This window comes from Helianthus annuus, chromosome 9 (genome assembly GCF_002127325.2).
Source record: "Helianthus annuus cultivar XRQ/B chromosome 9, HanXRQr2.0-SUNRISE, whole genome shotgun sequence".
Taxonomy (NCBI): Eukaryota; Viridiplantae; Streptophyta; class Magnoliopsida; order Asterales; family Asteraceae; genus Helianthus; species Helianthus annuus.
Window position 1 is genome coordinate 33,982,133 of NC_035441.2, and position 69,006 is coordinate 34,051,138.

At 37.3% G+C, this 69,006-nt stretch overlaps 3 protein-coding genes across 7 annotated transcripts; 1 reads left to right on the forward strand and 2 right to left on the reverse strand.

Moving 5' to 3' along the window:
• Positions 1 to 22,404: 22,404 nt before the first annotated feature.
• On the reverse strand, positions 22,405 to 25,664 carry LOC110877399 (lipase-like). 5 transcript variants are annotated; one of them, XR_002557006.2, is made up of 8 exons: positions 25,099 to 25,659; positions 24,944 to 24,971; positions 24,207 to 24,368; positions 23,939 to 24,133; positions 23,577 to 23,644; positions 23,320 to 23,460; positions 22,959 to 23,051; positions 22,405 to 22,685 (listed from the first exon to the last, which is right to left on the reverse strand). XR_002557006.2 is itself a non-coding variant. In XM_035977376.1 (7 exons), the coding sequence occupies exons 3-7, from the start codon at positions 24,264 to 24,266 to the stop codon at positions 22,616 to 22,618; spliced, it is 543 nt and encodes a 180-aa protein (XP_035833269.1). In that variant the 5' UTR covers positions 24,267 to 24,368; positions 24,944 to 24,971; positions 25,099 to 25,664; the 3' UTR covers positions 22,405 to 22,615. The 5 variants fall into 5 exon arrangements, 2 of the variants coding, with proteins under 2 accessions (XP_035833269.1, XP_035833268.1); XR_004866616.1 differs by having other exon boundaries at positions 23,320 to 23,644; positions 25,099 to 25,661; XR_004866617.1 differs by lacking the exon at positions 23,577 to 23,644 and having other exon boundaries at positions 25,099 to 25,660.
• Positions 25,665 to 26,709: 1,045 nt separating this feature from the next.
• Positions 26,710 to 43,622, reverse strand: LOC110877400 (disease resistance protein RUN1). Its single transcript, XM_022125534.2, has 8 exons — positions 43,143 to 43,622; positions 41,095 to 42,184; positions 40,930 to 40,998; positions 40,425 to 40,649; positions 39,211 to 39,948; positions 38,542 to 39,118; positions 38,347 to 38,444; positions 26,710 to 28,904 (listed from the first exon to the last, which is right to left on the reverse strand). Exons 1-8 carry the CDS (start codon positions 43,595 to 43,597, stop codon positions 28,839 to 28,841), a joined length of 3,318 nt encoding a protein of 1,105 aa, XP_021981226.2. The 5' UTR covers positions 43,598 to 43,622; the 3' UTR covers positions 26,710 to 28,838.
• Positions 27,146 to 28,767, forward strand: LOC110875480 (disease resistance protein RUN1-like). Its single transcript, XM_035976902.1, has 3 exons — positions 27,146 to 27,636; positions 27,865 to 28,644; positions 28,734 to 28,767. The coding sequence occupies exons 1-3, from the start codon at positions 27,146 to 27,148 to the stop codon at positions 28,765 to 28,767; spliced, it is 1,305 nt and encodes a 434-aa protein (XP_035832795.1).
• Positions 43,623 to 69,006: the final 25,384 nt, after the last annotated feature.

Consider the following 69,006-nt stretch of genomic DNA (forward strand, 5'->3'; position numbering starts at 1 on the left):
TTAAACCAATAATTTTTTTGTTATAACCTAGAGGTTGTTTGGTGAAATTAGATAATAATAAACCTTCCCATTAGTTTGGTCATTAATGAATGGTTTTGTAATATTAGATAGTAAGAAAAAACTCGAGTAACAGTAACCAAATTTCTTCAATTGTTTTAATAAAGTCATTTAAAATCGTTTTGTTCTTTTAAATTTACTCAACTATTCTTAGGTGTTCCAATCTTATATGAATTGTGTGTTGCTAAATGCACTCCCATCTTTTTTAATTTTACTGGTTGTACTATCCCTCTGAAGCTTGTAAATAAATACAATCAACCCTTGTATTTTCGATTTTTTGAATATTTAGGAAAAATAGGGATGTTAGTCGGAAAGCTTGAACGGACAAGTTTGAATATTAGTCGGAGTTTTGGGAGTAGCAATTCCTTTGAATAATAAGAAGTCGGAGTTTTGTTTGATCTTATTTAAAAAAAAAAAGAAAATACAAGGGTAGAATTTAAAAGATTATAAAAATAATATTTTAAGAAATGGAGGTATAAACTAGTAAAAAATGGAGGTGCATTTAGCTACACCGAAAGTAAGTTGACCATTAACAAATTCTCATGTTGAGTATAATATTTGGGTGTTTATGCTTAAGAAAAGTGTGTTTTAGTTATACGTTTTAATATAAGATCGTTGACCCATTGCTTTATAGCCTAGTGGTATCTTGGGGGTGGGATAAGACTTTGGACCAATAGGTCTTGGGTTCAATTCTCACAAGGGTGTTTTTCCCATATTTATTGAGTTCCCTCCTGAATTGGTGTATAGGCCTTATGCCTAGTGGAGATGGATATGATCGGGTGGTTCCGCTGGTGGCACGATGATACTCCAGTGGTCCGTATGTGATCCAAATTTGTCGTTAAAAAAATATATATAAGATCGTTTGTGTAGTAGGATTAGATATTTAAGAATCGTTTCCATAAGAGTAAACTGCAATTTTACCCCCTGAGGTTAGGGGTCATTGGCATGTCTACACCCCTAAAGAAATAATTGCAATTTTAACCCCGACTGTTTGCTCTTATGTCGCACTTTTACCCCAGCGTCAAAATGGGTTAACAGTCAACATTATAAGCTGATGGTCAAAGGGTATAATTGTCATTTTGCTCTTATGTCAAGCTTCTTTGATACAACACCCCCTATAAGTAACAGACCCCAGCATAATTACCCCCAACCTTCCCACCATCAACTTTCAACCTTCTTCTCCGGCGACATAACACACCGGCGGCGATCATTGTCTCTCTGGCCACATCTGCTCTTCCGATCATTCTTCTCCTCGTCCGATTATTCTTCTCCTCGTCGGATCACAACAACCACAGCCGCTATCTTCGGCCAATGTTAGTTAATCAGGGTCAGATTTAGTCATTATCATGTTATAAACAGGGTTTAGGGTCTGATTTGGTTCATGTTGGTTTTTTTACAGTTGAACTGACGATGAGCTGATCAAGCTCATCTTTGGTGGTCCACCTGGTGGTCTCTGTGTTTGGGAGGCCTGTCCTCAACTTCCATCTACCACCGGAGAGTTGAGCGGATGGATGTTTACTCTACTAGTTTTTTAGCTTATGTGTAATATGTAGGTTAACTTAACTTAATCGAACCTTTGTGTAATATGTAGGTTAACCTAACTTAACTTATTTAGCTTTTGTTGACATTATGTTTGATAAAAATTAGGAGCACACTTATGTGCATTTGCAGGTTGTAGGCATAAGTGTGCTTAATCAGTTTGGGCATAACACACACTGGTTGATCAGAGTTTTTGGGCATAACACACACTGGTTGATCACAGTTTGGGCATAATGGTGCTTAATCAGATGCATAGAACACTGGTTGTAGGTTGGTACTTGCTATGATAACTTGCTATGCTACTTCAGATTGATCATGTGCATGTGCTTAATCAGTGTGCTTGATCATGTGCATGTGCTTAATCAATGTGCAAAGAACACACCCCGCTTGATCATAACAATAACATAGCAGACTGGAAGTAAATAACACATATCATAGCAATAGCATATCAGACTGGAATGATAGTGGTTGATCATAGTTACTGATTAAGCACATTTTGGTGCAGCAGGTTGTTAGTGCAGCAGGTTGTATGAATGAGTTACATTTTTGGTTCATAATTGAACACCTTATAGAAATAATTGATATTTGATATAAATGTGAACTAAGTGTATCAATATATCTGCAGCAAGTATTGGAGTGTGATTTGTTCACATTGGACCTGCAGTTCTTATAACAGATGCATAGAATAGGTTCAGAATTAGTAATTTTCTAGTTTTGGAGTCTTTGCTTGTTAGGTTTCACATTTTTGAACAGGTATGACTGTTAGGTTTCAGATCAAAGTACAGGTTCAGATTTTGTATTATAGAATAATAGAACATGTATTTGATTTTGGCGGGAAGGGTTTTGGAAGTTGCAGGGGGTAATGTTGTGTGTTAACACAAAGTACAGGGGGTAATAACAAATGACAACTTATTAATTTACCAGTGGGGGGTAATTGTGCGACTTAACAGGAATGTTGGGGGGTAAAATGTAAGGGTAATATAGTCATTTCAACTTAGAGTTAACAGTTCTGTTACCCATTTTGACGCCGGGGGGTAAAAGTGCGACATAAGAGCAAACCGTGGGGTTAAAATTGTAATTATTTCCTTAGAGGTAGACATGCTAATGACCCCTAACCTCAGGGGGTAAAATTGCAGTTTACTCTTTCCATAATTAATGTATGTTCTACGGACTACTGTTTTTATTTTATTATACTTGTAATATTATAACTAATATAATATAATTAGGTTTAACTTTCTGAAATGAATTTAAAGTAACTAAATAAAAGTCGATGATACTTTGGAAATGTACTGTAGGAAACATGCCGGCCATATTGGGGAGACCAAAATAACTAATGTGGTGCAAGGCAGCTGGCCGGTATCTTCTTAGTGCACGGAAATCTCCAAGATGCACAAAGACCATAGTAATAAAATATACTATTATATCTAGAAACACTTTGTTTAGATCTTATATCCAATCCAATGTACATTCTAATTCTAATTATTATATAAACCATTCTGATGTACATTCCAATCCTATCTATCTGGTTATCAGCCTCCGCCCTCCGTCAACCTCTTCCTCCTCTCCTTTGAATTTTTCTGGAATCATACTTCTTTTCTTCTATTCTTCAACCATGGATGAGAAACTACACCCTGCTGTTACCGTTTCCAACATCAAGAACTTCGTCCATATTACTCTAGAGATAGAGGATAATCATTACTCATCATGGGCTGAACTATTCAAAAACCACTGCATAGCTTTTCAAGTTCTTGATCATCTCATTCCCAAACCTCCAACCTCTTCTGATGATAAAGAAATTGGGAAAGACAAAGAACTGAAAACCGATGACTCTTGGAGAAGAATTGATGCTATTGTTCTCCAATGGATGTATAGCACAATATCTAATGACTTGCTTCACATCATCATTCAACCTGATTCGACTGCGGCTCGAGCATGGAACGCCTTGGCTAACATCTTTCAAGGCAACCGCAGCCCTCCGGTGGTTTACCTCGAACACAAATTTTCTAACACCAAGCTTGATAACTTCACCAACATCTCGTTATACTGCCAGGCTGTCAAGACAATCTCGGATCAATTAGCAAACGCTGGAGCGCCGGTCTCCAATCAACGTCTAGTTCTACAGTTAATTGAAGGTTTGAACAAGCAATACGATAGTGTTGCCATGTTGCTTCGACAGACGTCTCCCGTGCCTGATTTCTGTGAAGCATGCTCAAAGCTAATATCCGAAGAAACAAACAAAGCAAATCAGGCCACAAACGCAACCAATGCCGCTGGTGCTCACGCCAGTTCGAAAACAACCATTAGCGGTTCTACACCCCTCGATCAAGCGCCTCATACTTGGAACAATTCTCGCCCTCCCAACCGGTGGTCCTTCAGCCCTCGATCAGGCGGATTAACCCGAGGCCACGACGGTGGGCATGGTCGGTCATCTTGGGATCGACCTTGCGACCCTAGGTACAACCGGCAGGCTCCTCAGGCTCCGTTTTCCAACTCCATGGGTCCATCGGGCAGGCGACTGCCTTCCCATAGACCGGGACTTCTTGGGCCTCGACCACCTACACAACACGCATACAATGTCATTGACCGAAGGTATACACCAGCTAATATCAAGGAAACACTAAACACAATGACACCGGATCCGAACTGGCACCAAGACACCAGGGCTACTTCTCATATGACAAAAGCGTCAGGTAATTTGTAAACGAAATTGTCTGATAAACGATATATATCGTAATTTTAAGTCATTTAATACCAAATCATAATAAGCGGTAAAACGTGTAACGTGTGTTCATTCAGGCCCCACCACACACACTCAACACGCAAACTCTTGTAAAGAGAGGTGTGTCTGAGAATTCACATACTCTGTTCGAACTCGAAAAAATGTGCCATTCAGTAATGTTTTATTAACAACTAGGTTAGAACCCCGTGTATTACACATGTTGAATAAATATAATTTTATATACCAAATAATAAAAAAATATATATATTTAAAAACCTCGTTTATTACACGGGTTGAATAAATTTAATTTTTTTACCAAATAATAAAGCAATATATCTTTTAAAACCTCGTTTATTACATGTGTTGCATAAATTTAATTTTATATATTAAATAATAAAAAATTTATATATTTAAGAACCCCGTGATATTGTACGGGTTGAGTAAATTTAATTTTATATATTAAATAATGAAAAAGTTCATTTTTTAAGAATCTCATGTATTGTATGGGTTGAACACACGTAATTTTATATCAATCAATAAAATGTTATATCTTGTTATATCTTTATAAACCCTGTATATTATACGGATTGAATAAATCTAATTTTATTTACCACATAATAAAAAAAATTATATTTTTAAAACCCGATGTATTACACGAGTTGCATAAATGCAATTTTGTATAGTAAATAATAAAAATATTATATCTTTAAAAAACCTCTTTTGTTATACGGGTTGAATAAATTTAATAAAAAATTATATCTTTAAAAAAACGAACAAATATACTCGATATATGATGGATGGGGTGATTGCGGTGATGGTTCTTATAAATGCCATGTAAACATAGTGAATACCGTATTTGACTTGAGAGTTGAACACGAAAATAAAAGTATAGAACCAATAAACATTGATTAATGTTTTTGTTTACCCTTTATAAACATTTTTGAAATAAGTTCTACCCTTAACTACTTATTCACATTATATTAATTTATATTTAGTGTACCTCTTTTTTTTAATTTCAGGATAAATAATTTTGAAATCTAATAAATATTTCAAAATATTATATTATCTCCTATACGAATTGTTTAAATTTATTTTAAAATTAATTTTATAATTATCTTTTAATTAATATTAATTATCTATAATTAAGTAGGAGAGAAAAATTAAATGGCTCCAATAAATGACATGTGTCTCTCAATTGATTTCTTTTATTATATAGTATAGATTTGTAAAAAAAATCAAATTAGTATTAGGTCCAATAAATCTAATGTCAAGTGGGCTAAATTCTAAACCTTAAAAATGATTTGTAAACGGGTCTATATTGGAATTGGTATGTGTTTACTAGTTTAGAAAAATAAATAACCTATAAATATCAGATTTTTTTTAATTGCATGCCCTCGAAATCACGGGCCTTGTGCGGAGGTCCTCACCGCACACCCTCGTAGCCGCCACTGCTCATAAGGATTGAGATCAAATACAAACACTTATGTTTGTAAGAACTGTAAGAACCAACACATAATTGACAAGTGTCACTCAATTAAACATTAGTTTAGGGGTACTTTAGACCTTTTAGCTTTATTTATTTATATCTAATTAAAAATAATTATTAAATATAGCATAACATCCTCAGTTGTTCTTCATTATCAGCACATCGTCCTCAATAATTATCAACAAAAACGACACTAGCACAACATCCTTAATCATTCTCCATTATCAGCACATCAGATGTGCTGATTATATCTACTTTTGGTTTTCAGATTTAATACATATGTGTTGATTATATCTACTTTTCAAGTTTGTTTGTATTTTATTGCATTTAACACGTAATCAGCACACACCCGTGTACTATGTCAGCACCTGACCAACCAACTCATCTATCCCACATCTATGGTAACTAACACTTTAACAACACAAAAATCAACTTTAACTGATATGGACATTTACTTCGAGGCTGAACGCACAACGGCTTGTTGAGCTTATTCGTATTCAATCTGTTGTTCGTCTTCTAGGCTGAACGCACAACAGGGTTTTATATGGAATTGAACTTTATCGCACAAAAGAGATTATTGTGGGTGAATTATTTTGATATTGATCCTCATAAAATTACACAAAAAATAAGCACATACGTATAGATTTAAAATCAACACAATACAATTTTCATACTAGCACATTCCAACTACATAACTAGCACAATTATAAAACACTTTTTTCCAACTTTTTGAAAGTCATTTTTATAAATAAAAAAAGTATAGCAATATGGTACTCATATTAAAAAAAAAAATATTTGATTTTATGATATAGTTTTTTAAAAAGATAATGAAGTATAAAAGTTATTTTAGTTTAAAAAACCTTGGTGAAATTAGTATTTAATAAACAATGGCTAAATGACTAAAATACCTATAAATAATATATCTTATTATTTATTATAAATTAACAATTATACGTATTAATTATTAATTATAAGGGTTTTATTTGTAATCAACACCAACTCTTTATTTAAACTATCAATGGCTTAGATCTGTTCTTACGGTTCTTACAATTATCACTGTTTGTAAAGAAGGGTCAAACTATCTTCACACCTTGGTTGGCTATCTACACACTTAGGGTTTATCTACACTGCGTATAGGTCTATACGCAGCGTATAGGGTTACACCTATACGCTGCGTATAGATCTATACTCAGAGTATATAAACCATGGATTTCAGAGCCCTATCTGTCACACCCCAACCGATGGCGGAATCATCGGGGCATGGCACTGAGCGAAACAAGCCAGAAATTTCCATAACAATTATCATTACTATTCAATTTAAAATAACACGTCCCATACCATGTCTCAAATAGTAAACAAATTATTACAGGCAAACATCTAGGCATTAATTCTGTTCCGGCAACTCAGATTTAAATATAGCAATTGTTCTGCTTCTAGAGAACCTTGATTTGACTACTACAGACAACTATTTGTTGGGCTCTAGAGCTTTATCCGAGCCTCGCTTTCCTAGCAGATAAGCATCCTAAACACCTGTCGCATACGTTAAAATAAGGTCAATACACATAGTGTAAAGGTGAATATACGAGTTTGATAATAGAATATAGAGTTCGAAATAGTTTACGCATAACCAGCACGTACACAGAGGAAAACAAAGCATGTTAGTTATCGACATGAACCTATCGATACCAATAACTGCGGGTTGACTACCCGAGGCAGTGCGCAATACAAGATTACCACCGTAATCCATGCAAGTAATTGTCCTTAACAACCCCCGCATGAGCAGGTGCTGAGTCCAAACTATAGTACTATCGTCGTTAAGGCAGGTAGACAGCATTCCATGTGTAAACATAACAAACAAGCATTCATTAAGTCACGTATAACATGCGGTAACGGTTAGCGTTTAAATAGTATTGCGTATTGTGTTCGATTGTGATTAGAATAAGTAACGTATGTAACACCCAAAAGTGCGAAAGCAAAAAGGGTTCGAGTATACTCACAGCGGTTGATGGATTGAAGGGAGCGCTTGAGAGTAGGGTTAGCCTGAATAGTTCGATAGCATAATGATGAGCAATGCGTAAAACGGAAACAAGTGTTGGAGGATCGGACAGCTGGTCGATCGGACGGTAGTCCGATATGACGGCTGTCCGTGCGGTTGAAAGTCTGTTCGGATAGTTGTCCGGTCGGACGATAGTCCGATCGGATGGCTGTTCGAGTGGATTGTTTCTTCCTTTGAGTAAGATGTGTTTGTGTATGATGGTTTGACTTTTGAAGTTTTTGTTGCAGTATTTAAAAACATTGAAGTATCTTTGCCTTTCAGGTCGGTCGATCGGACGGTTGGTCGTTCGATCGGCCGGCAACCCGATCGGCTAGTACTTCAGTGAAGATCATGTCCTCAGCAAAAGGTCACTCGTTCGGACAGCAGTTCGATCGGGTGGAATTCCTTGTGCATTGAACATGTTGCAAAATCGATTAAGTTTTGTAGTCAAGTATCTCATGATCCGAAGAGTAATCCAATCGGGCGGTTGTCCGATCGGATAGCAGTTCGTTCAATACCCAACTTCAAAATAAATTGATTAAGTGTCGGACCCAAGCGCTAGCCAATCGGCTGGCCAGTCGTTCGGCTTGCCTGTCCGTTTGGCTGGCTGTCCGTTCAGACAGCAGTCCGATCGGACAGCACCTTGTCCTGGTCGGCCTGTTCGTCTACCACTTGGTTATTTTAATTGTTTATCGTTTTATCGAGGTATTTTGATAACGTGTTAAGCAACAGAAACCTCGTCGTTACTTGGTTCACCTAATCGGACAGGAATCACCCAAATCCGGTTAGTGAACGGTTCGAGACGGTGCTTTAACGTTTAACCCGAAATCGGTGAACCTCATGGATAGAATCTGGATATTGAGTCACATAACCACCGGAATGATTAGCAAGTTGACGCAAGCTCTATTTCTATCGGTTTTGAAGACATTGAGTGTAAAAGAGTTGAAAGAAAGTCGGAAATCCATCTTTCAATCTCTTTCACTGAGAATATGTTTAGATCCGTGAAAGATCTTTGTTTCTTTATGTGGAAATCGGTTAGATCCAAGTTATTCTTGGTGGATTGAGACCAAAACATGAAGTTCTTCAAGAACACCATGATGACATCATCCTAGAACACTTGAATCTTAATGATTTCACGGTTAAAAGTTAAGATTTAATAGATAGAATCATAGAAAGGTGCAGGATTGCGTGTAGATTAAGAAAGTACAATATTTAGGAAGAGATCTTACTGGAATCGCGAGAAATCTGAGAAAGGTGAGCTGAGCGTGTCGGTCGGATAGAGGTTTCCAAAAGTGGAAAGGATGACAATGATAAGGGAATTTATAGGATTCCTAATGAGGAAAGTGCTGGCCGATCGGCCATGCAGCTCGATCGGACAGCCTGTTCGATCGGACAGCCTATCCGATCGGACAGCAGTCCAATCGGCTGGCTGTTCGATCGGCTGGTAGCCTGATCGATCAGCTGCCTGATTCGAGTGTTCGGTGCGACGATTTTGATACTTCGATTTCGATTGCGATTGTTGAGAATACGATAGAGTTTCCTATTCAAATTACTTTTTAATCCCAACTATTCATATCGAGCACTATCCTTTCTCCACTAATGATCATGATTCGATTTCGATTGAGTTCGATTGCGACTCGATTGATCACCACATACCACATAAATAAACATGCACAAGTAACACATAAGGCACACACACACGTATAACAATAATAAAAAAATGCGATATTCGAGTTAGCGAGCGCGATTGCGATAAGCGATTAACCATGCGATTAGCGATAAATATAGCGATTAATCTTTGATTATTAACAGATACTCAACATAATACAACTAACGTAACCGATAAATTGAATAACTATAGTCAAAGAAGTCAAAACAGGAATTGGGCAAGGAATGACAGACCACAATTAGCGATCTTTTCTTCCTTTGACTTCAATCTTGACTTTGACTTTGAATTTCGAAAACACGGGGTGTTACAGCCTCCCCTTGTTTAGGGAATTTCGTCCCGAAATTAGGCTGAAAGCTGTTCATCACCGTGAATCACTTTTCTCTCTCTAGACTTCACTTAAACAACTGCAGGTACTTCGCCTTCATGTCGCTTTCGAGTTCCCAAGTGAACTCTGCGACTGGTTTGCCTTCCCATCGGACTTTCACAATAGGAATGCGCGCGGATCTGAGTTTCTTGGTTTGGCGGTCCACGATTTCGACAGGCTTCTCCATGAAGTGTAGCGTTTCGTTTATTTGAAGGTCATCGAGAGGTACAATTAAACCATGCTCAGCCAGGCACTTTCGGAGGTTTGACACATGGAAAGTCGGGTGGACGTGCTAAGTTCCTCCGGTAGTTCGAGTCTGTAGGCGACAGTTCCGATTCTTTCTAGAATCTTAAAAGGTCCAAGATATCGAGGCGCAAGTTTCCCTTTCTTGCCGAATCTGACCACACCCTTCCAAGGTGACACCTTTAGGAGTACGTAGTTGCCAACGCCAAATTCAAAGGGCTTTCGTCTTCGATCGGCGTAACTTTTCTGTCTACTTCGAGCTTTCAACAAGTTGTCTCGAATTTGGAGGACTTTGTCAGTCGTTTCTTGTAGTAGCTCAGGATCGGTTAGTCGCGAATGACCGATCTCGTGCCACACAATAGGAGATCGACATCTTATTCCGTATAAGGCCTCGAATGGTGCCATTTTTATGCTGGTATGATAACTGTTGTTGTAGGAGAATTCGACTAACAGCGGGTATTTATCCCAATTACCACCGAAGTCTATGACACACGAGCGGAGCATGTCTTCAAGAGTACGGATCATTCTTTCAGTCTGTCCGTCGGTTTGAGGATGGAATGCGGTACTTAAGTTAAGCGTCGTACCGAGAGCCTCTTGAAACGTTTCCCACAATCGCGAGGTAAACCGAGCATCACGGTCAGAGATGATGTCACAAGGCGTACCATGATTACAAATGATCTTGTCGGTGTAGATTCGGGCTAATCGTTCTACCTTGTAGTCTTGTCGTATTGGTAAAAAGTGAGCTGACTTGGTCAAACGATCAATGACAACCCAAATGCTGTCGTGACCTGATGACGTTTGTGGAAGCTTTGTTACGAAGTCCATAGGTATACTCTCCTACTTCCATATAGGGATTGGCGGTTGTTCGAGTAAGCCAGAGGGTCTTTGATGTTCAGCCTTGACCCTTGCGCAAGTCAGGCATTTCCCAACGTAGAGAGCAATATCCCTCTTCATTCCCGGCCACCAGTACTGATAGCGAAGATCCTGGTACATTTTGTTGGCACCGGGATGAATAGAATATCGGGATTTGTGGGCTTCGTCCATTAAAATCTTTCGCAATTCGGTCCGCTTAGGGATCCAAATTCGGTCCAGAAAATAGAAGATCCCATTCGATTTACTTACAAGCTGAGCTCCATCGTGATAGATTCTTTCCTTCTTCAGGTTGCGCTGATTGAAGCAAGCATGCTGGGCTTCGCGGATGGGGGTTTCGAGATCATGTTGGGCTTGGGTATTGGGGCTTGGGTATTGCGAATGCTGAGCAAATAACTCCGTCTGCTGAGAGCGTCGGCAACAACATTGGCTTTGCCTGGGTGATAACGAATCTCACAGTCATAATCGTTGAGAAGTTCCACCCTTCGGCGTTGACGCATATTAAGTTCTTTCTGATCAATGATGTGTTGTAAGCTCCTGTGATCGGTGAAGATCATACACTTGGTACCATACAGGTAGTATCCTCAAATCTTTAACGCAAAAACAACCTCGCCTATCTCGAGATCATGGGTTGTATAGTTCTTCTCGTGGATTTTGAGCTGACGAGATGCGTAAGCTATAACCTTGTCCCGCTGCATAAGAACACAACCAAGACTAAGGTTGGAAGCATCACAATAGACAATGAAGTCGTTGTTTCCATCGGGCAATGTGAGGACAGGAGCATTGCAAAGCATGTGCTAGAGGGTTTGGAAAGCAGTCTCTTGTTCGGTTCCCCAAACAAAAGGCTTGTCTTTATGCGTAAGAGAGGTAAGCGGCACAGCGATTTTAGAGAATCCTTCGATAAATCGTCGATAATAGCCCGCTAATCTGAGAAAAGAACGGACTTCAGACGGGTTCTTAGGGGTAATCCAACTCTTAACTGCTTCTATCTTCGCGGGATCGACATGTATACCTTGACTATTTACGATGTGACCCAGAAACTGAACCTCTTCTAGCCAGAATTCACACTTGGAGAACTTGGCATAGAGTTGATTCCCCTGGAGTAGCTCGAGAACCAAACATAGATGTTGCGTGTGTTCGGCTTACGATTTGGAATAGATCAATACATCGTCGATGAACATGATGACGAAAAGGTCTAGAAATGGCATACACACGCGTTTCATCAGATCCATGAAAACCGCGGGTGCGTTGGTTAAACCAAAAGGCATAACAACGAACTCATAATGGCCGTATCGAGTGCGAAAAGCGGTTTTGGGTATATCTTCTTCCTGAATGTGTAGTTGATGGTAGCCTGAGCGTAGATCGATCTTCAAGAAACACGTAGCACCTTGCAGTTGATCAAAGAAATCATTGATATGAGGCAGGGGATAACGGTTCTTGATGGTTAACTTATTCAACTCCCGAAAGTCGATGCACATCCTGAACGACCCATCCTTCTTTTTAACGAAGAGGACTGGCGGGCCCCAAGGAGAAGTGCTCGGGCGAATAAAGCCTTTTTCAGGTAATTCCTGGAGTTGGTTCGAGAGTTCACGCATTTTGGACGGCGCGAGTCGATAAGGAGCTTTGGCAACGCGGTAACCCTGGAAGATCATCAGGGAACACCTGAGGAAATTCACGGACTACAGGAATGTCTTTAACTTCGGTCTTCCTTTTCTTTTCCTTCTCCGCTACTACAATGTTAGCCAAGAAAGCTCTGTATTCCTTGCGGAGATACTTGCTAGCTTGGACACATGACATGAGCTTGAGACCTTTCAAAGCAGTTTCACCATATATACACAATAAATCACCATTTGTGAGCGAGAATCGAATCATTTTATCTAAGCACACAACTTCAGCATGGTTTTCGCGAAGAAAGTCCATGCCTACTATGACGTCAAAACTTCCGAGTTGCATCGGAATAAGGTCGATTGGGAAGATGTGATTGTTGAGCTCAAGAGTATAATCACGAAGAACAGAATTAACGGCGATGGTTCTTCCAGTGGCGACTTCTACATCGAACGTTGAGGAGAGTTGGGAGCGCTTACGATTAAGGAGCTTCTCGAATTCAAACGATACAAAGTAGTTATCGGCTCTAGTATCAAACAAACACGTTGCATAAATACCATTCACAAGGAACGTACCATTAACCACATTGTTGTCAGCCTGGGCTTGACGCACGTTGATGTTGAAGGTTCTGGCGCGTGCTGCTTGTTGCTGCTGCTGAGACTGCTGTTGTTGGTGTTGCTGCTGCTGCTCGGGCTCCTGCTTCACAGCCCTGTTCGTGCACATGTTCGCAAAGTGGTTGGGATCACCACATGCGAAGCAGACTCGGGCGTTGATCGCGGGTGCCTGAGCCGCGTGTTGACCTTGCGGGACTGGGAGCAGAGCTTGATGAGCAGTGGTTTGAACTGGGGCTTGACGAGGACCACTACGGCAGTTAGCAGTGAAGTGGCCGTACATGTTGCAGTGAGCGTAGAAACGACAGGCAAGACCCACCGGATGATGATATGAGCATGTTGGGTAGAGCGGGTGGGGGCCTGTGTATGCACGTTTTGCTGGCGGCGCATATGTCACTGGTGCTGGTCGTTGATGAGACTGCTGCTGAGCTGGTACGGCTTGCAGTGGAGCAGCAGTGGTAGTGACAGCACAATTCTTGTTGTTGGAGCTACTGTTGTTGTTGTTCTTCTTGCGACATGATGACTTTGACGGTTGAGCGGTGGCGGTTTCAGCGTTGTCTCCATCCTTCTGCTTAATGTTCCAAAACTCATCCTCCAGCTTTTGGCGTTCATGGGGAGGGCATAATTCGTCCATCATGATGGCTTTCATCTCTTCCCAGGTCAACTCATAAGCTGCATCATTCCCGTGTTTGTTTCGTTCGGCCGTCCACCATTCTAGAGCGCGGGACTTTGCGTTTAAGGTACGGAGATTTTCAGGACAGCCGCTTTGGCGTAGGGTGACTTCGACAGAATCGAACCATTGAAACATAGCTGTTGGGCCATCTTCTCCGGTAAATTCCTTTGGTCTGCATGCCTTGAACTGTTTGAAGCTGACAACAGTCTTGGTAGCATCTTTAGGAGCTTCGGTTCTCGACTCCTCAGAGGATTTGCTGATGTTCTCATAGACATCGCTCACAACTTTAGCTACTTGCTTGGCGACGATAGCAACAAGACGTTTGTCTCTCTTTTCCTGACGAGTGAGTGGGTGTCGGTGTCCAGATGACGACATTGTCTGCAACAGACATCGTCGTAGGTCTCAGACACATCATAATCGAATCTCACCTCACATGTCTAGTTCTAACTAGAGCTCAGAAACACATTTAGACATGCATCACGTAAACACATAGGCATATAATCACAGATTCACAAAAACACATAAGCACGTAGGGCACAGAATCACAGAAACACATATGATCACACAGTTCTCCTAGAGTACATGGAAGCAGTCAGAATACAGAAACCTATTATTCAAAGTTCGCGTGTTGTTCGAATATAGCGATCGCGTATAATATATCGAGTAGTATAGTATAAGCGTATAACATGGCGCAACGTCATCTATTTTGTAGCGACTTGTTGGCATTTTGAGGTAGTTGTGTAGTGCGAGTCGTGCGTATCGGTCGAAGTGAATGCAAAAATCGAATAATTCTCTAAAAATTTTAAACATATAAGCAGGTAAATACATATAAAACACATAAAATCGACGAATTATCAGAGTCAGCAGTTGCGGGCTCAAAATCGAAACACATAAAAATCGAAAAATAGATTGTCTGCGGCTATTAGACATCGGCTGACCAGAGCGATTCAACTATTCTCAAGGACTTGTCGTCACATTCCGACCTTCAGGATCGTGCTTCTACCTCGATTCTTGGGCATTTGGCACGTACTCCTTTGGTCGTTTAGTACCTTCAGGTCGTTGGAGTCCGTCGAGGCTTTGGTGAGAGTTTTTGTAAAGCGGAATAAGTTGTCAAGGTTTGGGTTTCACCCCTGGCTTAGGAACTTCTTCCTTATTTGAACAAAATGGCGGTGTAGATTCGCACTAAAGTATGGATTTCATTCCTGGTTCAGCGCGAATTCTCGCATTTTATAGATAAATACAGGTCAAATAGTAATTTAATCGAGAGTTTTGCAGCTTTCACACCTAATCTTGATTAAATTACTTGTTTAGTTTTGAATGATTGTGTGATGATAGTGTGGTGTAAGCGAGAATGGCGAGATATAGCACATAAGCGCGGTCTGTTGGTTCCTAACTATAGTCTAGGTCTCTAAGACATCGACCCGGACTAGGTCGTGTCTAGCCTAATTCCCTATAGTTATGGCTCTGATACCAATCTGTCACACCCCAACCGATGGCGGAATCATCGGGGCATGGCACTGAGCGAAACAGATTGTCCAGAAATTTCCATAACAATTATCATTACTATTCAATTTAAAATAACACGTCCCATACCATGTCTCAAATAGTAAACAAATTATTACAGGCAAAAATCTAGGCAATTAATTTTGTTCCGACAACTCAGATTTAAATATAGCAATTGTTTATCTGCTTCTAGAGACCCTTGATTTGACTACTACAGACAACTATTTGTTGGGCTCTAGATCTTTATTCTAGCCTCGCATTCCTAGCAGATAAGCATCCTAAACACCTGTCACATACGTTAAAATAAATTCAATACACATAGTGTAAAGGCGAATATACAAGTTTGATAATAGCATATAGAGTTCGAAATAGTTTACGCATAACCAGCACGTACACAGAGGAAAACGAAGCATGTTAGTTATCGACATGAACCTATCGATACCAATGACTGCGGGTTGACTGCCCGAGGCAGTGCGCAATACAAGATTACCACCGTAACCATGCAAGTAATTGTCCTTAACAACCCCCACATGAGCGGGTGCTGAGTCCAAACTATAGTACTATCGTCGTTAAGGCAGGTAGACAGCATTCCATGTGTAAACATAACATAACAAACAAGCATTCATTAAGTCACTTATAACACGCGGTAACGGTTAGCGTTTAAATAGTATTGCGTAGTGTGTTTGATTGTGATTAGAATAAGTAACGTATGTAACACCCAAAAGTGCGAAAGCAAAAAGGGTTCGAGTATACTCACATCATTTGATGGATTGAAGGGAGCGCTTGAGAGTAGGGTTAGCCTGAATAGTTCGATAGCATAATGATGAGAAACGCGTAAAACGAAAACCAGTGTTGGAGGATCGGACAGCTGGTCACGGCTGTCCGTGCGGTTGACAGTCCGTTCGGACAGTTGTCCGGTCGGACGGTAGTCCGATCGGATGGCTGTTCGAGTGGATTGTTTCTTCCTTTGAGTAAGATGTGTTTGTGTATGATGGTTTGACTTTTGAAGTTTTTGTTGCAGTATTTCAAAACATTGAAGTATCTTTGCCTTTCAGGTCGGTCGATCAGACGGTCGTTCGATCGGCCGGCAACCCGATCGGCTAGTACTTCATTGAACATGTTGCAAAATCGATTAAGTGTTATAGTCAAGTATCTCATGATCTGAAGAGTAATCCAATCGGGTGGTAGTCCGATCGGATAGCAGTTCGTTCAATACCCAACTTCAAAATAAATTGATTAAGTATGGGACCCAAGCGCTAGCCGATCGGCTGGCCAGTCGTTCGGCTTGCCTGTCCGTTCGGACAGCAGTCCGATCGGACATCACCTTGTCCTGGTCGGCCTGTTCATCTACCACTTGGTTGTTTTGATTGTTTGTCGTTTTATCGAGGTATTTTGATAACGTGTTAAGCAACAGAAACCTCGTCGTTACTTGGTTCACCTGATCAGACTGGAATCACCCAAATCTGGTTAGTGAACGGTTCGAGACGGTGCTTTAACGTTTAACCCGAAATCGGTGAACCTCATGGATAGAATCCGGATCTTGAGTCACATAACCACCGGAATGATTAGCAAGTTGACGCAAGCTCTGTTTCTATCGGTTTTGAAGACATTGAGTGTAAAAGAGTTGAAAGAAAGTCGGAAATCCATCTTTCAATCTCTTTCACCGAGAATATGTTTAGATCCGTGAAAGATCTTTGTTTGTTTATGTGCAAATCGGTTAGATCTAAGTTATTCTTGGTGGATTGAGGCCAAAACATGAAGTTCTTCAAGAACACCATGATGACATCATCCTAGAACACTTGAATCTTGATGATTTCACGGTTAAAAGTTAAGATTTAGAAAATAGAAAGGTGTAGGAGTGCGTGTAGATTAAGAAAGTACAAGATTTAGGACGAGAACTTCCGGAATCGCGAGAAATCTGAGAAAAGGTGAGCTGAGCGTGCTGGTCAGACAGAGGTTTCCAAAAGTGGAAAGGATGACAATGACAGGGGTATTTATAGGCTTCCAAATGAGGAAAGTGCTGGCCGATCGGCCAGACGGCTTGATCGGATAGCCTGTCCGATCGGCTGGCTGTTAGCCTGATCGATCAGCTGCCTGATTCGAGTGTTCGGTGCGACGGATTTGATACTTCGATTTCGATTGCGATTGATGAGAATACGATAGAGTTTCCTATTCAAATAACTTTTTAATCCAATCTATTAATATCGAGCGCTATCCTTTCTCCACTAATGATCATGATTCGATTTCGATTGATTTCGATTGCGTTTCGATTGCGATTCGATTGATCACCACATACAACATAAATAAACATGCACAAGTAACACATAAGGCACACACACACGTATAACAATAATCAAAAAGGCGATATTCGAGTTAGCGAGCGCGATTGCAATAAGCGATTAACCATGCTATTAGCGATAAATATAGCGATTAATCTTTGATTATTAATAGATACTCAACATAATACAACTAACGTAATCGATAAATTCACTAACTATAGTCAAAGAAGTCAAAACAGGAATTGGGCAAGGAGTGACAGACCACAATTAGCGATCTTTTCTTCCTTTGACTTCAATCTCGACTTTGACTTTGACTTTCGAAAACACGGGGTGTTACATTATCAGCAATCATTGCACAGAAAACAAGGGTTTATATACGCTGCGTATAGACCTATACTCAGCGTATATAACCCATTGGTTTTTTTTTTTTTTTGCTATTTTTATGTATTTGAGGTATGAATTCTCACCCTGTTCCAACGTTAAATCGCTTAAAATATATAACCGTTTATGTTATACCAATAATTTTATATACCGTTAAATTGTTTTGGTAAACGTATATACGGTTCGAATATACTACACTATACAATACGATACGATACTATACAATACAATATAACACTCGTATAGGCCTATAGGTGTAGTATATATCCCTTATAGGCCTATAGGTGTGGTGTAGGTCCCGTGTAGGCCTATAGGCTTATAAAAGGCCTACCTATACGAGACTTATACTATACATTATGCGATACGATGCAACCCGATACGATACTATATGATACCATACAACACTCGTATAAGCCTATAGATGTAGTATAGGTACCTTATGGGCCTATAGGTGTGGTTTAGGTCCCGGGTAGGCCTATAGGCATATACAAGCCCTACATGGAACCTATACGAGACTTATACTATACAGTATATGTCACGTATTGACCTCGAATTAGCCTATAAGTGTGATATCGTATCGTATAGCGTATTATATGTCACGCATTGACCTTGTATAAGCCTATTAGTGTGATATCGTATCGTATAGCGTAGTATATGTCCTGTATAGGCCTATAGGTATAGTATAGGTCCTGTATAGGCCTCGTATATTCACCTCGCATATACAAGACCTATAGGAAACCTGTACCATATTATACGATACGATATAACACCCGTATAGGCCTATAGGTGTGGTTTAGGTCCTGTATAGGCCTATTGGTGTGGTTTAGGTCCCGTGTCGGCCTATAGGCATATAAAAGGCCTACGTGGAACCTATACGAGACTTATACTATACATTATACGATACGTTGCAACACGTTACGATACGATACTATATGATACCATACAACACCCATATAGGCCTATAGGTGTGGTTTAGGTCTTGTATAGGCCTATTGGTGTGCTTTAGGTCCCGTGTAGGCCTATAGGCATATACATGACCTATATGAGACTTATACGAGACTTATACTATACACTATACGATACGATGCAATACGATACGACACTATAGTATAGGTCCCGTATAGGCCTATAGGCAGATACAAGACCTATATGAGACTTATACGAGGTTTATACGAGACTTATACTATACGATACGAAACTTAAAAATGTTTTTTTAAATTAACCCTTTATATACCCTGCGTATAGGCCTATACACAGCGTATATAAATGGTCAAAAAATATATTTTTACCACAGGTTTGGGGTTAAAAATAAAAATTACCATTTATATACGCTACGTATAGGTCTATACACAACGTATATAAAGGGTCAAAAAGACAATTTTACCCTTGCATATGGCTGCGTATAGCCCCAAATGTAGGGGTAAAATGGTGTTTCCTATACGTTGCGTATAGACCCAAACTCAACGTATATAAAGGGTCAAAAAGACAATTTTACCCTTACATTTGGCTTCGTATATCCCCAAATGAAGGGGTAAATGGCCTTTTTGACCCTTTTTATACGCTGCGTATGGGTTTATACGCAGCGTATATAAAGGTTTTTTTTATAAACATTTATTCATTATTGGTTTTAGAAAATTTTATAAAAAAAAAGTTATATCGAATCGTATAGGTGTAGTATAGGTCACGTATCGGCCTCGTATAGGCTTATACAAGTGTTATATTGTATCGTATAGTATAATATTGGTTTTAGACCTAAACTACATCTGTAGGTCTATACGGGACCTAAACCACACATATAGGCCTATATGGGTTTTATATTGTACCGTATAGTATCGTATCATATCATATCGTATAGTGTAGTATAAGTCTCGTATAGGTTTCCTATAGGTCTTGTATATGCCTATAGGCTTATACGGGACCTAAACCACACCTATAGGCCTATACGGGTGTTATACCGTATCGTATATTATCATATGGTATAATGTATAGTATAAGTCTTGTATAGGTTTCTTATAGGTCTTATATACGCCTATAGGCTTATACGGGACCTAAACCACACTTATAGGCCTATATAGGTGTTATATCGTATCGTATCGTATAGTGTAGTATAAGTCTCGTATAGGTTTCCTATTGGTCTTGTATATGCATATAGGCTTATACGGGACCTAAACCACACCAATAGGTCTATACGGGACCTAAACCACACATATAGGCCTATACGGGTATTATATTGTATCGTATAGTATCGTATCGTATAGTGTAGTATAAGTCTCGTATAGGTTTCCTATAGGTCTTGTATATGCATATAGGCCTATACGGGACCTAAACCACACCTATAGGCCTATACGGGACCTAAACCACACATATAGGCCTATACGGGTGTTATTCGTATCGTATAGTATCGTATCATATAGTGTAGTATAAGTCTCGTATAGGTTTCTTATAGGTCTTTGTATATGCATATAGGCCTATACGAGGTCAATACGTGACATATACTACGTTTTATGATACGATATCACACTTATAGGCTTATACGAGGTCAATACGTGACCTATACTACACTTAAACGATACCATATCACACTTATAGGCTTATACGAGGGCAATACGGGAACTAAACCACAGCTATACGATACGATATCACACTTATAGGCTTATACGAGGTCAATATGGAACCTAAACCACACCTATAGGCCTATACGGGTGTTATATCGTATGGTATAGTATGGTATGGTATTGTATAGTGTATAGTATAAGTATCGTATAGGTTCCCTGTAGGTCTTGTAATTCATAATATTTATTATTTTTAATTTTTATAATTCGTAATATATGTATTATTTTTAATTTTTATAATTTATATTTGTATTATTTACCAATAATATTGTTTTTTTTATAAATAAACATGGAAATACCCCAAAATACACACAATTAATTTTTTTATAAATAAACAAAGGAATACACAAAAAAAATACAAAAATGGAGCTTTATATACGCTGCGTATAGATCCCTACGCAGCGTATGAAACAAAAATGACACAACTACCCTTGTATTTGGCTTCGTATAGCCTAAACCAAGGGTATAATGGACATTTTCTGACCTTTATATACGTTGCGTATATCTCTATACGCAGCGTATATAAACCTTGTGAAAACTGATGCTTCAAACCCACCAAAATGATCCCAAAAGTTCAAAGGGTTTATAGACGCTGCGTATAGCGCCGCAACGTGTATAAACACTTGTTTTCTGTGCAATGATTGCTAATCAGGCACTGAGATCCATGCTTTACCTACGCTGAGTATAGGTCTATACGCAGCGTATAGATGTAACCCTATACGCTGCGTATTGACCTATACGCTGCGTAGATAAACCCTAGTTTTGCTAGGGTTTGGTGTGCCAATAGGCACATTAGTGTGCCAATAGGCTCATTAGTGTGCCAATAGGCACACCCGTAAAGAATCTCAACTCATGTATGTAATATGTATATGTAATATGTATGTGTATTGAGAAGAAATATAAATGAAGAAGAAAAAAAGAAAGATGCTTATATTCTCAATAAAGGACTTGGCTATATATCTAACATACAGACTCAACTATAGCAACAATAACAAAACAAACTCATCCTAAAAACTAGATGCGTTCATAGCCACATTACTCGCTCAACCTATGACTTTCTAGTTTTATGACTTTCTAATTTCAACTATTTATTTGACTACTAAATAAAATAAATACTAAAATAATAATTAATAAAACTAACTAACTAGTTTTATACCCGTCCGGTGGACGGGCGTATTTATGGTATAATGACACAAGTATTTTATATTTGTATTCTAAACAAAAACATTATTTGTTAAAACCTACCAAAACGTGAGGAATGTTTCATCAAAAGCGTTCATATTTAGATTTACCCAAATAAACTTACAAATGGCTGGACATAATCATTTTCATTTCTTTGCATTTTAAACAAAAACATTATTTGCTTAAGAAGAGAGAATATGTATGGAATATTTCATATAACAATGGTACATACTTACATAGACATTATAACATAACAATAAATACCCGTCCGGTGGACGGGAGTATTAACGTCATAATGTTAACACTACATCAAATCATATTGGAAACAAAATTCGTTTTGCTTAAATAAAAATGAAAAAATAAGCATAAAAACACAAATAAACATCTAACATTCAACCTTAATATAAAGTTACTCTAACCTACATATTTAGGTCAAGTGATTATGATGAGAATTTAAGTAGGTAAACACCACTAAGTTAGATTATTATTTTTATTATGATAGTAATTTAATCGTATTTGACATGCTACTTATTTATAAAAAAACTAACATAAAAAATGTTGTTGTGAAACCCAACATTAACAATAAAACATTACAAGGTTTGAAATATTTGAATCACTTTGGTTTATAAAAAATTTTTAGACCCGACTCGCTACTCAACATATTTGCCAATTCTAACAACATATTATTTGTAATATTAATCAAGAAAAACATGAATTTCAACAATATAGCTGAACTAACCTTGTTGTCGCTAAACCAAGTCCTGTATGGCATAGTTGTGGCCAACCATTATTGTTTAGCCAAGCCATTGACCCTCGCCCGTGTCCCACTTAAAGGGAGGATTGAATCTTGATCACTACTGAAAGAGTTAAACAAAGATATTAATAGTATTTGAGCACACTTGCTTCTAAATGTCACACAAAATAAAATGGTGTCTTTTGATGTTTTTATTACAAAAGAATTCATATAAATCAAACTTTGTTAAACACTTGAACATTTGATTATCTTTAGACTGTAATCATTAATCCATTAGGCAACATAAGCATATCCATGTTCTATTATTGCATTGGTTATAATTTTGAGTATTCAAAATCAAATCAATTAAAAAAACATACATAAAAGGGCAACTCACCTGAAAAGAAAAACCCAAACGCCAGACTTGAGAAAGGAGGTAAATACAGGAGTCACTGATTCTTCCATATCCGCCATGTCATACGCTAAAAATCTGTTATGACATAAAAACTTTATTTAATCAAACTTAGAATAATCGAGATCGGGGCAAATTCCTATACCCAGACCATATCACTCAACAACGCAATGGCTAACAGCGTTGCCTGACTATCATTATCACATAAAATACCCAGTTTAAGAAAGGGATACCCTATAATTAAGCATAACTATAACTGGGATTTGCATATTTATGAACGGTTATTCAAAAATATGAACTGTGTGTTTTTTTAAATAAAGTTAATGAAAAGTTTTATAAAACAAACCTCATATTTAGGCCATGAAAGTGATAAGCTCTTGTCGCCACCATGCCCATAGAAGCGCACCGGGTGTCTAAACAGGATGAGCAGGCATGCTCCATTTTGGCATTGCTCTTATATTCAAATTTGTGCCCCTGAGCGTTTTAACTTTAAAATGGAAATAAATATGTTCAATTTTGAAAGGTCCAAACTAAAACTATATGTGCACAATCACATTATGAAATGGTGAGTTGGTATAACCGATGTCAACAATCACAACTCACATCATTATTATTATCTTTGACCCAATCGAGCAATGTTCTAAGAGCACGGTCAGTAGCCATCCGATAGCCTAAAACAAAAAAGATCAAACATATTACCAAATATATACACACGTTTAGAAACTGAAACTAATAAAAAGACTGTGCAAACATGATAAGAGAAAACGCGCCACCTGAATCGACACGGGTTGGGTTTCGGCCGACACAGGTTTCTGCACGGGACGGGTTTCGGATCGCAACGGGTTTTGGGCCGACATGAGTTTACGCACGAGACGAGTTTCGGGTCGGGACGAGTTTCATACCGTTTCGACGCGAACCGTTTGGACAAACAAATGCTAAAAGTCAAGAAAGTCAAGCAAGATTACCTCTGATGGGAAGTGATGATATTTCTTCTGTGGGAAATGATGATAATAAGGAGGCAGATGCAGGACGAGGTCGTGTCCATGTGTCACTCTAAACGTACTTGGGACAACTTGGCCATAATACGATGCAAAAGCAGCATTGCCGATTCTTGGCATGCCAAACGTCGTAAATTGGATGTTCTTTGATCCATAAATAAGCTGTAAAAAGGCAAACAATTGGTTAATATTGATCTAAAATATAAATATTAAGGGATGGAATTATCATAGTTACCGCAAGATCCAATCCACAAAAAGCCGCCATAGCACCTCCCATTGAATGGCCAGTCACCATAATTTAGAGATCTCCATATGCCTCTTTTGCTCTACTGACACCATCAAGAATTCTTGAACGCATAATTGTATTATTGTAAGCAATAAAAAATCCATGATGCACCTGAAACAATGGAACCAAAGATTAGATAACAATATCACAGGTGCAAACACGATACGCAAAATTATGCCACATACACCTTCCCGTTTGTGCAACCAAAACAACCCCTTTTTAATTGACCCATTTTGACCAGAATCCGTTTTGACCCGAACCCGTTTTGACCCATGACCCGACCCGACCTGACCCAACCCGTTTGCCAGGTCTGGATATGTGACAACGCACCACAAACTTCCCTGGCATAAGTGATGCAGGGTTCATGTGAGAAGAATAGATGCATCCCATGAACCCAACCATACATGAATCATTTGTGCGTTCTTACAAATTAAAGAAAACAATCTGTTATAGCTAACAATTTAATTTTTGCAACAGACCCTTACGGTTAACAATATCCATATCCCAGATCAATGTTCATTTAAAAAAACGACTATAATCACATATCCTAAATAATCATTCATTAAAAAAATACTATAATTACAATCCAAATCATCAATAGTCATTAAATATGGTCAAATTAGGTTGACCATGAAGTAATAAGACAAAACCATGAAGTAAGAGCAGAAGTTATGGATGTGGCAAACCTGATACTCAAACTTCTAATTATCAAACCTGCAAGGAAGAACTTTATTAATTCTTCATATCTCAAAATTAGAATACCATGAACAAATCTAACTCTTTTGTGTATGCTTCATTAATTAGGGAAATATAAAATGAAGTATAAAAAATCAAATCTAACCTTATGTGAGGTTTCGGGTGCTTCATCGAACAACCACCTACCTCAAAACCATTATTAGCATGGAATAACATTTGTTATCTTGAGAATGATCAGGGGATTTTTTGATTGTTATGGTTTTCGGATAAAATATTGGAGATTTTGAACAAAGAGGAGGATCATGATACTTCGTCTCTGGTTCTTGTGGTGTCGGTGGTTGCTTCATCTCATCCTTTCAGTTTTGAGTGGTTTCAACGGTGAAAGTGAAGACTGAATTGACGAAACCAAGATTCTCTTTTTGATCGATTTCACGAAAAACCCATCTGGGTGTATCTAATGTGGAAATTATCGATGTTCAATAGCCACATTTTTCTTCAAAAGTCAGTGAAGAACGGTGGCAGAGACCCCGACGATGGAAATTCCTGATGTTCAATAGCCTCTCCATGGCTATTTACGGTTACAGTGAGAGTTGGAAGAAGGATCTAGGAGATGGAAGGGAATTTACAGGGATGAATTTAGGCAAGAGCGGTGCGAACTGCCTATTCAAAAAAGAAAAACCGTTCGTAAAAAAAAACTGCAGCCCAGGTCAAAGAAACCGTAAATTAACCTCTGCTTCTAGAAGCTTTTTTGTATTTTAAATGGCTGAGATTTAATCTTAGCCTGATCTAATGGTAGAGATTAATTTTAGGCCCCTTTGACTTTAAGGGGAACATTAGAATATATAATAACCCAAGTCAAGATTAAATATTTCCGACAACGTGAGTCTTAAGTTGCTTTATTAAATCAGGTATAGTCTTAGTGCTTGCAAATTTCCAACAGACACTTAGGCCACTTGGTGTGGGGTTATCCAGGTCCGGCCTAGCCCATCGGCGTCCCCCAACACCATTTTGGGTGGGTCGACGTCGTCTTCACCGGTGGGTCCAAGACGTTGAGGACGGGTGCTAGAAGACAAAAGATATAACCGTTTGATTGAAGACCATTTTCACCTCAAATCCCCTGTTTTTTCAACCCCCTGTTCCTCAATCTCCGCCATCTTCCTCCTCAAATCCTTTTTTTTCAACCCAATTGAAGACCATTTTCAACCCCAATTGTGATTCATCTGCCATTGATACCATCTCAACTGCTAGTATTCATTAAGAAAGAAATCCACCATTTGAAAGCTCCAAATAACTTTCGGGTTGTAGGTCTGATTCTAATTTGAGATTGTACCGATGGTTGTTTGTATTGGTAACCAACGCTGGGTTGTGGGTGGGGCTCCGGTGGAGCAGATGGTTGAACGTTGAATGAAAATTGAAAACATTTGGTGAAATCTTGTTGTTGGTTTGGTTTGTAGGTGTAGAATAGGATGAGAAGTTTGATTTGGATCAATATGTTGTTTTTTAATATAAAGTATAAAGGCATTTTTTAATATAATATAAGTGGGGTAGGGCCATCACCCATTTCCTTGGTTCCATCCTTGAAGAGGCATCCTCCAAGGAATATGACGTGGCACTGAGGTGGAGGGTCATCCTCCTAGGACTACCATCTCCCATACCGAGTAGCCTTATATATTGTTGTTTCCGACTTTGACAATATAAGAAACTCAGCCTATTTGTGTAGGACATGGGTCAAAATTTTAATAAGAACTTATATAAATAAAAAATAGTAAAGATACTCTATTTACATATTTGGGAAATTATACTACATGTACCGTGTACAAATCCTTACGAATATAACGTATAATACAGCATATGTAATTAAATTGATTCAAATATGGTCTACAATAAGAGTTTTAACTGCGTCTTCTTGTATAGTCCCTTGTGTTTTAAGTCCTTTGTGTATGCTTCAACGAATTCTTGAACCACGTCTTCTTGTACATCAATTTCCTACAAAAAGAACAAACAAATATTGACGGTTGTGGCTGAGCCACGTGTTCAACATGCTTCCCTTAAAATAGATTTCACACCTACACCACATAAAGAGTTTATATTTATAATTTCACTAAATTATAAATTTACTAAATATCCAACCACCAAATTTCCAACAATTTGTCCTTCACCTCCCATTTTCAACTCTCACAGATCTAAGTTCAATGGCATCAAGTTCCTCCTCTGGTGTTATGGTTTCTTCTGGTGATAAAGCTTTCAGCTATGATGTGTTTCTAAGCTTTAGAGGCGAAGACACTCGACATTCTTTTACTGATCATCTATACCATAAGTTAATTCAAGCAGGAATATGTACCTTTAGAGATGATAAAGAAATCAACAGAGGTGAAGAGCTAAAACCTGAAATTGAGAAAGCAATCAAAGCATCTAGGTCCTCAATAGTTGTATTGTCAGAGAATTATGCAACTTCCACTTGGTGCCTAGACGAGCTTCTGCTCATCCTACAGCAAAGGAGGGAGTGCAATCATTTTGTTCTACCTGTTTTTTATTACGTTAAGCCCACAGATGTTAGAAAAAACAGACAAAAGTTCTATATCAAAGTCAAGAAGACTTCTTCAAGGTGGACATATCACAATGTAGAACAGTGGAGGACAGCTCTTAGGCAGGTTGGTGATTTGACTGGTTTGGAGCTTTCCGGGTATAGTTCTTTGCCTCTTCTAATAATTAAATCTTTATATGATTCAACTTATGTAAAAAATGCTTCCCGACTTGTAGCTGTATTTAAACCTTCTATGATATCGGGCTTTCCAATATCTTGACATCTCCAAAATGAATATCTCTATTTTCTTCATATTTTGACGTCTTTTAATATCAAACAATCTCTAAATGTGATCACATTAGCTTCATTTTTCTTCTGTTATTGCAGGTCTCAAGCAAGCTTTTTGAATAAAATTGTTGATACAATATACAATAACTTAGATCGCAAAGAAGTTCATCTTCCATTCCATTTAATAGGGATGCTCAATCATCATAAGGAGATAAATTCTTGGTTACATCAAACCAATAATGAGTATTTAGTAATTTACGGTATGGGTGGAAGTGGCAAGACAACGCTGGCAAAATATGTATACAATATGATTCGAAGATTTTTTGAATCTGTGAGTTTTGTTGAAGACATTGGTAACATATGTAAAGGACCCAATGACATACTTCAATTCCAGAAACAACTTCTTGAAGATATTTTAGGCGGGAAAAATAGAAAAATACCTGGTGTTTCTCGAGGTACGTGTATGATAGAGGAGGCTTTGCAAATGAAAAGGACGCTCATTGTTCTTGATGACATTGTTGAACATAGTCAGCTAGTTGCTTTACTTGGAACCGGGAGAATTAATGCCCAAAGCAAGATAATAATTACAACGAGGGTAAATACAAATAACTGGCCATTAATGAGGTGTAAAATGTATCCAATGAGACTACTGAACGATGATGAATCATTACAGCTTATAAGGCTTCATGCATTTGGATCCAAAATTCCAAATTTGCCGCTGAATGTTGATCCGTTTCTTATACTAGACGGAGTAAAATATTGTGAAGGAAATCCACTCGCTCTCGAAGTGTTTGGATCATCTATGTTCAAGAACAATACCATCTCACATTGGAAAAGTCATTTGAGTTTACTGGAAAAAGATATGGATTCTCGACTTCAGTGTGTACTCATTAGGAGCTACATGTCATTGCCATACAACTCTGACAAAGAGTTGTTTCTGCATATTGCTTGTTTTTTTATCGGCAAAGACATGGATTATGTTGTAAAGATATTGGAACCTGATTACTCAGCAATAACCAGGATCAAAACCCTAATCAACAGATGTCTTCTTTCTGTTTCACCAAACAAAAAGCTCACAATGCATAGATTGCTTCAAGAGATGGGGAAAAACATAATCCGTCAAGAATCAACAAAATTCCCTGCAAAGCGTAGTAGAGTCTGGCTTAGTAGTGACTCTTATAAGATATTGAGTGAAGGAGAGGTATGTAAGATGCTTCATATAAGTATGTTTAAGCTTATTTTCACTTTTACGCTCTCTTAATTTATCTAACTTTCTATACTTTTTTTATTTTTCTTTTAGGGTTCAAAACTGGTAGAGGGCTTTGCACTTGACATGAAGATGTTGCCGAAAGAAGATTTTGCATTCACGGTAATATAGAATAAGTGAAACTCTGACTTCTGTTTTGACTTTTTAGTTTTTTGGATTTTATATGTGATAAAAAGAAAAGTATCAAAGGAAGATCGAAAAGGTGGAGAAATATGTTTATATTTAAAGGATGAAAAAAGATTTTTGGATTTACATGACATGCCCATGTATCACACCTTACTACCTTTTTTCATGTTATATTTGCAGTCATCAGAACTTAAAACAGAGGCATTTAAAAAGATGGTTAATCTAAAATTGCTCCAGCTAAATTTTGTGGAACTTAGTGGATCCTATGAGTACATTTCTGAAGATTTAAGATGGCTTTGTTGGCATGGATTTCATTTAACAACCATACCTTCCGACTTATACATGGGAAACTTGGTGGCTATAGATATGAGCTATAGCAAACTTGAAGTATTTGAACCCCCTATGGTAGTGAATTCAGTATATTCTTTTTGTTGCTTCTTGATATTTAATGATCTTTTTGAAACAATATTGTGCTAAAAAGGTTTTACAACTTATGTAACAGGTTCTTCGGTCATTGCAGATTCTAAACCTTAAAGATTCGCACGATCTAATTGAAATTCGCAACATCATTAAGATCCCTCATCTTGAGACTCTAATTCTTTGGAACTGTTACAGTTTAGTTTATGTTTGTAAAAGCATTGTACGTCTTAAAAGTCTTGAACTATTGAACATGACAGGGTGTAAAAACCTATTCGGGCATCAAGATCTGTCAGCAGCTTCTACTTCTGCGGGAGATGTTAAAAAACAGGCTACTATTTTCTTCCCATGTTCGCTACATCGGTTATTCCTCAAAGACTGCAATCTTGAACGTACTGATTCATTTTCTGGTGGTAGTTTATTTAAGCGACCATATTTGCAGTACTTAAATTTAGTAAATAGTCGATTTGAGTGCTTTCCTTGCAATAGGTATTTTAGACTTAGAGATATTCGGGTTCTTGACCTGAGTTTATGCTCTAGACTCAAAACCATTCTATGCCTCCCTTATACACTTGCAGAATTGTACATATATGACTGTGAGTTACTAGAGAGAATAACTTTCGAACACCATCGATTCACTTTGCAAGAGTTTGGTTATGAAGGTTGTATTAATTTATATGAAATTGAAGGCTTTCTCAAATTGATACCAGTATCTAAACTAGATGAAACAGATTTGGGACAAATGAACTGGCTACAAAAGTATCAAAATCACGAGGTGTGCCTTGTTGGTGATGATGAGCTCACAACAGGCAGAAGTTTGCAAATTCAGGTTCGTTGTTTTTGTCTGAAATACATCAGTAGTATACATACTATCCACAAACTAACTAATCATAAAGAATGATTTTTGTTCTTGTGGCACAGATGTTGTATGAATTCGGTATAATGAGCACATCTCTTCCGGATATAAGGGATCCAAACATGACATATGAGTATATATCAAAATCATCTTCTTTGTCCTTTGATATTCCTTCATGTCCCAAAAATAAGAGGCTCGAAGGAGTAAATGTAACTTTCAAGTATGCAATATCTGGTGAGGACTGCGCATGGTTCTGTAAAATCAGTACGGCCAATGGTGTTTATCTGATGTACAACCCAAAAGTATTTGGCAAGCCTGAATTTGGTAAAGTATGTATATGGTTAAGCTACATGCCAATTGGGTACAAGTTGAAAATTAGGGACAGAGTTAACGTCTCTATTGTTGGGATGAGGGCGTTGGAGGTACATGAATGTGGTTTGAATCTTGTGTACTCTGATGTGGAAAGCGTGGAAAATAACATTGGATTGACAAAACGTCTGGAAGGAGATTTGTCTGGATTTCAACTAAGCACAGGAGCGTACTATCTTTGTCGGCGTGATTTCTTCGAGTTAATGGAGGTTGGCAGGTTGACTCCTGATTGGTTTAGGAGATTAGTTGGTGATACCATTGACTATGCCGGTATGCCCTTCAATCTTGTCAAGCTAATTCTTTGTGTTTGTATTTAAAATATAAGACGCAAATAGAGAAATTTTCATATCTTGTCTTTTTTTATGTTACAGAGGTAAGAGGATGGAGAAAGACAGGCCGACCGAAACAAGTGAATGATCCATCATATACAGAGTTGAAAACTTTTAGATGTATCATTGATGGCCCTGAATCGGTAAGTTTGCTATGTAATCTCGGTTTCCTCTTTTCTCGAGTCGGGGGTCTCACTGGAAGCACCCTCTCTATTCCTACGGGGTAGAGAAAAGGCTGCCTACATCTTACCCTTCTCAGACCCTACCTTAGCTTTGCTATTGGTTGGATTTACTGAGTATCATGATGATTACATGAATAAGATGATGGGACAAAATAGACCATTAATATATAGTAATAATCTGATATTTAATAATATGGGATACGGTGTTTATGATAAACAAACAGGATGACATTTACAAAATCATAGAGAGGTCCAAACCATCTATTGGTGGTAAAACTGTGGAGTTCACATCAAGCTTGCTTGAGGGGGAAATTAAATCAGGCTCAGTTGATGGCGCAATGGAGGTAAATACAAAATATACTAAAGATGTACCAGCCAACAAGTTTTCTCCTATGTCAAACTGCAAGAAGTTAATTCTGAAAACAATAAACTTATCTTTTTGAAATGTTTTCTCCTTTGTAACTTCTACCTTGATTTTGCTCACGTGGCATGTCGGGTACATTAGTTCTTTTTTATTAATAACAGGAAATGGAGATTAACAAATTTTTACATCACTACATGTCTGTTATTGATTTTCTTGTTATTTGTTCAGGAACAAAAAGAAACGGTGGGCATGCCTAAAGATTTTTTTGCTGATGAGATTTGGAAGTCTCCTTCACCCCCACAGGAGGAGAGATTAAAGTCTGTGGTTACGCATGAAGTTATTGGAAAGTCAAATAAAAAGGTAAGTCGGCATTTAACTTATTAGACGAGACAAGTCTATAACAGAAAGGAGCATAAACAGCCAATATATGGGAAATACACTTCCTCTCATCATTGCTACATTGCATAAATAAGACGGAACATAATTTATGCTCATGTAACCATTCTTCAGTGAAAGAAAAGCTTAAGTCTGTTTTTATAGGATATCTTTAACGTGTTTATGATGCCCATGTTGATTAAAAAACAGTTAATAGTAGATTCGTATCAATCACCACCAAACAACCTACATGGTTTCTATCACGTAACATGTTCCATGGATGTTTAGCTAAGCAAAGTGCTTTGGTTTTTATCATTCTTTTTTTTTTCAATTATTTTTTCTGTACTATCATCCAGACATGTATATTTGCTCTATAATAACATTGGACATTTCAGAAAATTGTGCTGGCAGTGTACTTGAGCAGTCGAACAAGAAGGAACAAGATGGTGAGGGCATTACGTGCCCTTGAAGGGATTGAATCAATTGATGTCGATAGAGAAGACGGGAAATTAATTGTGGTCGGGGATGTTGATCCTGAGGCACTGATCAATTGTGCAATGAAGATTGCGGACACAAATATCGTAAGTGTTGAACCTGCCACAGAAAGACTTGCAGAACAGCATGAAACAGAAGTCAACCCTGGTTATGACTCTGGAAAAGAAGATAAACCTGGATATGAATCTGGAAAAGGAGATGACCCTGGATACAAGTCTGGAAATGATGATGAGGCATAAGGGTTAGCTTGTCATCATATGCTAGATATGATGGAAGGATTAAAGTTTAAATTGAAATAAATGGCCAATGCCTCTTGGATTATGAAACACAATGTGTCATATATCATTCCGGTTCAATAAACTAGGTAATTTGACTGCATCCTTTTTACAATAAGTCTAAAAACGAGCATCTCCCAATAATCATGAGAATTTTCTTAGCTTCTCCGAATAGAAATTGTATATAGTATTTGTCAGAAGATTAGTAGGTTGGCATGATTAAAGAGGGTCCGTGGCATACGCTATTTGTTGAAATATGTGATTAGGATCAATTTTCCATCTTTTCCTATTTTAGGCCTTTGACCCTTGGAGCACAAGATCCGATTTCTGCTAATTGATAGCCTGCTAATTGACAGCCAAACTCTTCAAGGACATTTACTATTTTTCCTTTTATAGTCCTTTGTATAGGCTATAGAAACTGTACGATTGAATGTAAAAGATATACAAGAAATACAAATTCATTAATCTCTTCTAACATTCCTCTGGTTATCATTGTTTACATGGTATCAGAGCAGTGTTTATGATCCAACACCCTTCTGTGCTCATCATCTACCAAACTCAGGAGCAATGTCAGAAGAAGAAAACAACGATCTAGCCATCCAAATAGCCAATCTCCTAAAAAATGAGTCCAAACTCAAACTCCGAACCCAAAACCAAACCCCTCCGATAGCCTTAAAATCAACCTCAATCTCACAAGCCAAAACTACCCTCTATGGGCTCGGATGATACGAGTCGCCATAGGGGGGAAATCGAAAGCTTTTTTGAATCATCTCACCCAAGACCCACCAGAACCCATGAATGAACAGTGGGAATAAGACGATCTGATCGTTTTTTCATGGATGATCCAAAACATCGAGCCAGCCCTTGCTAGTAGCCTAACGGAGTTCCCGACAGCGAAGACGCTATGGGACACGCTTACGGTTACGTATAGCAGCGGCAAAAACAAGCTCCAAACTTTCGATCTCCACGTCAAAGCAAACGAGTTTAAGCAAAATGGCCTACCGTTAGAGGAGTTCTGGATCGTGATGCAGGGTATTTGGGGAGAGATTGAACGGCGGGATCCAAACCCGATGACGTGTGCCACCGACATCGCAACCTACAACAAAGTCAGGTCTGAGAACAAGTTATTCGAGTTTCTAAATGCTCTCGATCGGAAGTATGATTCCCTTAAAAGGGAAATCCTCCGGTGGGATCCCTTGCCATCCGCCGAAGCCGCGTATGCTGCTGTCCGGAAAGAAACAGCTCATCAGAGCATTTTCGGGAATATGCAACAAGGGCTCGCGTCGAGGTTGAGCTCCACCAGCGATTCAGACGGGTTGGGGCTTGTCTCTAAGAGTCGCCGGTCAGACCAAAAGTTCAGTCCGTCATCATCCCGGGCCGATAAGAACAAGCTAAAATGTGAACATTGCGGGATGATGAGACATACTAAAGAGCAATGTTTCAAGATCGTGGGGTATCCAGAATGGTGGTCCGATGGCCACAAGAAGGAAAAGACGGCAAGGCTGCAGTCGCCGCGGGCAATCCGGAGACTACCAACAACGGTGGCGGCCATCCAAGGTCAATTGCAGATCAGAACAATGGCTGTGAAAGAATCGAGAAGATGAACAGTGGGGAAGGATATGGGTTTGCGGCTGTGAAAGAGAAGGAACCAGAGGGGATCGCAGGTATAGGGTTTGAGGATTACACCTCAAACCCTTCACTTTCTCATGCTTCTTATTCAAAACCCAATAGTTCCCAGATGACAATTTTAAACCCTCAATTTTTTAATCCCAAAATCCTAGATTTATTAAATGAATATCAAGTTTCAGAAACTACAAAAAACCCCCGGCACGTTTCTAGCTTAGTTAAAAGGAAATTAAAAAAATTCTTTTAATGATGGGGAAGTTAACATGGCTACAAAAAAACGGAAAAAACAAAGCTTCATGGATATTTGATTATGGGGCTACTGATACAATGACGTTTGAAAAATCTGACATGTGTTCAATGTCAAAACCACAAAAATCAAGAATCCATACTGCAAATGGAGAAGCTCTCCAAGTTGAGGGAGGAGGAACTATTCAGATTTCACAAAGGTTAATCTCTTCACTATTGTCAACTCATGTACAAATTATAGACATATCATGTGTAAGGGTTAAATATGTGACTAATGATAATCAAATGCAATTAGAGTATTCGGTAATCTGCAAGTACTTGGAGGACTTCTGAGAACTCCCTAGTTTTCACAAATGATGCAGTATGTGTGTAAGTACGAATCTGTAAAGCTGTGAAGACTAATTCCACAGTTGATTCTACATCTATCATAATTATTTTCTGATTGGTTGTTCGTTTTGATCTCTCACACGCATCCGTCTCTATCGTTTGATTCAAGAGTGATTTTGAGGTGCTTTAGATCCTACATCATGGTAACCAGGCTCATTGAGTATGTAATGATAAAATTACAACATCAACAGGGTTGTTTGGTTGATCTCAAAGGGGTGGTCCGTGTTGGTAATCGAACATGCGAATCACAGGTTTGAATATAAAAGAATTGAGAATCGAGAATAATAAACTTGCTTGTATTGAATGAAAAGTGATGATTACAATTGACATACATGAACCCTATATATACTATACGAATAGATGCGATTGTAGAGACGTATCTCTTCACGAACGGTTGCGACTCTTGAACTTGTGGTTGAGATTGATCTTGAAGAGGTGTGTCTCCTTGAAACATCGTGTCTCTTGCTTCCTCTCTTGTTGGCGCTGATTCCGAACAGGTATGTCTCCAGGAGAGGCGTCCCTTGATTAAGTGTAGGTTACAATCTTTCAAAGTGTCGCATCTAGTCCTCGTACTTTCTAACTAATCTAATTACTACATAAACTAACTAACTACTAATTACAGAACGACCCCTATGCCGATATTTAGTTTAAAACACCAATACTCCCCCGTAAACTAAATATAGTTTAACAAAGGTCTTCAACTTGCTCGACTTGCAGTAGCATTGGTTCCTCTTCCAATGCGAGATTGGCTTCTTGTTGCGTGTCTTTCTCCTTTTCCTTCCACTTGGTGCAATCTCTTGCAAAATGACCAAGTTCTCCACAATCATAACATCTGAACTTGCTCTTGTCTTGGTTTCTTGGACCCATATCTTTTCCACGTCTTCTTCCTCCTTTGAAAGATCCTTGTCCTTGACTTCTGCCATAGTTTTGAACACCACGGCCCATTCCATGATGCAAACTTTCAAACTGATTATTTGCACTTGCCATCATGAGTCCTTGATTATTATCTTCTTGCTTGTCTTGACTTTTGAGACGTTCTTCAAAAGCTATTATTCTTCCCACTGCTTCTTCAAATGGCATTTTGTCTATTTCTGAATATTGTTCGATATTTGCCACGATGGGTAGGAACTTCTTCGGAACGGAGATAAGTAACTTCCTTACGAGTTTCTTGTCTTTGATAGTGGTACCGAGAGTTTTAAATTTGGCTTTTATACCACTCAACTTGCTTGCGAAACTACTTACTGTGTCGTTCTCATCAATCTTTAAAACTTCTAGTTCGCTCCTCAAAGTTTGTAGACGTGCTTTCTGAACCATATCTGCTCCGAGATAACGAACTTTGATTTCATCCCATACTTCCTTTGCTTTTTCGTATTGCGCAACTTGCATCAAAACATCTTCCGGTAACGTTTGGAAGATAAGTGCTTTCGTTGTGTGCGCCTTCTTTTCATTTATCCCTTCCATTGAAACAACTGTTTCCCAAAGACTATATGCCTTCAAGATTGTTTCCATCATAACTGCCCATTGGGTATAATTCGCCTCTTTCAATTTTGGGCACTGAAGAGATACATTCCCTTGCTCGTGGAGTGACGTTGATGCACTTCCTTCTTTTTCTGTCATGCCTCCTTTCTTTCTCGCCTTGCTTTTCTTGCCTATCTTGCTTGTGATCGGATGATCCTTTTTTTTTTTTGACCGCGTAGATCAAATTTCTTACTTAGTACTTGCGTCTGGCCAACTTGCTAACCAGGTTCTTGCGTTTCTGACCGACTTGCTAATCAGATTTTATGTACCCTGACCCACTTGCTAATCAGGTTCTGACCGACTTGCTGATCAGATTCTTGCTAACTTGCTATTGCGAGTGATAAAAAAAATATCTAACCAACTTGCTAATTGGACTTAATTTAATCGACCCGCTGTACTTGCTTTTTCTTGCTTTGACCAAGAATGGTCGTTTTCTTGCTAGACTGAATCGTGAAGATTCGACGTGCTACTTGCTATTTTGAACTAAACGATCCGGAACTTGCTATTTGAACCAGGAATCGGTTTGACTTGCTAGAACCGATACGAGTTCGATTTCTTGCTATACGTATCGTTTATGATTCGAAAATTGACTTGCTTAGTTTAAAAACATGCTAATGATCCCCTTTTCAACGTAAAAAAAACTTGATCGTTTGAGTTTTACTTAAAAAAAAATGAGACGACAACCCTTTTTCTTATGTTTGTGATTCCAATATGGCTTTGCAAAAAGTCAAACTTGCAATTAAGATAGACACTCGTGATATGATTCTTTAACAAATCAGTACAACAAATATGATGCATACAATTGGAATCAAAAATCAACTTACGAAAACCAAGATGACCCTATGGTTCCTTTCTTGTGGTTCGACTAAATAAAAAAAACACTTACGAAATCGAAACACGTCGCCCGGTTCTCTGATTCAAACGGCAAACCTCGATTATCGTTTCTTGCTTGTAATCTTGCACTGAGATTTTTCTTTCTTGCTTCCTGGATCGATTAACGTGGTGCTCTGATACCACTGTTGGTAATCGAACATGCGAATCACAGGTTTGAATATAAAAGAATTGAGAATCGAGAATAATAAACTTGCTTGTATTGAATGAAAAGTGATGATTACAATTGACATACATGAACCCTATATATACTATACGAATAGATGCGATTGTAGAGACGTATCTCTTCACGAACGGTTGCGACTCTTGAACTTGTGGTTGAGATTGATCTTGAAGAGGTGTGTCTCCTTGAAACATCGTGTCTCTTGCTTCCTCTCTTGTTGGCGCTGATTCCGAACAGGTATGTCTCCAGGAGAGGCGTCCCTTGATTAAGTGTAGGTTACAATCTTTCAAAGTGTCGCATCTAGTCCTCGTACTTTCTAACTAATCTAATTACTACATAAACTAACTAACTACTAATTACAGAACGACCCCTATGCCTATATTTAGTTTAAAACACCAATAGTCCGGAGGAGATCTAAAGTCGGGGGACTAAATTAGTGAAGTAATAATTAAATAACTTTAACTGTTATTTGAGTATCTTAGTATTCGATACTATTAGTGTCTAATTGTTTAGAGATAAGTATGAGTAAGGATAGGAGTTCTAGTAGAATTAGATTGTTTTTAGTATTTATATATTTCTTGAGTCTTGTAGTTATATTTATTCACACAAAAATAATAGAAAGAATTTGCGAATTTCGTTTGTATTCATCTCTCTGATCTTGTACCCAGATTCAACATGTAACAGAGCAAGCTTACCCACTGAGGACCATGGATGATGCAACTAACAGTTTTCAACTCTTTAAACGACGGATTCATCTGTTTCAATCTCCCGTTCTTTCTCCATCCTCTTACCTCTGTTATAAGAGAAAAAAAGATATAAGAAACTCTCCATTTGCAGATTAGATTTTAATAAAAACACAAAAATTAGCTTGAAAATATCGAGGGTCATACCAGTGTAGTCAATGTTATCACCAACTAAAACTCTAAACCAGTCACGAGTCAATCTACCAACCTCCATTAACTCAAAGAAATCCTGCCGACAAAGATAGTATGCTCCCGTGCTTAGTTGAAATCCAGGCAAATCTCCTCTTAAAATTTCTACCCCTCCCATGTTATTTTCCATGGTTTCCTTATCGGAATACACAAGGCTCACACCACATTCATGCACCTCCAATCCACTAATCACAACAATAGAGACATGAACAGTGTTTCCATAGTCCAATGTGTTTCCAATTGGCCAATAGCTTAACCATATACCTACTTCACCAAATTCCGGTTTGCCAAAGACTTTAGGGCTGTACATTAAATCAACAACACCATTCGTGGTACTGACTTTACAAAACCATGCCCAATCAACACCTGATACTGAATACTTGAAAGTTACATTAATTCCTTTGAGCCTCTTATTTTTAGGACACGAAGGTACATCAAAGGACAAAGAAGATGATTCTGACATATACTTAGGTGTCATCCTTGGGTCATTTATATTTGGCAGAGATGTACTCATAATATTAAATTCGTACAACATCTGTGCCACGCAAACAAAAGGGATCAATCACTTTTTATGATTAGTTAGCAGATAGAATATTGACAAAAGTATTTCAGAGAGAAGCAACAAACCTGGATATGCCAACTTCTGCCTACCGTGAGCTCATCATCACCAACAAGGCACACTTGATAATTCTGATATTCTTTTAGCCACCGCATGTGTCCCAAATCAGTTTCATCTAATTTAGCTAAGGGCACCAATTTGACATAGTCTTCAATTTCATACAAGTTAACACAGCCTTCGTAACCAAGCTCTTGCAAAGGGAATCGATGTGATTGGAAAGTTATTTTCTCTAGTGACTCACAGTAATATATATACAATTCTGCAAGTGTACTAGGGAAGCATAGAAGGCATTTGAGTCTAGAGCAAAAACTCAGGTCAAGAACCCGAAGGTTTTCAAGGTGATTATAGCAAGGCAAGGACTCTAAAAGACTGTTGCATAAATTCAAGTATTGCAAATAAGGTTGAACATTGAAACTCAAAGGAAAAGAGTGTGTACATTCAAGACTGCAATCTTTGAGGAATAGCTGATGCAATGAAAATGGTAAGGAAAAAGTAGGCTGTTTTTTAACAACTCCACCAGAAGAAGTTTCTAACAGATTTATTTGCTCCCTATTGAACAGGTTTTTACACCCTGTCATGTTCAATGATGTAAGACTTGTAAGGTCTCCGATGGATTTACAAACATTAACCAAACTGTAACAGTTCCAAAGAACTAATGTCTCGAGACAGGGGACATTGAAGAAGTTGCTGATCTCAGCTAGATTGTGTGAGTCTTTAAGATTTAGAATCTGCAATGACTGAAGAACCTGTCACATAAGTTGTAAATGTTGGTTTAGGTCCCTTCAAACACACACTCAAAGCACACACAATTCACCACACTTACTGTTTATTGAAATTCAAAAGATTTACACGAGAGATAATTATAAAACTGAACTAAGACTTGCTTAAATAGCAAAAAAAAAAAAAAAAAAAAAAAAAAAAACACACACACACACACACACTTAAACAACCCACGTAAAAGACTACTTGACTTATTCCTTGATCTCCTGCATACTCTCATATTTGATCGGTGAAGTCATCTTCAGCTCACACGTTCACATCGCATAAAACTCGGTTGATACTAGACCAATTGAGTACCCGTGACCCGTTAGTTGTTTAATGACCTGACCCGTTAGTTGTTTAATGACCTGACTTTGACTTGTACTCGACCCGAAACATCAAGATTCTACCTAACAATGGTTTCAAATCAAGAAGCAAAAAAAGAAGATATTGGATATACTACCGTAGGGGGTTCAAATACTTCCAAGTTGCTATAGCTCATATCAATAGCCACCAAGTTTCCAATGTATAAGTCGAAGGGTATGGTTCTTAAATGGAATCCGTGCCAACATAACCATCTTAAATTTTCGGAAACATATTCATAGGATCCACTGAGTTCCGCAAAATTTAGAAGGAGCAATTTTAGTATTTCCATATTTTTCAGTGCGTCTGTTCTCAATTCTGATGACTGCACATTTAACATAAAAAAAGTTATCAAGGACATGACATTGTATCCCCGAGGACATGTTTAAGGACCAAATCCCTTCCCTTGTTTATCCCCACAAGATTTTTCTAGTAAGTGCATGTGCCACTTATTTAACATTCAACATATTATAACAAATCAATAAATAAGCTACAAGAACTTGAAATACATCTCCTTTTTATACTTTTCTATCAGATATAAAATCCAAAAAAATAAAATTTAGAAATTAAAAGCCAAAATTAAAGTTGTACATATTCTATATTACCTTGAATGCAAAATCTTCTTTCTGCAGCATTTTCATATCAAGTATCAAACCCTCTATCGTTTCGGAACCCTAAAAGAAAAAAATACCAGATTATAGAAAGTTAGATGAAAGTGGAGAGCGTAGAAGTGAAAGTAGTCTTATACATACGAATACGAAGCAACTTACCTTTCCTTTGCTTAGTATCTTATAAGAGTCACTACTAAGCCATACTCTACTACGCTTTGTTGGAAATTTTGGTGACTCTTGACGAACGATACTTTTTGCCATCTCTTGAAGCAATCTATGCATCATGAGTTTTTTCTTTGGTGAAACAGAAAGAAGACATTTCTCAAGTAGGGTTTCAATGCCAGATCGTGCTGCGTAATCAGGCTCCAATATCTTTACTGCATAATCAATGTCTATGCCAATAAAAAAACAAGCGATATGCAAAAACAACTCTTTAACGGTATTATTTGACAATGACAGGTAGCTTCTCATGAGCACACTTTGAATTCGAGAATCCATATCTATTTCCAATAACCTCAACTGACTTGGCATTATCATATCCGCATTGTACTTGAACGTGGATGATCCCAATACTTCAAGAGCAAGTGGATTTCCTTCACAATATTTTACTACCTGGTCATATCCCTCATGGTGGATTTCAGATGGAAGTGCATGACGACAAAAAAGCTCCATCGATTCATCATAATTCAATAATTTCATTTCATACTTTTGAAACCTCCAATATGGAAAGTCAAACCAGTTATCTATATTTTCCCTTGTTGTAATTATAATCTTGCTTTGTGAATTAATCTTCCCTGTTCCAAGTAAAGAAACTAACTGACTCCGTTCAACAATGTCATCAAGAACAATAAGCGTTTTATTCATTTGCAAGACTTCCTCAATCATACACATACCTCGAGAAATGCCAGGTATTTTTCTCTTTTTCGCACCTACAATATCTTTATGAAGTTGTTTCTGTAGTTCCAGTAAATCATTATATGTTTTACATCTACTACCAATGTCTTCAACAAAACTCACATATTCAAAATTTTTCTGGTGTAAATTGTATATATATTTGGCCAGTGTTGTCTTGCCGCTTCCACCCATACCATAAATTGCCAGAAATTCAAGATCGCACTGATCTAACCAGGAACTGATCTCCTTATAACGAGAGGACATTCCTGTTAAATTGAGTGGAAGATGAACTTCTTTCTTATCTAACCAATTGTAAATTGTATCAACAATTTCCTTTAAGGTCCTTGTTTCAGGCCTGCAAGAACATTAGAAAATGAAGTTGCTCATGGGATGACATTTAGAGATTCTTAATATTCTGATTATACATATTTTTATGATCACAAGTTTATTCTCTGGTAAAATTTATGCCAATAACATCATTTTCATTAGCTTTTTGATCAAATTACCTTTCTACTTGCTTTTACAAAAAAAAAAAAGTAAATATATACTTTTTGTCAAATCATTGAGCTGAGCTATGGCTTTGCGGGGTTGTTCATGAGCCGAGCTCGGCTCGATTATAAACCGAGCTGGCTCGGCTCGGCTCGGATTTGAAACTGAGCTAAAAATCTAAGCTCGGGCTCGGCTTGGTTTTAAACCGAGTTGGCTCGGCTCGGCTTGGTTTGGCTCGATTTAAAAATAAAAATTAATACATAGCTCTCAAAATTCAGTATTCTAAAATATTATTAAATACTTCAAAAGAACATATTGAAAATAAGTTCAACCTAATACATTAAAAGCCAAAATCACGTTTAACAACGCAAAATAAGTTTTATATTTCAAATAGATACAATATTTGTTCATTAGCACGACAATGAACCTTTAAATATGTCATAGATATTAAACTAGAAGTCTAAATACATGTAAATAATAATCACTTTTTTTTTGTAATATATTATATGTATATAAAAATAAAATATATTATAAGTAAAATAATTCGAGCTAAGCCAAGCCGAGCTACCAAGCAAGCCAAACTGAGCCAATTTGGCTCGTCAGAGCCGAGCTGAGCTAGGCTCACTTTCTACCCGAGCCGAGCCGGCTCGGCTCACTTTCAAACCGAGCCATATCGAGCGAGCTTTTTCTGAGCTAAATACGAGTAAGCTTCGAGCCGCGAGCTTTTTGGATAGCCCTATTTGTAGTAGACGCCAAAGCTTGGGTGGAAGTTAAAATGAACAATCATCAACAGCCATTAAATTAGGAGTGACAAAGAACCATACCCGGAAAGAGTGAAGCCGGACAAATTAGCAACCTCCCTGAGAGCTGTCTTCCATCTGTCTTGTTCTACCGCGAAACTTCCTTTTTGTTTTCTAACATCTCTAGGATTAACATGATAAAAAATAGGTAGAACAAAATGACTGAACACCCTCCTCTGTTCAAGTATAAGCACAAGCTCCTCAAGACACCAAGTGGAAGTTGCGTAATTCTCTGATAATACAACTATTGACGCCCTAGATGCTTTGATTGCTTTCTCAATTTCAGGTTTTAGTTCTTCACCTCTGCTAATTTCTTCTTCATCCCTAAAAGTACAAATTCCTGCTCGCTTTAATCTATCATATAGATGATCTGTAAAAGAATGTCGAGTATCTTCGCCTCTAAAGCTTAGAAACACATCATAATTGCTAGCAATAGCGTCAGGAGAAGCCATAACAGTAGAGGAGGAACTGGATGCCATTGAATGCGAGGAATCGAGGATTGAAATTGAGAGGTGCAGGGACGAATGGGCCTGGTCTTCTTGTATTACCAAAAAACGGCTAAAGAACAATAAGCAATTTTTAATTACCAAGATTCCTTACGGAGGCCATCACGCACCTACCTCTTGGACGATGACATTTAAAAGGACTTGATCAACGGTCAAACAATAGTTTTTCTATTTAACGGAGGCCATCACGCACCTACCTCTTGTACCTGGCTACCTGCTACCTCTTTGTTTAGTTGGCATTTCACATTTAAAAGTTGTTTATATTTAATAATTTTCAAGAAAAGTAAACTAGAAGTGTGGTCAGGACGAGGGACGCTCCACATCTATGAAAAAAAATAATACTGAATTTTATATATTTCTTTCTTAAATTACATATTTTTCCTTATATATTTCTTTCTTAAATAACATATTTTCCTCTTAAATTATATGGGGTTTGTTGGGACTAATCTTGTCATAACTCAAAAGTTGGAGGGTCCTAAATGGTTTATTTTATTTTTGGTGGAAAATTAATTATTTATATGATAGTTTTATTTTATTATTATTTAGGTTTCCTAATTCTAGTTTAGGTATGTTTCTTGGGCATCAAGGTTGTTTAGTATAAATAGGGGTTATATTTTTAGAGTTTATGTACCTTCAATCTTAATCAAAGTATTCTTTCTTGTTAAATTTTTTGTTGATTATATTGAAGAAGACCTGATTTCCAACAATTGGTATCAGAGCGGATCATCAATTTAGAAGACTTGTTATTATCGATCAGATTGTCAACCAATTGAAGGTTCAATTGAGTATTTGACGGCATCGGGAGATCGAGTAAAAGCATCGGCAAATTAATTCAAAACGGTGAATCGGAATCTGAGGTTTGAATTGGTTTTAGTTTGAAGTCATTATTGTTCAATTAATAAACTAAGGACAAGGGACTTTTTATTGGGATTCTAAAAGTGAAAGTCACTAAAAGAAAGTATTTTATTGTTTCTGTTGTTTTTCGAACAAAGAAAAAAACGAAAGTAAAGTTTACTCTTTTGATTTTTTTAACAACAAAGGTTTGGTTTTTAAGCGAGTATGGATCAATCGAGTAATCAGGAATTGGTTGCCGTTAAAGATAACAACACTATGTCTCTTCAATGTCCGGTGTTATCTTCAACAAACTATACGGTGTGGGCTATGAGGATGAGGGTTATTTTCAATGTTCACGGGGTGTGGGAACAAATCGAACTGGGAACGGGTGTGGATGCCAAGAAGAATAATATTGAAATCGCTTTCATGTTTCAAGCTATACTGGAAGAGCAGATATTGCAAGTTGGAAATCTCAAAACAGCAAAGGAGATGTGGGATGTTCTAAAGACCCGCCATTTGGGTGCAGATTGGATCAGAGAGGCAAGACTGCAGACTTTAATGGCGGAGTTTGAAAATCTAAATATGAAGGATCAAAGTGCCATAGACGAGTTTGCTAATAAGTTGTCAGGGTATGCCTCTAGCGCCGCCTGACTTGGCTCAGTTATAGAAGAAACCAAGTTAGTCAAGAAGTTTCTCAACGGATTGCCGAAGCGGTTCATTCATATGGTGGCTTCAATAGAACAGGTGGTGGATTTGAAGACCATCGGCTATGACGATATCGTGGGTCGGCTTAAAGCTTATGAAGAAAAGATCAGAGATGAGGAGGAGACTCAATCCGGTAATCTAAACCAACTTTTGTTTTCAAAATCGGATAAAAAAGCAAAGGAAAAGGAGCACAGATGTGAGCAATGCGGTTGTGGAAACTCGAATCGAGAAGATCTTGGACGAGGTCGAGGCCGAGGTAGAGGTCCGGGGTCCGGTAGAGATCGAGGAGATGGTCGAGTACAACGGGACAAGAGCCACGTCAGGTGTTACAAATGTAATGAGTTCGGGCATTACATATCAGAGTGTCCAAGGTGGGAGAAAAAGGAAGAGGTGAACTGGACCCGATATGGACAAAATTAGAGGGGTGATTGTTGGGACTAATCTTGTCATAACTCAAAAGCTGGAGGATCCTAAGTGGTTTAGTTTATTTTTGGTGGAAGATTAATTATTTATGGTAGTTTTATTTTATTATTATTTAGGTTTCCTAATTCTAGTTTAGGTATGTTTCTTGGGCATCAAGGTTGTTTAGTATAAATTGGGGTTATATGTTTAGAGTTTATGCACCTTCAATCTTAATCAAAGTATTCTTTCTTGTTAAATCTTTTGTTGTATATTGAAGAAGGCCTGATTTCCAACAAGGTTATTGTACAAAGCAATCTTAGTATACAAGACCTAGCAAATAATCTAGGCGGTCGATTTGCAAGATTAATGATTAGAATTAAGTGGCCCTCAAATAAAAAATTCACGTAACTAAAATATGGGAAACTGTTGATACACATTATGTGGACGCGACTCGGCTCGGTTCGACTCGGCTCGGTTCGACTTGGTTTCGACTCGGTTACGTCCGGCTCCAGCCCGACGTCACGACATTCCTCCGTCGTGCGCCCCAGAGTTCGACACGTGAAGCACGGAGCACCGCAAGTCTAACATCACCATGACATCATCATAGTGATGTCATGATGATGTCATGACCCTTGTCTACATATAAGTTTCTAAAGAAACTGAAAATGTCAACGTGCATGTCATGATCTTATTATTTGGGCCGAAATCTTTACATCATGGGCCGAAACTTTGTTGGGCTTTGACTTCCTTTCAATTTGGGCTAAATACAAGTGACGAAACAGAAGATTGGATTTGAAATGGTTGTCGACGAAACACTTCTGTTTCGTCGACTTTGTGTGTTTCGCCGAGAGTTAGTTGTGTTTCGTTAAGTCTGTGTCTCTGTTTTAGTATAAATAGGTCTCTCAGTTTCTGTGTGAAACTCGGACGAGATATGAGAGACCTGTGAGACTTAGTGAAACTCTGTAAACATTGTTTGTACATGTTTCGGGTTGTACTCATCCCTAATCAATAGATATTGAATCTTTTGGTTACGTGTTCTTATTTTACCCTTTGTTTGGTTTGCACCGTCACGGGGATTCCGCACCCGTTACCGTGTTCTTGATAAACAAGGATAGGTTTACGTTATCGATCCACCGGAAAAACGGGACCTACAAGTGGTATCAGAGCTTTGGCTCTAATCCTTGTTTAAAACCAAACAAGTTTCGGTTTTTATCGAGTTGTTCTTGAAAAACCCATATATTTTCTGAAAAAAAATAGCTAAAATCAGTGAAAACCTTGTTATTTTGCCAAAATTTTTATCGAAAACCTTGTTAAAGTGATTGTTCTTGTGATACACCGGGTTTTTAGTAAAAGTTTTGTTCATTTTCGGGTTTCGGAAAATTATACGGTGACCGGAAAATTCAAATCTTCATCGTGTTCTTCAGTACATTCAAAGTGTTCTTCATTAAAACTACTTTTAGATCTTTGAAATATCATTTGATAAGTTGTTTGTGTGTTGGGAAGTGATATCAGATTAAAATATTTACACCTTACTTGTTTGGTGAAAAGCAGGATGTCCTTAGCCGAAAGTAGTTATGTGTTGTGTCAGTAAAAGATTGTTTGAAAAAGTCTTCACCAACCCAGTTACCTTTTTGGCGAAACAGATTTTCAATGAAACATAATTTCTCTCGTCAAACATTATTGACGAAACACAAAGTGTATTTGGGCCCCTGTTTCGTCAAAGCCCAAAAAGGCCAAAAAGTTTCTTTTTCGTCAACTGTCAAATCCATTTCGTCAAAAAGAAAATACCAATTGTTATTCGTCAAAAATACCAAGTGTTTGTCTCGTCAAGCTTAAAAGTCCAACTGCCATTTCCTTTTCAAGAATTAAAAGCCCATAATTAAAAGGCCCAAAAGACTATTTTACTTTTATTTCATTTCGTCGAACATAAAGCCCATAAAGGACTTTCTCAGTTTCGTCAATCTTAAGGCCCATTTTCACAAATTTGTTTCGCCATTTCACTTGAGTCAAAATTGTAAGGCCTGTTTCGCCAAACAATTAATTGGGCCAGTTTCGTCAATTATAGAACCCAGTTTAACAAGCCTGTTTCGTTTAAGAGTCCAAAAGCAACTAAAATTTGTTTCAAGTTCAAATTGGGCCAGGGGTACAAGATTGGTTTTGTTGTGGGCTCCTTTTAAGAACTTGGATTATTAGAGGTCGGGTATTCGCGGAGTTGTTTTGAATCGCGCTTCTAAATATCACGGTTTCATAAAAAAAAAAAATCAAATCACTTCTATACACCAATCATGAGTTGCACAAATCCGTGGGATTGGAGTATTGACCCACGACCAGCTCAAAATCAGACTTCGATGGCCGAATATTTAGCAAATTCCATACCTCGACCCCCTCCACATCAGACTTCGATGGCCGCATATTTAATGAATTCCATTCCTCAAGCCCAACCTCAACCTCAAGTTTCCACAACACAACCTCAATTCAATCCAAGTGTCGATTGTGGTCCGGCCATACAGTTGGGAAACGGTGATCAAACAAGAACTGCGTTTTACGCTGAAATTGTCAAGAATTTCAATGATGGTGAATCTTCGGGAAATGATGACAGTTCAGGATATAGTGGCAGTACTGATGAAGATGGCTCAAGTGTGAGTGATTACAGTTCAGAATCAGACGTGAAGGAGGGAATGGATTCTGAAGCTGATAATTTGTCGAATGATGCTAACGAGAAATCTGACTTGAACAAGAAAGCTGATGTTACATCAGAAGAAATGGAGAAGATTCTCACTGAAGATGGATCTTTTTCTTGTCAAACTGCCTTTATGGCAAATGTCTCAGCCTCTACGAGTCAGGTAAAATCTGAAACTCCTAGCATCTGTAGTGATTGTGCTGATATGAAACTTGAATGTGCTAAATTGAAACGTGAATCTGAAACGGTTCATAGTCACAATCAAAGTTTGGTTATTGAATTGTCTAAATGCAAAGAGGCAAACATGGCTTTAACTCGGAACGAAAAAGAATTTAAATCTGTAATCGAATCATTAAAGAAAAGCGTGTCCGAAGTGAACAAAGTGGTTTACCATAAACAAGTATAAATGAGTACATAAATATTGTTGAGGAAACCAAAAAGCAACTAGCCATTGCCAAGTGCGAGCATGATGCAATCAAAAAAAAATTGGAGAGTTATTCTAACTCCCGATTTGTGCTTGATCACATCATCGATGTTCAACAACTGAAAGGAAACAAGAAAGGCGTAGGGTATGAGAAATGTCCACCCCCTTTGAGACATAACTATACCAAAATGCCCGACGAAGAGGATATGCCTCGTTTTGAACCATCTGTACCTCTCGATTATGAGGATGTTACAACTGGTTTAGGTTTCAAACCGGACAATTCATCGGAGGGCTCATCTGATAACAAAGAAAAGTCATCATGTGCTTCAAATCAAAGTCCTCCAACTATTGAGGACTATGATTCTTCGGATGATGAATCAGATGTAAGTGACCAGGATGAATCACTTGATGAGACGAAAGGAGTAGAAAATCCAATTGAGAATCATATTCTTTGTGATCCTCCTACTCCTGTCGTGCAACCTGTTGCCAAGCAAGTGATAGATCCTGTCAAGGATGTCAAAGATGACAAGGAATGTGTGTTTGCTGTTAAGAGCAATAACTTGTTGTATACTTTAGTCGGTGATAGTAAAATTTATTCAGACAAAGATTTTCCAATCAAACACGTCAATCAATCTTTGATTGACAAAGTGTTTGAAGATACTACAAACCAGTTTTTGGGAAAGACAATTCCAGGAGTCATTGTAACTCAATGTGCCCCAATTCCAAAAGCTGAAATCAGAAAACAATTTGGAAAACATAAATCACCGACAAAGCAACAACCAATTGCTGTTAAGGGTAAACAACAACAACGAGCTCCAAATCCAAAGGCTAAGGTTGATTCAAAAGGAGCTCGTTACAAGAAGAAAACAAAAGACGTTAAGTTTGTGGCCTCCAAAGGTACTGATAAAGTGGAGACTTCTGAAAATAAATCAAATACCGATTTTGTACAAAAAGTCAACATTTTGAAACGTAACAGTGATAACAATTACACCCAACACACAAACGGGTGTGAAGCTAGTACCTCTGGGTCTACAACTTCTACGTCAGGTCGTCGATCGGATTCTCCTAAGTTTGTTGAAAGGAGAATGTGTTTTAAATGTGGGAAGTTTGGGCACATCATTAAAGACTGCACAAACTTGCCCAAACCAAATTTTGTTGAAAGAACCCCTTCTGAACAAGGTCACTCACAACGTCGTCCTGTTTCTCCAAAACATGATAAAAGAACTGTTAAGGAACAAGAAACGAAACAACGACGTCATAACATCAAAGCTGTTGAAAAGTCTTTAAAATCTGAAGCCAAAACGGTCAAAAGGGAACCAAGTTCTTCACAACCATTAAAACCAGAAGTTTCAAAATCTGTTTACAAAACTCAATCTGGTAAACAAAAGCAAACTTGGAAACCTAAATCGGGTGAAAGTTCAGGGGGAAGTAATGTGTTTAAAAACCTTCAAGAAATTGAAATTACATTTCTTGATTCTCAGGGGCAACCCAAGTCTATGAAGGCTTGGGTCCCCCTCTCCAACTAATCTCTGAGTGAGTGTGCAGGAAGTTCCAGGAGGAACTATCGATAGTCATAGGATTATTGATAGTGGAATGTTCTTGCATAAGATAGGCGACAGAAGAAATTGTTGCCTTTGATGGAGAGAAAAAGAAAGGGGAAACAAAGTTGTCTGTTGAAAGAAATTGATAACTTCGACAAAATGAAAAATCATTCCAAAAGTGTGATTGTTAAAGGCTTTGATCGGGTCCCCAGGGTAGATTCAAATCAAAATGTACGCACCTGGAGCACGTCTGATGTTCAAAATCAACAAGATGAACGTGCAGTGTACATTTCTTCGCGGTGTGATTGAAGAAAATGTGTTTGTTGAACAAACCAACTAGGTGTGCGGATGCCTTGGCGTGGATTGAACAACCGCACACTACTTCTGAAAGAGAAAGACAAAGACCTTCGCTGGTGCAATGTGGAAGAACAGCCGGACCTGGAGGTTTATGATCTTGTTGCTGTCAAGAGATTTCTCAGTAGCTACAAAACAAAAGTCGACTTTGAAGTCCACACCGGGTGGATATCCAGTTTGGGAGAGCACTCAGGTTCCTTGCAATGCACGAAACAGTTGCAGGATACGGTTTTGAATTTCTAATCTCTCCTATGCTTGTCGATATTTAAGCTGCTTTATGAATTATTATCATCTCGTACAGCACTCTTTGACCAGACATGTTGAACTCGAATATCACCTCACACGTGATTGTTTCACTATGAAACTCGTCAATGTTGTCATGGTCCGCATCGCTTACCGACACACCAAATCATTTTCCCAAAATTCGATAAAATCATTTCTGATTAAAATTAATTTTGGTAAACGACATTGAGGTAAAACATGAGTTAATCCGACATCAGAAAATCATTTTTGTAAATACCTTTGTGTTTTTAAAATTTATCTTAGTTTGTTGATTTTAGGGGGAGTAAATCCAAATTTTAAAAATCCAAAAACATCGAAAAATTTCAAAAACACATAAACAATAGAAAAACAAAAATGAGTTTCCTGGCGAGAAAAAGAGAAAATGATAGTAAATCAGTGGTCTGTTGACACACCTTTAAACTGAACTTAAAATGAAAAACGATAGGCAGCTCTATATAAGATGTATCGGTAGGCTCATAATCATTTTAAAGTGTGCAGGGTGATATAAATCTTAATCGACTGAAGACCAGGTGGGAACCGCACATTGGCATATGGTCTTAGTACCGAAATTTCGTTTGAGAGATTGCCGAGGTTCTGAGATATTCGGTCTTTATGCTGCTTATCATCTGGGTATCATGGTTGTATCTTTTACCGAAAAAAAACGGGGACGCAAGTCTAGATCTTCCATGATACTATACATACGTGTACATATTGCATTCGACCTTAATAAGTGATCAACAATCACATGTCCATCAAATAAGTGATAAAATATCACATTTATCCGGGAGTCAAATTCGTCTCTCTGTTGTACGAAAGTACTGACCTGTTCACGGACTTGCTCATGTGCCCTCATGCATTGAAAATCAAGTTCCTCATCAATAAGTGATTCTGTCTCATAGGGCTTGGTTTTCAAATCAAAATAAGTGAGTATCTCACATCTTATACGGTCAAACAGATGATAATCGGTATACTCACCGGTAAGATGAACTCTCGTGCATACCTTGATACGGGAATGTGTCGTGTGTGGATGAACACCGGTCGGTAAGTATAAATCATACCTTAACGTATCCCCTAAACATGATTACATCTGATAAGTTGAGCTTATGTGGACAACAATACCGATAATCGTTATAGGATGCTTATCTAAAATGTTAACTAATTGAACAAAAAGAGCGTTTTGGCGTGACCGTACACTGATATGATTCTCTTACCCTAGAAACTCGCAAAAGGAATGTATGTAAATATTTATTTACTGTATTTCGTTTCTGCATCTTTGTATATATTTATTTATTGTTTTCCGTCTTTACTTTTGAAAAATGAAAATTCCAAAAAGATTTTAGGTGTGTTTTAATATAAACTTTACAAAAGCCAAAAAGATTTTGCTTCTAGTTTATTTTTGATTGACCTATGTTGGAACTCGAGTCTATCCTACCCAAAATCCTGATCGTAAGCTGGAAAACAATTGCATCTTCATAAACAGTCGAAGTTAACAAGTTTTGAAAGTTAAAGGACTAAAATTGATCATTTTCTAAACTTTCAAACTGTTGTCGGTTGGTGTTTGATTGAGATTCGATCTTACATGTGTTGTTTGTTTATGGAAACTATATTCCAAGCGGTTGTTCTCATTATGCGTTTAGATTTCTTGCATGTGCAGATGCTAAAGGCGAGGAGAACATGTTCGATGACAAGCTTCGGAATGAAGACACGACGTGAAGGCACTCAAAAGATAAACATGATCGAGTTGCCCCTGACCTCTCATCAACACCACAAGGATCTAAAAAAAAATTGAAGATCAAAATATTCACAAGCATGACTCAATGGAGAGTTCATTCTAAGGGGGAGTTTGTTAACACACTTCCTAAATGAAATGGGGAGTTTGTTGATACACTTTCTTCTTACGAAGCGTGAAGACTTTGAAGATCCTCCGACATGAAAGACACAGAAGACGAACAATCACAGAAGACGAACCATCACGAGTAGCGTCTAAGGGGGAGTTTGTTGATACACATTATGTGGTCGCGACTCGGCTCGGTTCGACTCGGCTCGGTTCGACTTGGTTTCGACTCGGTTAGGTCCGGCTCCAGCCCGACGTCACGACATTCCTCCGTCGTGCGCCCCAGAGTTTGACACGTGAAGCACGGAGCACCGCAAGTCTAACATCACCATGACATCATCATAGTGATGTCATGATGATGTCATGACCCTTTTCTACATACAAGTTTCTAAAGAAACTGAAAATGTCAACGTGCATGTCATGATCTTATCATTTGGGCCGAAATCTTTACATCATGGGCCGAAACTTTGTTGGGCTTTGACTTCCTTTCAATTTGGGCTAAATACAAGTGACGAAACAGAAGATTGGATTTGAAATGGTTGTCGACGAAACACTTCTGTTTCGTCGACTTTGTGTGTTTCGCCGAGAGTTAGTTGTGTTTCGTCAAGTCTGTGTCTCTGTTTTAGTATAAATAGGTCTCTCAGTTTCTGTGTGAAACTCGGACGAGATATGAGAGACCTGTGAGACTTAGTGAAACTCTGTAAACATTGTTTGTACATGTTTCGGGTTGTACTCATCCCTAATCAATAGATATTGAATCTTTTGGTTACGTGTTCTTATTTTACACTTTGTTTGGTTTGCACCGTCACGGGGATTCCGCACCCGTTACCGTGTTCTTGATAAACAAGGATAGGTTTACGTTATCGATCCACCGGAAAAACCGGACCTACAGAAACATATGCGCAAAATGACAAAATAGGAAAATTTAAAATTGTTAACTCATAAACGTCCCTCATAATTTGAAATGGCTATAAGCTTTTCATACCATAAATTTCTTTTTTGAAGTTACACCATTAATACGACATTTCATTCTGTTAAATTTAAGTAGGCTATTCCTATAGTTTTTTTAATATTTAAATTATTTCATTTTACAATCTATAAAATTACATGATTTTGTAGCGTTAAGTGATTGTGTTCTAGTACGTATTTACGTACGTGGACATAATCAATGAATACCAAAATCACGTACCACATATATGTGCAAGAAGTAACAAATTCTCATTGTAACACTATATCTATAATCACGTACCAAATGATCAATGAATACCTAAATCACATACCAGATACTCAATGTATATATAAATCTAGAATCACGAAACATGTGTGCAAAAGCATTAACAAATGCTTAATGTAATAATCATGTACCATGTGTGTAAGCAGTAACAAATGCTCAGTGTAACACTACATCGATAATCACATTACGACTTATATTACAGATCTAATCGCGTAATAGAATAAAAACAATTAAGTGCTTATTATATTGAATGTATAATCACGTAATAAGCATAACTTTAGTAAAAAAACATTATACAATCAAAAAATTACAATAACATAATTACGTTCTGATACATAATCATGTGACTTTACATTTGTTACATATGATACGTGATTATAGATGTAACATTACATTGAGCATTTGTTACTACTTGCATATATGGTATGTAATTATATACCGGAATATAGTCACGTAACGTTACACAATCACGTAACTTTATAGCTTGTAAAATATCTTTTTAAATTAAGAAAACTATTGCAATGCCTACTCAAATTAAAAAGAATGAAATGCTCGTTAATACGATTAAATTTTTTTATTTTTTTTATAAATGTTATGGTAATGCGAGAAAGGTCCACAATACCATTCCCCCTTAAATATAAAAAAGACACATTTCTTATACTCCGCACTCTAATTCTATCTTGTACATAATCCAACCCACACATATGTTACATATTTATTTTTTTCATTAAAATTACTCTTAGTGAATTACTGTTATATTACTATTTAGATATTTCATCTTCCTAGTATCATCAATTACATATTTTTTCAACAGAGCACCCTAATATACAATCTAATATATACTTTTTTACTTCCAATAATATATTATAATTTTAAATTAAATGACATGGCTAGAGCATTTTATGAGCTAGCTTGTTTCACTTCAAGTAAGAACCATGCCTGATGTTATTCAGCTCGGTTAGTTTACGCCCGTACTAAGCGGACATAAAGTCATTCAAAATACATCTTTTTATATATAGCAACAATATTTTTGTACCGGTATAAAATTATTTTAGAGTTAAATACTATGTTGGTCTTTGTTGTTTGCTCAAAATATTTATTTCAATCCAGCTTTTTTAATCTAATTATTTAGTTTTGAGTCAACGAACTCTATCCAAATTTTCTATTATCTTCTTATGAAAAAACCAAAAAACTTTTAGATCATTTTTAAATTATTTTATTATATCTTTTTATACTAATAAATATCTTTTTATACTAATAAATGAATAAATCTTTTTGTACACCTATTATTCTTTGATGTTTACCCACTTTTAAATAATAATTTTCTTACACATTAACGTATATGATATTACAAAATAATATTAAAAAAATAATTTTTATACGAGGTAAATAATATAAAGATTAATATATGGATATAAGTAATTAATAGCGTATATGTTTTGGTCAAAAATCTGTTTAAGGATAATGTAATCAAAGTTGTTTATGAGGTAGATTGCTTTTGAAACATTTAATGAACGTAAAATATCGCTAATGTATGATGATTTATACAAGGAAAAGCCCTTGATCACTAGTAGATCACCAGCATAAAGATCTCGGGTAGTGAAAACTATCAACCACCAACTATATTAGACAAAGAAAATGAGTATAACTTCGGATGTTGATCAAGTGTGGTATGATTGTATGATCACTAAGAGTGTTTGAGTGTAAGCTTTCTGCTTGTTGTGTGTGTATGCGAATGTGAGATGATAACTAATAACACTCGACCAACCTTTTGAATAATAATAACAACTAAGTCCGAAAAAATTGCTTGCACCATGTCCTCTCTGCATGACCGTTATGGAATAAGCACATGCAGCCTTGTAACGAATTCTTAGCTAGATTCCAGCTTAGACTCAGTCCACCACGTTACTCACCTACATAAAAACATAAGAAAATATCGAGAGCAATTATTAGTAAGCATAGTAAATATTAAGGATCCTTGATCCTCTGATGTCACACCCCAACCGATGGCGGAAACATCGGAGTGAGACGAAGATAGATTGCTCATCACACATAACGCTAATTGTGACAATAGATTTTAAAATAAATTGATTTCATTCATAACAAAGTGTTACAATACATGGAACTTTGAAATACAACATGTTCAATACAAGAAAGCAATACAACAAACAAGTACGAAATTGGTACAACATATTAAGACCTAAGATGTCTAAATGTGTATCTAAGCATCATCACTACTTCAGTTTCAAAGCATCGTCATCCTCAACCTGTAACATGTTTAAAATAACGTTCAATGCAAAAGCAAAGGCGAGTATACAAGTTTTCATATTGTAGGATCGTTGTTGAACCCAAATGAGTCAATCAAAAGAGTTGTTTATCCAATTCAAAGGCGGAATCAATGAATCAGACGCTCAAACTAATTATAATGCTTCTTTGATTGATTTTAACAATGTTTACAACCTGGAAGCAATTTGGCAGCACTTCGTTACAAGTTCCAGAAGTTACCAAATGAACTAAACATGCACCTATTTATAGTTGAGGTAGGTTCGCTTATATGGACGTGCCATATGAGCGGACCTGTTAGCTTATGGTTCGCTTATTTGAACAATGTCCATATAAGCGGACCTAATTGCTAAATCACCAACTTTCATTTCTCGAACCTAGTGCACTGGATATCCTATCCTATCCTAATCTATGATACAAGACGAAGTCAGTAGACGTAATGCACTAACAGACTCCCCCTCGGATATTGACGCAGTCTTCAGTGACTATTTTCTGTTGTGCCACCTCTTCGTTCTTGATCATTTTGCCATCTCATTCAGATAGTAACAATGTAAGCATCCATCACTCTTTCTCTTTGATCAGCTTCTAACTTTGACTCTTTTACCAGGATCTCATCACTGGCTTTATCATCAACATCTTCATCGTCAGTAGGCTCCCCCTCTCGTCAAGCTTCCGTGCTTCTAGGGATCGACACCTAGCTTTTCAGCTACAAGCTCTTCCTAACCTCCAGCTTGTCTTCAGACTCCCCCTTAGACTCTGCTCTCGGGATCGTAATCTGGACTATCTTATCCTGCAATCACTCAAACACTTGATATGTAACAACATTTTAAAAACCATCAATCAATTTCTCTAAACCACTCCCCCTATCAATCAACTTAACAGATATGACAGCGTTAAAGAATCCAACTCCCTCACAGTTTATCATCCAAGTTCAAATCAATGACCTTGGAGATATCACAAACTGTTTTTGAATTTTTTTTATTTTAATTCAAATATCAAATTAATGAACTTGTTTTATTTTCAGAAACACAATCAGCTTACTTAGATTTTGAAACTCAGCATGTCAGATATCAGTTGTCGAAAATAACGCAGAAATCAAAATCTTTTTGTATTTTCTGAAAATATACAGCAGTAAAGAAATATGTACAAACATATTTACAAACAATATTTTTGTTTGAGAATGCGACAGAGGATCATATCAGTTTTTGACAAATTACAAGTACCATTGAGCTTAGTTACACGATAAGAATTAAACAATTCACTTAGATTGTCGATATACTGATCCATTTAAATTTTCATACAAATTTCAACTAATTCAGGATACGAGTTAGATGTTTTAGGAACTTAACTCATTCAAGTGTCCCACCTCTTGAATATACTCCCGTATCCAGAATCCCAAATATTCAGTCTTACAGGTGAGTATACCACAGATGATATCTGTAAAGGGTTAAATGCGAGGGCCGTGAGAGCTCAGGTCGATACTTCCGTATACGCAGAGAGATGACGGCTTCGACTTTTCGGTGTGTCCCCTTTAGAGGATCTTTTAGTTACAACAGCAGCGACTATCAATTTTATTGTTTCATCAGCTTGCTGAGGGCGATGCTGCGCTTCAAGCATTTGCAGAAAGTATTATTCGGGGACTAGCTCAGTACTTCCATACAGCAGAAGTCCCGGAATAATACCCCAGATATCACTGAGTATAAAGACCTAGTATCTCAGAATATGGGACCTTTCGAACGAAATTTCAGGGGTTACCTATATATCCAAGTAGTGTTCCCCACGAATTAAGCAAGTGATTGAATTTAGGTTTATATCCCGAAAAAGTTTACTAATTGTATAAAAACCTATCGACATATCATCACTGAGACTGTTTAACACTATTTAAACATTACAATTCTTTAGCATATTGTAACTGTCTACTGATGTACTATCATTTCCTCTTTTTACGCAAAAACTCAAATTTTTGAATTTTATCATGTTTTTGGCTTTTTCAAATTTTCTAATGTTTTTGTATTTTCTAACAATTTTTCTCCCCCTAAAATGCAAAACCATTAAAAGAAATTGGACAACACGATACTGATAGCTTTGTCTCGCCATCCATTTTCTGCTAATCATGCATTGAGTTATACTAAAAGCAGTAATTACCCCCATGATTTACAACACATTGATTTTTACAGTTTGAAAACCGTTTTTCAATCTGATGAATGTAATCATGTTTGTTCAGCCGTGAGGGTTTCGGCGTATTCAATCAACATTTATTCAAACAAAAATTAAAAAACAAACATATTTTTGGTTTTTACTTTTTCAAGTTTTTAGGGTTTTGAAAATATTGTTTATTTATGTACAAACAACACTCAAACTAAACTCCCTGTTCAACCAAACCAGGGTCCTGCAACCTCTTCCTCCTCTCCAAGTACCAGGCTGCTCCTGTTTTGATTCTCACAGTCTTTGGTTCTGATGAGCACCTGCATATTTCAACAATTTGATCATTTGAACAAAGCAACCCAAGCCTGTTTAGACTCAGGTAGTTGAATATGAATCTTTCCAGGTAAAACTTGATAATTTCTTTCATTTTTCTCAAAAACATTATCAATTTTAATCTCAACTTTTTCATCTTTTACCGAATTGTCATTTTTCTTAACAAACCATTTTTGACCCGTCGGTGTACCTCTTTTGTAAAAATTTGTTTCTTTTTGAATCTTTTTAGATTTCCAAAACTCTTGAGATTTTGTCATATCAACTGATGTTTTCCAACTTTGTGTTGTTCTGAATCTGGGTGTGTGAGAATTCCAGGTCTGTCTTGACTCAAACCTGTTAGAGCTTGATTTCCATTTAGATTGGAAGCAAACTTGTTCGTATTTTGTCGCCAAGTTTGTTTCGAATCAAATCTGGTTGACCTCGGTTTCACATCCTCAGATTTCTGTTTTTCAACATTAACAGGCTTTGGATTTGGACATTTTCTTGCAACATGTCCAATTTGATCACATTTAAAACACACTTTCTCTGAAACATCCTTGGCCTGTTGTTGTTTCTTTTTCATAGCATCAAACTCCTTATTAGACTGTTGTCCAAATTTGAGTTTTTCCTCTTCTTTCAAGCTTTTCCCTTAAACAAAATTCATCTTTTGTTGCACATTTTGTTGTTTATTTTTATTCCAATTATGTTTCCTTTTATAACCCAAACCAGCCTTCATGTTTTTCTTCTTAGAACCAGGTTTGTTATAAAAAGATTTATGACCTTTACCAGCAAACTTTGGAATCTCAGACTTTTCAATCTCAACCATTTTGAAAACTTTATCAACCTTTTCTGAAATCACATTCTGAATCGGGAATACAACATCTAAGAATAATTTGTCCGATCCAATCATGGTATAAACCAATCCCTTTGAATCATCATTCAAATTTTTCTTGGATTTTGTGTTTTTCAGATAACCATCATAAAGATTTCCTTCATCTTCATCCTGTGATTCAGACTTACCTTTTGCATTCTCATCTTTCAAAACACTATCAATCACCTTACTTACCACCTCTGAATCATCAGCATCATCAGATTTGGTATAAATCACATCGATACTTTCAGGTAATTGGTCAGCTATGTTCAAACCCTTTGCCACCTTTTCCTCATCATAAAAAGTATAATTGTTTATCAATGGTGGTGGTACCTGATGAAATTCTGAACCAATACCCTTTTTGCAATTATCAGTATCTTTGTCATCTGGTGTGATGTTGAAAATGCGTTCGAGAATGTACGAAGAGTTATGATAACTTTGAAGTTTTGTAACAATCTTTTCTTTTTCAGCCAAGACTTGTTTAAGATTAGCAATTTCATCAACACACTTGTTCAATTCAATTTGCTTATCTTTAAACTTTCTTTCATACATTTCTATTGTTGTTAAAGTTTCAGACAGTCTTGGATCAAAACTTTTTACTTGGCTCTTCAAAGTATCTTAAGCTTCTTGTACTCCCTGACTCGACCATTTTAAAGAATCATATTGTTTTTGTAACTCTAGAAACTTAGATTCTTTCTCAATACAATCAACACATTTTGCGGCACATTTTTCTTTCAAAATCTTATTTTCTTTTTCAAGATCATGACATTTCTGTGTTAACTTCTCAACTTTTAATTTTAAACTTTCTTCTGTTTCAATTCTTTCTTTGCATTTCATTTTTAAAACATTTTCAAGTTTATTCATTTCATTATCTTTTGTTTTTATCAGTTCATCTTTATCAATACAAGCTCTACATGTTTCCATGCATTTCTTGCATTGTTCAATTGATTTTAAGATTTTAGAATCAGAATTTACCTCAGTGATTGACACCTCGGCGTGCTCAGCTGCCTCTGTCTGTTTCAACTCTTGTATCTTCTCGTTATCATCACTGACAATCTTCACCTTCTCAATCTTTTCTTCAATCTCTTTCAGCACCAGTTCTTCTTTCTTCTTCTATTCTTCCTCAGCTGTTTGATCTTCTTCAACAGCAAGCTTTGCGACAGTCTTCACTTCTTCAATCATCTTTTTCAATTCTTCTTCTTTTCTCTTCTTCATTTCTACCACCGTCGGTAGACTTGATTCAAAAACCTCCTTCAACTTGTTCATCAAATCTGGCAGATAACTTTTATCAGAAAGCCTTCTTGTGTTGAAAGTACGCTCACTTGGAAACAAATTGGTTACAACATCAAAATCCACTTTTGACGGATCAACTACTGGATTACCCTGTGGATCCATGTAACACTCCAACTCTTCATTCCATCTCTTGGCTCTTTGTGCTTCTTGAAATGGTTCATTCAACTTGCTAATCTCCCATCTCGCACTGTCTCTTCACCACCAGGTATCATGATCATCATTTGCCACAAATGCATATCCAACTGCATCTTTTTCTGGTAGAACCTCTTTGCTCCAATCATACCCTTCATCATCATCTATAACTGCAAGAGCCCTTGATTTTTCTTCCGGCTGTTTCAATCTTAGACTTGTTCTGATGGTAAATCGCTTTCTTATAATAATCTTCGTTGAACGGGTTCTCAGAATCATCAGCAGCATACGCATTTTTGCACTCGCGCTTGAAATGACCTTTTTGTTTGCATTTGAAGCATGTCACTTTGGATTTATCAAATCCCAGTTTGGTAGTTGGTCCACCAATTGACTTTCTCCCCGTGATCTCCATGAACCTCTGTGCTCGACGAACCGCACTGGCCATGCACCATCTTATATCCATTAGTTCCATCTCCTCGGGGTCTAATTGATCATAATCTTCTTTCGTCAAATTGGTATTGCCAATCTTCCCTGCAACAAGGCATTCATACGATTCGAGTACAGATGCCAAGAAAACCATCTGTTATTTTGCCGATTCTTCGCTGAAATTCTGCCCATTCTTCAAATCAACTGCGATATTACACTGGAATAGATTCTTTGAAGCAGATTGATCTGAAGTGTTTGAAGAAGATCCACTGTTAAAACCACTGTGAAGACTTTCATTGATCACTGAATTTGAAATTTCAACCGAAAATGCTGTTTTTGGAGACCCAGCCTGCGGTATATTTCCTCTGTAGTAAAGTTCCACATTCTGCTGATAAGATGGACTGTTGACTTTGGATCTTTTTATCTCCAACTCATGACTTTCAAGCCTTTCTATCAACAAATCCACTTTTAAATCATCAGACTTGATTGTATTTTTCAGCAGTAGAGCGAAATATTGCCAATCTTGATCATTGGGCAATGAATCAAACAACTTATCCACCATCTCTTCTTCAGAATATTTGATTTCATGTCTAGCCAGCTCCATTTTCAGATGTCCAAATCTCTCGATCATTGTACAAACAGATTCATTTTTCATACAACTGAATACATCAAATTCTTTACGCAACAATTTCTTTTTATTTTTGACAATTTCATTACTCCCAACACACTTTTTCTCTAACGCTTCCCACAATCTCTTTGAAGTTTTTTCTTGTTCAAGTAACGAGATAATATCCTCTCTCACTGTCTGTTTGATCAATGTTATCATTCTATATTCAGCCACAACATTTTTTATATCTTTTTCAGTAAAATCTTTTTCATCTATTAACTCTCCTCCTTCTTTCTCTGGTGCTTTATATTCACTCACTAATTTTAACCAGCTTTCAGGGGCAAAAGCTTTTACCCAACCTTCAAAGCTGTTTTTCCACCAGTTATAGTCTTCAACTTTCATTAACTTTGGTGGCTTCTGTTGGCTTCCGTACATGTTCTCGAACTTCAAATTCTCCGAAATTTCTCTTGAATATTCTTTCAACTCAGATCTTCTATCTGACGATTCGGAAGTGAAAGCGTTGTAGAATGTGTTGTAGAATTCATCACCGTTGTTTGACATCTTTAATCACCTGGAAGCAATCAAACAAACTCAATCAGTTTTATACAATATCAAGTAATTGGAAATACACTGACACTCGATTGTCGTGAAATGATCTTGACACTTGGACGAAATCAGATTGTATTAATAAGCGAAACTCTCTTGAACAAATAAGCGGACCACCAATTTTGACCGAATGAGCGGATCTCCTATTGGACCAAATAAGCGGAACTGCTTGTGTCCGAATAAGCGAATCTGCTCAATGTATGAATAAGCGAACCTAAAATGTATGTTCGAGCGGATCTACTTGATGTCCGTTCGAGCGGATCTAGAGCGAAACCAACTGTCCGTTCGAGCGAAACTAACTTGTTTGTTCAAGCGGACCTAGCTTTTTCGAGCGGATCTACTCAGACCGTGACTCAATAAGCGGACCTCTGAAGCGGATCTACTCAAATATTGTGACACTGAAGCGAACCTAGATGGTCATAAAAGCGGACCTATGTGACTTTCAAGCGAACCTATCTACTGTCCGAATAAGCGGAACTACATCCGAAGGTTATTTTGTCCATTTTTATTTTGAATTTTGATATGAAACTTTCAAGGGTTTGTTATTATCCACTAATACACATCCTGTGAAAAATTTGGCCGATTTTAACTGTGGAAACTTGTCCAAATCGAAAAAGAAGGTGTAGAAGACAGAAAACAGATCCAATTGAGTTAAACTCTTCCTCCTGTGCTCTGATACCACTTGTAGGATCGTTGTTGAACCCGAATGAGTCAATCAGAAGAGTTGTTTATCCAATTCAAAGGCGGAATCAATGAATCAGACGCTCAAACTAATTATAATGCTTCTTTGATTGAATTTAACAATGTTTACAACCTGGAAGCAATTTGGCAGCACTTCGTTACAAGTTCCAGAATTTACCAAATGAACTAAACATGCACCTATTTATAGTTGAGGTAGGTTCGCTTATATGGACGTGCCATATGAGCGGACCTGTTAGCTTATGGTTCGCTTATTTGAACAATGTCCATATAAGCGGACCTACTTGCTAAATCACCAACTTTCATTTCTCGAACCTAGTGCACTGGATATCCTATCCTATCCTAATCTATGATACAAGACGAAGTCAATAGACGTAATGCACTAACACATACGTATCATAAGAAAATGAGTTTAAACAATTCCACATGGCAAGCTATTAATACAAGATAAACAATAAAATCGGCATGTGTTCGACTAATCAACCCAATGATGAAACGCAATAAGCTCATGACATAACCTCAAGAATACGGGTGGTGCGTTAATCCTATAGCGCTATATATGTAAAGGATAGGCTCGTACGAAGTTAATGACAAGTCTAACACAAAACGTATAACCCCAAGTTTAAAGTATCAAGTAATCAAGTAGGCATGCATGTATAAGGAATGCTTGTGCATTAAGAAAAAAGTTGAAGTGTAAGTTTTATAGATTAACATGTTACACCCCAAAAGGTGGTAAACGAAAAAAAGGGGGTTCAAGTATACTCACAAATATTTCATATGCTTTCCGATTATCCACGTGTTGGCGAGTAATGGAATTAGGGGATTGAATGTATACGGATTGGAGTTCAAGGTATCGTTAAGGTCGGAATTTAAAAGTACATGGAAAATAAATATATGAGAAACTAACCATCTAGCTCATAATACTCATTCTTGACACTATGAAACCCATAGGGTTTGAATGTTTTCATGGGTTAAAGTACCCATTAAAATCACGACGAGTATTATGTTCTTAGGTGGTGTAGCCTACTATTTTGACAAATAACCATTAGGTTATCATCAAAAGTTTGGTTATTATAAGTATTATATATCTTTATAGTATATATTTATAGGTTCTAATCTACAAGAATGTCATATAAGTCAAGCATGAGGTAGGAAGATAAATCTTCCATTTAGGAACCTCTTTGTGTTTCATACAAGTCATGCATGAGGTAGGAAGATAAATCTTCCATTTAGGAACCTCTTTAGTTGTTACTAATACACAAGTTGTCATAAGAAAACAAGGATGGTCATGAACATACATTAAGAATTGAAATACACTAACTAATTAACTAAGAAGAAAACATCAAGTGATATGTAGATTTGTAAGTAGGATAGCCCAAGCTATCCAAATAATCACACATATTCAAGTTCAAGACTTGTTCATCACTTGTGGGTTAAAACCCTTTTAAAACAGAAAGTTTTGAGGCCTAAAACCTCTCGATTTGTATATTACAACCTTGTTTTTAAGCATACATAATCATAGTCTTGATTAGTGGCATAAGGACATAGGAATGTATAAAGAAAATATAAGTTCATGTATGTTTAATAAACTTTCCTTCCAAAACAGAAAGTTGGACCTCATTTTGGTCATGTTTCACCTTGGTAAAACCTTGTGAGAACAATTCTAGAGGTGTTCCACACTTTGTAAAGGAAGAAGAAGTGAAAAAGATGGAAGAAAGGTAAAGAAAAGTGTTCATTTAGCACTTAGAATAATGTGTCCAAAACTTGCATTTTCAGCAGAGATTAGAGTGTTTTGAGAGTGTAAATGAGTTGGAAAAATGAAAATGAGTGTTGGGAGGCTTGGTTTTATAGTTGAGTGAGGTTAGGTGAGTGTTTAATGAAGTTTAGAAGCCCATTGGTGGAGAATGGAGGTTGGAGCCATAAATAAAAGATTCAAAATTTATATTTTAGGGTGGAGGTTGGAGTGCTTTTCACGTAGTTTCAAGCGTGTAACAAGCATACAAGTATCGTAAACTTAATAGTGATGTCAAGTATGTCCATGTATGTGAAATTATGTAAAACAAGTATCGGTGATGCCGGTTGTAAAACATAGTTGTCGGTTATCGCACAAAATGCAAGTATAGGGGATTTACGGTCTATAACACATAATTGCAAGTATAATTAATATGTAGAAGGTGGTTACAGGTATAATATTATGTATTATGATGTATAAAAAGTATTGGAATCCTTAATTGTTGGTTAATCACAAGTATTGAACGTAAACGCGTTGAAAGTCGGTTATTTGCACGTATCGTCACATAGTTTCAAATTAGGGTTCGTTGCATGCAATTACAAGTATAAATTGAACATAACAAGTATAAATGGAACATTATTGATATTAATATGACTTTCATTATGATCGGTGTCTCGGATTACAAGGTTTCAAAACAAAATACGATTATAAGGAATACAAGTTTCCAAAAATAGAATTACAGGACAACTTTTCTAATTAAGGAAAGTTACAAAAAAGCGGAGCGTTACAGTCTATCCTCCTTTAGAAATTTCGTCCCAAAATTTGTTCAAGAGGAAGACCTTGGAGAAAAAGCATTTTGGCTAAAAGAATGATTGTCTAAAATTGACACTTGGATGTTTTGAATGTTACGAAATTTTGAAGGACGGAAGGATAGGTTTTGTAAAAAGAGTTCGTTTAATTAAAATGATTTGAGACATTAAACATGAGTAAAACGTGCATGTGTGTGTATAGGCAAAGTGAGTTTAAACAAGTTTGATTAAATCGAAATGGAGAGGTATCTTTAAAACATGGTACCTAAGAAGTAAAACTTTCGTATAAAATGGTAAGCATTTCGATGAACAGTGTGGCCACACTGTATTTTGTAAAAAGTTTCATTGGTTTCAAATAGGAATCATAAACCACATGTTTGTAGGGAAATTATTCATTGATGAGGAACGTGAACATTAGGTATTTTAAGTAAAACTATTTTTTGGGAGGTAACGGCCAACTAAGTATGGCTGCTCATAAATAAAGGATGGAAAGATAGTTCTAACCAAGAAAGTATTTTAGGATTCGAAGGTGTAAACAGACTTGATAGTAAACGAGGTTTGTATATAAGACAAAGAATAAAGGAGGTACGAGGGTGAATGATCGATCTTGAATACAAGTATAAGAATGGTATAAGTGTTGGATAAACGAAAGTGACGTGTTAAGAATGAGGTCTCGTCGTAGATAATCGGATATCTCGCGTTTAGAAATGCGTTTGTGAGTTTTTAAAGTTTGCGTATTAGGTCTAAACATGGTTTGTAAAACACAGAATTTTTCATAGCATGTTTTACGAAAGTTTGGTAACATGGTGAAAACATTTATATATAGGAAGTACCGGCGGCATATCCACCATGTTTAAACCATGCTATGTCTGTTTCGTATTCGGTGTCATGTTATGTTCCGTGTCTTACCATACACAGTAGCACACTCTATGATTCTCATGCACCCATCACTATAATCTCGTGTGCACCCACGATTATTTTGATCGTCGCATGATCCGCATAGCTTGTATGTCACACCCCGATATTTCCACGTTTCACCGGTGGGCCCGGTGGGGGATTATCGTGACGTAGTTGGTAACATTACAGTCAAACAACACAATATTCAAATGCACAGCGGAAGCAAAAGATAGATATATTTCAACCGAATATAATTGTAATATCAAGTATCACAAACAGTTGAAAATAATCCACAGGGGGATCAAAATAAATAAGAAACAGTGTTCAACAGTTTGACATCCAAGCTTACGAGACTTATTGTGGACGCTAAGAGAAAGCCAGCCTAGTTCGAGTAGTACCTGCACTTAACCTTTTTGAGAAAATACGTCAGTTTACACTGGTAAATACATTCAACTGACTCGTTTGAAAAGGTTTAATAAAATTTATTTGAATGCACATGGCACAAACTCTTTATAACTTGGGATAATTATTTGAATATAATCTTGTAAAAGAATTACATGTTCCTTATGCGTTCAGTAGCCTGATCCGTAAACCGGGTTAAAGATCAATAGACGCACCACATTATTTATTTATGCACTGACGGGTGTACGCCTACTCCCCGTGCTCAGGTCGTGGCCATCTCTTAAGATGATGCCAAGGATATCCGGGACATGGTCATTAACCCCCCAAAGGCTTTAAGCAAACAAAGCATTTCAAAACGGAGCATATCAATGATTTAACCTCTAATCGATTAAAGATTCAATGTCCGACCAAGCGGTATTTTATATACCATACCCCAAGCCCGTATAGGGAAGAAAAGTTAAAAGTATTTACCTTTGCAAGTATCAATCCCAAATAGCAAGTGCGGGTAGCTTTTACCGGGTCTCCTATTCTGGAACGAAGGTTTATAATAACCTATTAGAATCCTAACGGGTCTTTTAATTAAGCCTAAGCTTGGACCGGTTAGTTTTAACGAAAGATACGGTTCGAACGCACGATTAGGCGAAGACCGGAATAGAATGTGTTTTAGTCCCGACAAGTTTAAAGACTTGAATAATATGGGTGAACTAAACACCATCTGGATTTTGAGATAAAAACGATAAGGTTTGACCCGTTTCGGCTAATTTATGTAAACTAGTTACAAAAATCGAACCGAACGCGTAGGAAGCATAACGGGTAACCATGAGAGTCACTTACAGGTTTCCTAAGTTAATATGCCCTAAATATGTTGTGATATCAGTAGGATACCTTCCATTATGCCTAAAACGAGTTTAATCTCCATATAAGCCCCGTAGGGGTATTTTGGTCATTTTAAAGGTTATAAAAAGAGTTTATTTATAATTCTAATGTTCGGGTCTGAAGTAATCAGTAAAACCACCTATTTTAACAAGTTATATCAGTAGGTAGTAAGCCTTACATGGCAAAATGGTTTTAAACTCAAACTATTCGTTTAATTACACTTAAAAGGCCATTTAAAGCGATTCCCGGGTTATACAGGAAATCTGAGTTTTCTGATCGGGTTATATAGTTCAAAATACTTTATTTATTGTATAATATTAGTAGCAATTGGATTTGTGTCAAAATACTATGTAGAACTCATTTTATGCCCAAAAAGGGTATAATCGGTATTTACCGAATTAACGCCATAACCTTAGGTTATGAGCAAGTTAAAAATAATTAAAAATCTTTAAAAATCTCAAAATATTATATTACATCAGTGGGTAAAAGGTTTGGTGCCAAAAGTTGGGTTTAGATAGGCTTTATGCTAAGTGCGCCGTTTAATTAACAAAGGTTTCTTAATTGCGCTATTTAGCATAACTCCTATTCTGGACCTCGAACCGATATGAAACTCTAGGAACATGTTTATAAATTTGTAACAAAGATTTTTGCTCTCTCACATTTCCAAAATCCTCGTTTTATGGTTAATAGGGCATTATGGTCAACTTTTAAGCATTTAACGGAAATGTGCAAACGACTCGGACAAACAACGAACCAGTCGCAGAGGGTTATAGTATCATGTAACCTGGTCCTAAGGAAGTCCTAAGGCATTTCTAAACTCTACCAAAACGGATCAGAACTGAAGTCAAAGCAAAAGTCAAAGTTTTGCGACTTTCGGTTCCGAACCGGGTCAAAACAGAAAATTGTCGGATCACACAAGCTTAGACCAGTTCTTATACTTATTACCAAGTTATATGAGTGATAAAATAGGTTACATGCCTTCCACATTGTTAATTATGCGCTAAT

Coding starts and splice junctions, on each gene's coding strand:
- LOC110877399 (XM_035977375.1), bottom strand. CDS start 24,266: ATGGTGACTGGCCATTCAATGGGAGGTGCTATGGCGGCTTTTTGTGGA. Junction 24,134..24,206: donor TTTGTGGATTGGATCTTGCG/GTAACTATGATA, acceptor GCCTTTTTACAG/CTTATTTATGGATCAAAGAA. Junction 23,448..23,938: donor ATCATCACTTCCCATCAGAG/GTAATCTTGCTT, acceptor TAAAACGCTCAG/GGGCACAAATTTGAATATAA.
- LOC110875480 (XM_035976902.1), top strand. CDS start 27,146: ATGGCATCAAGTTCCTCCTCTGGTGTTATGGTTTCTTCTGGTGATAAA. Junction 27,637..27,864: donor ACTGGTTTGGAGCTTTCCGG/GTATAGTTCTTT, acceptor CTGTTATTGCAG/GTCTCAAGCAAGCTTTTTGA. Junction 28,645..28,733: donor GATATGGATTCTCGACTTCA/GTGTGTACTCAT, acceptor TTATCGGCAAAG/ACATGGATTATGTTGTAAAG.
- LOC110877400 (XM_022125534.2), bottom strand. CDS start 43,597: ATGGCATCCAGTTCCTCCTCTACTGTTATGGCTTCTCCTGACGCTATT. Junction 42,185..43,142: donor TCCGGCTTCACTCTTTCCGG/GTATGGTTCTTT, acceptor ATGTTCTTGCAG/GCCTGAAACAAGGACCTTAA. Junction 40,650..40,929: donor AAGAAGATTTTGCATTCAAG/GTAATATAGAAT, acceptor TTAAATGTGCAG/TCATCAGAATTGAGAACAGA.